The following is a 71838-nucleotide window of genomic DNA, read 5'->3' as shown; positions in this document are numbered from 1 at the left end:
ATGCTCTGAAGAAGAAAACTGTAATTCTAGTGACTCATCAAGTGGAGTTTCTCTCACAAGTTGATAAAATTCTCGTCATGGAGGGTGGAGTAGTTACTCAATCAGGATGTTATGAAGATCTTCTGACAGAAGGGACAGCCCTTGAACAACTTGTAAATGCCCATAGAGAAGCAATATCAGGGGCAGATCAAAACAATGAGATCCCAGGGGAGTTTGAAGATGTGATAAATGTTCTTCAGCCATTGGAGTCTCATGGATTTCATCTCCCTGAAGATCATAAGACTGAGCAGGTTTCAATGAAAGGTCAACACGGATTACAACTTACACAGGAAGAAGAAAAGGAGATTGGTGATGTTGGCTGGAAGCCATTTTGGGATTATATTTATCTCTCCAATGGATCATTGCTTCTGGGTTTGATCATTGTAGCACAGGTGGCTTTTATTGGTTTACAAGCAGCATCAACTTTTTGGCTTGCTCTAGCCACTGAAGTGCCAAAAGTAACTAATGGCATCTTGATTGGGGTTTACGCAATAGTTTCACTTATAAGCGTTAGTTTTGTGTGCATAAGATCTATCATGTGTGCACATCTTGGATTAAAAGCTTCTGCTTCTTTCTTCTCTAGTTTCAATAATGCTATCTTCAAGGCCCCTATGCTCTTTTTTGACTCAACCCCAGTAGGAAGAATTTTGACCCGAGTAAGATGACTTCATCTCCAACTATGTTGGCTAATTAATTTATATAAATTCGCATTATTCATGGAAAAACATTAAATTTAGTTAATCATTCTACAAATGAATGTGAAATCTTTCTCACTTGCAGGCTTCATCAGATTTGAGTATATTGGACTTCGATTTACCTTATGCACTCACCTTTGTAGCAGCTGGGGCAATAGAACTTCTGACAATAATTGGGATAATTGTTTCAGTCACGTGGCAAGTACTTATTGTTGCAGTTCCCGCCTTGATAGCCTCTAAATACATTCAGGTTTATCCATTCCCTCATCTTCTTTTTTTTGATTTCTTATTTTGCCACTGTTATAATGAGGCTGATTATTACATCTCTTTCGGTTCAAAGGGCTATTATCAAGCCTCTTCTAGGGAACTAATGAGAATCAATGGAACAACCAAAGCTCCGGTTATGAATTTCACCGACGAGACATCATTAGGAGTGGTGACTGTGAGAGCTTTCAACATGGCAAACAGATTTTTCCAAAATTACCTCAAGCTTGTGGACACAGATGCAAAACTATTCTTTCATTCTATTGTGGCCGCAGAATGGTTGATTTTAAGGATTGAAGTACTTCAGAATTTGACACTATTCACAGCAGCTTTATTGCTAGTTCTACTTCCAAAGGGGCTTGTACCCCCAGGTAACAGTATTATGAGAAATTAATGTATATTCCATCTTAAAGCTCTTGTTTATAAGGTTGTTAATATGCTAATAATTCTTAATATTTATCGTGTGCAGGCCTTGCAGGACTTTCTCTATCATATGCTTTGTCATTGACAGGATGCCAAATTTTTCTTAGTACTTGGTTCTGCAATTTATCAAATTATGTTGTTTCCGTTGAAAGAATTAAACAGTTTATTCACATACCAGAAGAGCCTCCTGAAATTGTGGAGGACAGAAAACCTCCACTTTCATGGCCCTCCAAGGGTAGGATTGAGCTCCAAAATCTTGAGGTAACTAAACAAATTATACATCATTTTAAAGACTTGTTCCCTTTTTCATATTTAAATGTATGAGTTGGAATCTGATCATTGTTCTTTTCAATATTTTGAATTCAGATAAGGTATCGCCCAAATGCTCCATTAGTCCTTAAGGGAATTACCTGTACGTTTACAGAAGGGAGTAGAGTGGGAATTGTAGGGAGGACTGGAAGTGGGAAAAGTACACTTGTAAGTGCTTTGTTTCGCTTGGTTGATCCTGCAAGAGGTGATATTCGTATAGATGGGATCAGGATATTACCAATGGGTTTGAAGGATTTGAGAATGAAGCTGAGCATTATTCCTCAAGAACCCACTCTTTTTAAGGGTAGCATTAGAACCAACTTGGATCCTCTAGGCCTCTACTCTGACGATGAAATATGGAAGGTAGAATGAATCAGTGAATTACCTCTACAGTGGAAAAACATATAACTAATTAAATCTCATTATGTTCGACATTAGATTTATTCTGAGTTCAGATTTGATGTTTACTATATGATCATTATTACAGGCTTTAGAGAAATGCCAGCTCAAGGCAACAGTCATCAATCTACCCAATCTACTGGACTCTTCTGGTGAGTTTGATCCTGAAACTTGATGCTTGCAATCTGATACATATGGATATAGATATAGAAGCAACTCTTGAGTAGTTACTAAAATGGCTTGTAAGAATAATTGCAAATAACTGATTCAACTTTTAAAATTTTAGTTTGCTAAGTAAAAATGCGAGGTTGATCTTAGAAGCTCACGTAATAGATAACATTGCACCTGGAAAGTTTATACTATTTTTATTTGTGACTTAAACCATATTTAAGCAATTGGAGCTATATTTTCGTGTTACAAAATTTCAAATTAAGTTGTGAGATGCAAATGTAACTGAATAACCATCATTCTGAAAATTTCAACAGTGAGTGATGAAGGAGAAAATTGGAGTTTGGGACAGCGCCAACTTTTTTGTCTTGGAAGAGTACTTCTCAAGCGAAATAGAATTCTTGTTCTTGATGAGGCCACTGCCTCCATTGATTCTGCCACTGATACCATTTTGCAACGAGTTATCAGACAAGAGTTTGCAGGATGCACAGTTATAACTGTGGCTCACAGAGTTCCAACTGTTATAGACAGTGATATGATTATGGTTCTCTCTTATGGTATGTGAGTCAGTTGTTTCTCTTGATTTTCATATACTAAGCTTTTCTAAGAATGTTTTACAGATGCCTGCTACTTTACTTTGTGACATAGTCAATTGGCTCCAGCATGTCTTCAGGTCCCAAGATGTTGGTATCTCTAAGTGTATCTGTCCTGTGTTCACTTTAAGAGGATAGTGAATTAAGTTGATTTGAGCAAATTAAAAAAAACTAAATAAACTACTTAATCTTGACAAATGTGACTTGTTCTCCCTAAGATGCTCTTATATGGCATTAGATTATATATTAGTTTATAAGTTCTATCAATTACTTTGGAAGTAAATTATAAATATGAGAGATAAAATGGATTAAGGTCTTACGTTTAGAACCAAAACTGACTCCCTAATTAAATCCTATATTTAAGACAAGAGGAATAATAAACAATTTTATCTGTTGGGATGATGAGACAAATAGACAACAAATAGCTTGGTCTGTTTTAGAGTTCTCATATGATAAGAAATAGAAGAAGAAAATAAACTGTTATGTCTTGTGTTCGTGTGAATGTAGGGAAAGTGATGGAATATGATGAGCCTTCAAAGCTAATGGAGACAAACTCTTCTTTCTCTAAACTTGTTGCTGAGTATTGGTTCAGCTGCTGCAAGAACTTCTCCCAAATCCCAAATCATTAACAGGCATCATCTGCAAATAATAACACTGAGGATTGGCAAAGAACATTAATTAGCAGCACAAAATAAGTTACGTATATATTACTTCTGTAAAATTGCATGTTTGTACATTTATTTTCCTCCCTTGCCTTCTTTTCTTCATCTTCTGCTTTTTGTATTGCAAAAGAGTAGTTTAGCCTCTTTTGCATTTTTATTGTGGATTAACATCTTTTTTTTTTTGTTGCCAACAGGCTTAACAATAGTCAGTGGTTAGATTATAACATAATAATCAAAGCTTACATTATAATTTTTTAAAGAATGTACATCTCACTATTTTTTAAACCTCAACTTATATTTTAAAATTTTAATAATATTTTGTTTGGTTTAGAGGGCGAGGGGAGGGAAGCTGAAGTTAGTTTATTTTCATTTTCAGTATTGATTTGATTTTAGAAGTAATTATATTATTTTAACAATATCGATACTATTCCTTATACTAACAAATTTTTTTAAAGAATCAATATATTGATATTATAATTTATCAATACATATTTAAAAAATATTGAATTAGCACAGTTTTTTCCCGTAAAAGTTAGCATTGGATTTTATTGGGCAATAAAATTTATCTTAATACGGAAGTGTAAGAGACGAGGCATATTTTTTAATATTAAGGATAGTTCAAAATTTTTAGAATAATATAGGCGCGACTTGTTTGAAAATACTTTCTCTACTTGCCCCCTTTCAGAAATATCTTTAAAATATACAGAGCAATTTACAAACTAAGTAAAACTTTCAGGATCAAAATTTTAATTTTTTTCTAGTTTTGTGAAATATTGTGAAAGATCAGAAAAATTAGGAAAAATTAATATGTAGGTTACTATAGTGTAAACTAATTTTTAATTAAGTTTTTGTAATTTGTTTTCTTTTTAACATGTCCTTATAACTTTTTAGTCAAATCCTTATAGATTATAAATCCATTTTAAAGACCACAGAGACGTGATTAAAAGTTAGGTCAAATGATATGGAAGTGATAAAATAAAATAAAAAACTACAAAAACTTCATTAAAAATCAGATAAAACTATATAAGGACTTGATAACAAGAAAAGGCCTACAATGACCTTATTAAAAATTAGGTGAAATCATAGGGACCTGCAAATTAATTTCATTAAAAATTATAATCAAATTGAAAGACAAAAAGAGATATAATTAACCATTATATCATTATTTTAAAAACATCATCTCCTTTTGTTCTTTTTTTCCCTTACCCCCTCTTTCTTCTTTTCTCCTTTCTAAATGAAAGATGACCCCAAAAAAAAAAAAACCCAATATTGAGACGTGTCCATGAAGATTTTGAAGTGTGAAACTAATAATCGTTCAAACTTTGTATTTTAGGATAAAAATCATGAGAGCATAATAGGCAACTAAAATTTTCTGAATTTTTAACTCAATTTAATCCGGCCTTAAAAAGTTTTTATCTGGGGAAAAAAAAGAAGAAGAAATAAAGTATCCCAATTCATTATGAGATATTGACATATATTGATACCTCATCAAATTTCTAGTCCTATTTTCATCCCCACCTATGGTGGTTGTGGCAAGAGGTCATGTCTATTTTTGAAATGGTACATAAAATGTATATAGCTACTTGATAATGCATATAAAAAGAACTTGTCATTGGATCACTAATAAAGCGAACATCACTAATATAATATAATTAATTTAATAATTAATCAATTCTGGCAATCTTTGGAAGAAAAATCTTTTGACCAGAGATATATATAAATCTGTGTGGATGGACTTTGATGATTGCAATATTTAAAGCAAGTGGATTGTACGTCAGAAAAAGGAAAAGCACATAAGAGAGTACTAAACAACAAAGGGCAACCACAATTTGGTGAAAAATGTGTATAATGATATCTATATATATATTAAAAATAGTTAAAAGTGGGTTTATAGTGCATGACACTCTCACTAGTTACAAAGGCTTTTCCAAATTAAATTTGCTTCTGCTTTTAACAACAATGCCAACTGAATTGGATGTCCTTTTCTGCTGGGAAAGCAAAGGGAAAATGACAGATAATTCAAGAAATTTAAAGGAATGATAATTAGGACCAATGGATGATGAATTTGATTTTAACTTGAGACCAAGACATTGTCAAATTGCAAATGTTCATGACCTTTTTTGGTTCTTTAAGAATCAAATGAATCTGTGGAATTGAGTTAATGATCCTTCCCCTAATGAAGTTACTTAACTTAATTGGCTAAACAAGTTTTTAAGATCTTCAAATATCTCCGCACCAAAACTTATTGGCTTGACAGGTTTTTCAATGTTAAATTTAAAACATAAGTTGCAAATTATTCTCGTGGTTTTAAATAGAGGAACTAGTGAAAGAATTTGTTTTTGTGATAAATATAAAACTCTAATCTATCTTATTTTTCAAATTATCCCTATTAATTGTATTTATTAAGAGGATTGGATTTATATAAAAGGTTAGTTTTCAATGCAAATGATTAAAGTGGTATTTTAAAAAATCAACAAATATTTCCTACATATAATCAACTTAATTATTTAATTCTTATATTTAGAACAGAAAAAGTATGACGTTTTAGTAGTTTTGAAAAGTAATCACAAAATATTTGCATCTAAATTTATTATCTAAACAAGTTTTAAATTTTACATGTTAAAATTTGGAATACAAGTTTGCAATTTTCACATTTTAGGGTTAAATTTCAGAAAGTGATTATAAAATCCTGCAACTAAATTACGCAAGGAACAAAGGACCTAAATTACAATTTTGCTATATCTTTGACTCTAAATGAAAATAAATTCATTTTTTTGGACGAAAATAAATTTATTTATTTGGTTCGCTCGAATTCTTTCCGTACATCATTTCATTGTCAATAAATTTCACGCCATCACAAAAACCAAGGAGTGGTGTTCTAAATATGGGAATACTCTTCATAGAGTTTCACTTTATATATTCTTCAACCTATAAAGGTAAACTTTTCTCTGAGTATGTAACACGTTGGCATATGAAGAAAAGAGAAATTTATTTTATTTATTTCCTGTATTTGATATCCTGATTAAAAGAGATATATTTTTAGAAAATTGATACACATTTTTCACACTATAATAATATAATAATAAGTAACCAACTCAATAAATTTTTTTAAAATCTTCATTAGTTAATTAAGTTTTATATTTAAAATCAGAGAGAGTATTTAATTTCATACCACCACAAAGAAGGAATGGTGTTGTAAATCTGGGAACACCATTCTAAAAATTTATTTTGTCCTTGAACCAAAGGTAAATGGCATATCTCTCCTAATTAGGTACTTTACAGATAGAAGAATTAGAAATTAAATCTTAATCACTTACTTAAATAATGAGAAATCTTGCGAATGTGCAAATTACCCCACACACACACACACACACGCGCAACATTGCAAAAATCTTGATCCTAGAGAGCATAATCTTCTACGCTGTCTCTGTGTCCTTGCTTAATTTTTTAGGGTGGTAAATGGGTACTATAATTAAAGGCAAGAAAAAATCTAGGTTTGAATTTCTTTTTTTTTTAGACACAGATATCTCTTATTGAAAGTAATCCTGTTCGAATCTTACTTCCTTTTACTAGATTTTTCTATTTCTAATTATATATAGCTGAAGGCTTGAAGCTGACACATGCATGAATGTGGAAATAAATACGATATCTGATTGAAATTTTTTGGCCAAAAAATATGATCTGATTGAGATAAGGCCCCCTTTTTCGCGAATCATTGAATTAAAGCCCCCCTCGCTTTTCCCCCCTACGCAGTGCTGTACGTTAGCGTTACCAAAGTCGAGTCATTTTCGCTAAAAAAAAAAAGTATACAAAACATAAATTAGCTAGCCTCAATCATGTTCATATTATTTTGTCACTCTTTTTCTAAAAAAGTTAAAAATTACAATATTCTAATTCAGACATTTAAGAGGTCAAAATTCTAAGAGAGAAAATAATATATAATCTGATATTTTATAAATATAGTTAAATAACAAAAACATCCTTATATGAAAAAGTTTATTAACAAGTTGTGAATTACCAATAACAAGTGTTAAAAAGCAAATAACAAGAAATATGTTAGCAATGGCAAGTTATTTATTAATGAGTTATGAACTGACAAGGAAAAATGTTGAACAAACAATAACAAATAATTTACTGACAATGACAAATTTGATAACTTTTTCTTAAAAAATCTGGTATAAAGACACTTTAGTTATTTGATTATATTTGCAAAATACTAAAGCAGATGCCACTTTCTCCCTTAGGATTATATAATACTCCCCTCCATTCTTTTACTGAGGAGATAGTTAGACAATTTGAACAGATTACATATTAAAGAAGTTAAATAAATTAATTAATTATGTAACACAAGTTTTTCTAAAATATCCTGTTATAATATTATATTATATATTAGCCTATAAGTCAGGTAAATTAATTTGAGAATAAAATGATAAATATGATAAAGTCCACGTGGATTGAGGTTACATATTTAAGATAAAATGTAACCCTTCATTAGTTGATATATTAGGGATTAGGCAAAGTATATGATTATATATATATTTTCTATCATATCATTATAATGAAATGTGTTGCATGTTAATTAAACATGAGATAATTTAGTTAAAGTGTCTTTTATTCGTACAAAACAACGTAAGTTGAAAATTGAAAGGTTATGTGTTCATTACAATGCCCTTAAAGTGTCCTCGAAGGATTATTCCAAATAGCTAAAAACTTTCATTAAGCAACTCTCTATATGGTCCCATTCGCTTAAAACGGAAATAACATATGGTAGAATAATATTTCAGAGGAGGAAAAAAAATGAACTTTCTTGTGCGTTTACTTAAATACTACTCATCCGGTCCTTAATATAAGATTCAATTGTTGAGTTAGTTTTGGTCCTAAATATAATACCTATTTATCATATTTATCAATTTTCTCTAAATTATCCCTATGGATACTCCCTCAACCATAATCAAGTAGAAGATAGAGGGGGTATTAAGAAAGATAATTATGGTGTTTTAGGAAAATTGTGTCATTTTTCTTATAATTAACTAACTTACCTAACTTCTTTAATCTAATCAAATTAGTTAAATGGGTCTTATATTAAAGACCAGAGGAGCATAACGAGAAAATAATTTTGTTTTATTATAAACAATCACACTGGACAGTTATTCTTGACTGTTTCTAATCACACATGCCTAGTTTCCGAACTACAAAACGAACATGTTAAAACCTAGGACCTCGTACAAACATTTCAAGAACCATTCATCACCATTGGACCATGTCCACAGGATTCAAGCTAACGTTACTAACTAACTTTCTCGTCAAGACACCCTAATAGGACATTAAGGTTGCTTGACTTACCCAACTTGCACAGCAAATTGCATGCTTTTATTCATTATTACATTATTTATCCCCCAGATTCATAGAACATATATAGCTTTAATATTCTGCAGAATTTTGCAGAAGCAGAAGGACCGTTAGAAATGGATCGTTGGAAAGCTACTAATTTTTGCTTCAAAATTATATATATATATATATATATATTTGTATATCCCATCTTCTCAGCTGCTAGTTAATGGAGGAACTGGGATGGCTTGAGGCAGGTTCTTAGGAGCATCCATGGGAGTGGGACCCACCATCTTGCAATCAACGGCCATGATTGGAGTCGAGTCCTCAGTACTGCTTTTGTTTGCTTCTTGATGATGAGTGTTGATTATACGGAGCAGGACTTGCCTGAGCTCTTCCCCATCGATCCAACCATGCACCTCTGCTTTTATTCTGTTGCAGTTCTTGGAAACCAGGTCACACAATGCAAAGTTCTTCCTGGGCATTAAGCTATCAGTGTCTTTCAGCTTCAAGCTTGGGCAAAAATCTCCGCTTCCATCTCCAAGATATATGAATTTCTTACTCCCTTCTGCTGCAACACACTTCTGGATCCTTTCTATGATCTTCCCCTAAAGAAGATATATATATATATATATATATATATATATAAAGAACGCATAACTCAATGTCTTCAATGTTTTTCTTTTATTTACAAGAGCAAGCAATAATGTGTTGAGATTACAAGTGAATCAAATCACAACTTTACATTCACATAGAATCTTTCATGCCACAGGACTCCAAGGTCACAGTAATATCTTTAAGGTTTGGAGTTAAGATGTAGTGTCTATCTGAAGGAAATGAAATTACCTTGCACATATTTGGAGGACAAAGGTTGCATCCATGAGAAGATTTATGATAATCATGGTAAGGAAAAATCCTGAGTCTGTCTTCTTCATCAACAAAGCTGGGGTTTGCAATTATCTCTGAGAAACGATCCAACACCCCATGATGCTTCAGAATTGTCTTAATGAAGAAGATATTTGCATCACTAACAATCTTCAGATCACATCTGCAGAACACAGAACACAAGTGTTTGTTTACATGCCGGAAAAAGAATGAAAGAAAATGATGAAACAGAGAAAACAGAGTACGTACCCCAGAGAATAAGCTGCCTCAATTGCAGGAACAATGTGAGGATGAATTGGAGTTCGTTTCAAAATGTGCACAATTTCTTCCATGGGCTTCCCTTGCGAATGGAGCTCCTTCATCGTCTGATCCTGAAAGGTTTCAGAACAAATGAGAACTCAGAATCATTCCAGAAAACAGAGCAACCAGGAAACAATGGAAAAGAAAAGGAACAAAGAGAAGAAGAAGAAGAATAAAACCATAAGGGGATTCCAAGGCGTGTTTTGAAGAAGTTGATAGAACTTTTCAGTTAAACCAAAATGATCAAGCACCCAGTTATCACTATCACACTCAATTATTGTAGAATCAAAGTCAAAAATCACCACAATCCCCGCCATTTTCGACTGCACAGAAATTGATTCTGTGATAAAGAAAATATATTATCAGCTAAATGCTGCTGTGTGAGGGAATGATTGGGATCAGGTCATGGTATTTATAGAGAAAAATCATGAAGGCTTGCACGTAAAAATGATAGAAGTGGGGTCTCCTAGATTCCGGGGAATATTACAATTTACAAGCTTAGTGAGTTATTTATTTATTTATTTTATGGTCAATACTTAGTGAGAATATGAATAAGCTAGTCTTTGTTTTTCTCTCTTTTCTCTTTATTTGTTTCTCTTAACTAATGCTTTGGCCCTTTTCAAAACATATAAATAACTAAATTGTGTAAATTAAAAAAATTGGTCAAAAATTATAAATATGTAAAAGAATGAGCATATCTAACTAATCATGATGAAAAAATTGCTGATGAAAAAACTGAAGCTACATGAGCATGATCAAACCTCAAAACTTCACCGTTTGGTTATTCATTCCAAATGAATTTTCTTTTAGAAACATTTACAGCAAATTTTTTATGAGATCTAAAAAATATATATAATCATTAAAAAAATTTGATAAATGAGTAGTGTAAATGTTATTGTACTTTTTTTATACTAAAACTTGTTATTCATTTATTAGTATGAAACTTTTGACAATTTCATTTTTCTTTAAAATCATGCAATAATTTTCCCAAACATTTGTCATATTTTGTTTGGTATGCTTCATATCCTTTTAGTTTCTACCAAAGAAATAGGCTTCTAAAAAAGGCCTATGCCTTTCTTGATATAACAGAGGAGTGCAGCAATAAATTGTTAAAATTATTCTTTTGAATCTTTTTTACTGTTTACAAGATATTAAGAGCAAAGAATATTATTGTTTACAATATAATCATGATACTGCCATGATATTAAATTTAGGAGTATCTGTCCCAAAGATATTAGTTTCTTTCTAAGTTTTTTTTTTTTTTGGCTTCTTTCTCATATAGGGTAAAAGATATTAGTTACTTTAATAGGTTTAGAGATGCTTTATTTTCCCCCAATTTATTGGAACCTCATAGATTTGTTATTTCTTTTTAATACTATTCCAGTCCTAAATATGAAACTTATTTTATAATATAAATTATACTATAAAATGAGTCTTATATTTAAAATTAGAGAAGTATCATTTTGCCTTTTATTCAAAAAACAATTAGGGATATCTTTTTATCTTTATTCTACTTTTGTGCTTTATTTTTATCTCTCGATTCCGCAAAACCAATTATCATTGAATCATTTTTCCTTTTCATTTCATTCATAATTTCTTTTCCATTTTGTGTCCCTAATTGTTTTGTGAATAAAGTGACAATAAATTTTGATTATCAGAAAGTCTTTAATCCAACCCTTCTTTTATGAAAATAGCTGGGGAGAGATTAAAGTGACAATAAAAAGGGAGGAGATAGCGGAGGCTAATGCAAAGGGGAAGCTGTTTTTCAGAAGAAGAAAAAAACAAGAAGAAGAATAATTAAATACAAGTCCCAATTTTTTAAAAAAAAAAGATTATAGACTCTTGCAATGACAACTAATTTTTTTATTTTGGGCATGTTTGTAATTCTTGAAAAAAAAAAAAAGTTAGTGGCAAAGAAGGTTTTGAGAAATTGCTGATAAAAATGAGAGAATATTTGGGGCAATAATAATTTGGAAATGTCCTAAAAAATGCCTTTTAAATTTCAAAATTTTAAATTAGTTTTATTTACAGAAAAGACTTAAATAATAATTAACTACACTTAAAAAGAAAATCACAACACATTTTTCTAGTAGTTACTAATTTGTTATTCAACAATTTTTAAGGTATTTTATTATCATTTTTTCTAATAATTTGCATAAATTCGGAAATTTCCTCATGTTTCAATAGTTTGGATGCTACCAAAAAAAAAAATGTCTGGTAACTCGTTTAATGAGGCTTGACCTGAATAAGAATATTCTTCCCTGTTCTCATCTGGCCCCTCAAGCCAGGGTTGGGTTAAAAGAATGACCTTTGAAAATGAACTTATAAAGTGAGCACGAGGAGGAATCTGCCCTTCCGAATTTTAGCAAGCTTTCTAATTAAAAATTATACACATAATGAAAATTAAAATTTTTATAAATTTTTATTATTTTTTAAAAAATATTAAAAATATAAATATATATGTATTATATTCGTTATTTTTTTAAAAAAAAAAACTTTCCTTCACATGAGTTATACATTTTCTGATCTGCCATTATTGATTATTTCACCCCAATTGTAAGGACTCAAAAGTTGATTAGCTTTAATAAATATGTTGTTTCATTTTGAATAAAATTATACTCCAAGATAGTAGCATTCCATCTGGTGTACTATTTTTTGCTGAAGACGGTGACCTTTTAACTATTAAAAGGTTAGTCTATATTAAGTTTTCACAAGGATTGAAAATCATTAAAAAAAAATTATTGTTCACATAGGTTATATTAAATTTTTTTTGTTGAGTTTAAAACTATATATTATTGTCTAAAAGTTATTTTGTTGGCATCTATCACAATACTAGTACTATTGGACTGAAGATTCAAGACAATTAATTAATTAATTAGAGTTCACGGATTTTTTTATTTGTTTTTTGTGAAAGAAAATATTTTTCCAAGTGTGATGTTTTTCATTAATCTAAGTCAAAGCTTGGCTTCTAGTTAAACCTTTGATTCTAAGAAAGATGCGCCAAAAGATTAATTTAGCGACAGCTAAGTGTAAACGTCATTATTTATAATTAATTTTCTCTTATTTATAATTTTGTAGAGAATAACTGCAATTATTCTTCCCTAATTGCCATTAAATTAATTTTTTGAAGCCCAATTGTCATTCTTTCGTGACTCAACCACACACTGGAATTTTTCTCCAGAATTTTGAATCAATTTCTTTTTCAAAAAAAATAAAGAATTGAATGTTCTTAGTATGGCAAAAATTAAAAATTAGTGGTTTTAAAATTTAGAAGTTTGATTCGACTAATAATAAATTTTCAAATAAAAATAATATTTTTTTTCAAAAAAGAGAGAGAATAACCACAAATCTGTTTGAATTTCGGTCTAAATTAGTGAACACCATAGGTCTACCTGCTGAATCAAATACTAAGCAGTTGCATTTAACAAGAATTGCTTTAAAAGAATTTTATATAAATGTTCTATTTGCTAAAATGCTGCTCCCTTCTCAGCACAATGTGCATTGTTCATGGCATTATGATTGTTGTTGCTATAAGCTTTTACTTAACAAAAATTGAAAGGATATCAAATCACCTAAAAAATAAAAATAAAAATAAAAATAAAGATTAATTTTTTTTAAAGAAGTTATTATCAAATTTTACCAAACTTTCTATAATTTTTTTAAAAGTACAAGTTCCAAATAAATAGTAACAACTTTTTAGAAATTAGGAATGGTTTTCTAAAAGTGATTAAAATTTGCTAATAACTTTTCTATAAAAATTTATCATGATTTTTATATAATCTTTTATCCTTGAATTTTTAAGATATGAAATTTTAGATATAATTTTCTCTTTAAAAGTATGTGTTGCGACTACTATACCTTGCAAGGAGAGGAATGTCTTCACCAACTTTTCTCTCCATTTTTCCTCCACTTAATATTTTTACCATTAGATCAAATTTCAACGGCTAAGGTTTATTACGTAAAAATGTTATTATAATATCAAATTTTAAATAATAAAAAATAGGTAGATAAATTTATAGTAATAAAATTTGATGTGAATGGTTTGGAAATTGTAAATTTTTATTACATCTAATATTATAATAATATTTTTACTTAGTTTTGAATCTCAATCATTGAAAGTTAATCCAATGATAGAAATATTAAGCGGAAAGGAAGTAAAAAGAAATTCCTTTTTTCGGATGCCAAAAGGGCTTTAAGCCTCAACGGGAGGGTTACACAGAAAGGAGGGCTCGTGAAATGAGATTGGACTTTATGTCCACGGGCCAATAATATCGTAACCCACAAACCCTTTCCTAATGCCATTTGTATTGCCAACTAAAATATCACGTTTGTTCAGATTGAAAAATAGCTTATATTTATTACTCAGAATTGCCTCTAATAAAAAAAAAAACCTGTGCAATTTGTGCTTATCAAGAAAGTAAATAAATATCAATATTTTCCGGTCAAAAAAAAATAAATATCAATATTTGAACTTTTTTTTGCCAACAATATTTAAATTTTGAACACATCTAAAACATTATTCCACTGTCTCCTTTAATTACTTTAATTATTTTTTTACACAGATCAATAAAATTTGACCTAAACTTTCCGTTATCCAAAATTATCGTTAATAGTGAAAGAGGATCAAGAGTGAAGGGCTTGGTGGAACCAAGTGTTGAGAGGAAGAGCTTTGGATCTCAGAAATTATTGTGGGAATCAGGTGAAGCAAAATGGTCTCAAAATCTCTGAGCTTTGAGCAGTGAAGGTCCTTTGCAGTTTTATTTTTTCCAAATTCATATATTTATGGCTTTAGTTTGATTGGACAGTGGGGGAAATTTCTTATGCTGGCTCCTTGTCTTAATTAAACATAAAAGTTTGATTACATATAAAAACTAGTTTTATATTTAATTTGGTTTTATATATAAGATTCCAATCCACTTTGTCTCTCATATTTATCTATTTTTTAAAAATGGTTCTTATAATAGTTGCACATGTTAAAGGTTCCATCAAATAGTTGTTCTAACTAATACACAGAGTATTTTAGAAAAATAATAATATATATTTATTACAAATAACTAATTTAAAAAACTATTTTAATCTACTCAAATTAGTCAACTAACTTTTATATTAACGACTAGAATTAGTGGTTTATAAAAATTAACAAAATTAATTTATTTACATGTTAAAGAAATATGTGTAAAACTCGCTTATATATATAGACAGTAATCCCCACTCTCATCTCCAACGTATCCCATCCTCTTCTTCATTCCCTTTTCTGATATTGATTTTTGGGTCCTCCCTGATTCTACCCTCTAATGTTTTTCACAAATTTGTTGTGATTTTCACAAAATAATCACAATAATTGCTATTAATTAATCATTAATCAATAATTAAGAATAATAAAATGCAAATGCGCATTTCACAAGATGAATTACAACCATCGGATAGAGTACGGTTGGGGTGGAGGATACGAGGGAAAAATGCGCGGGATATTGAGGGGTAAAAGAGGAAAACGGTTGGGATATACCAGAAGATAAAGCCATTTTTCAAATTTTTCTTTAAAAAAACAAAGGTGAGAGGAAGAAATGTTTCTATAATTTTTTACATGAAGAAGGCGTGTGAAGGCTGTAGGTGGTAAAAACTAATGAATTTTATTTTCAGTTTACCATCAAAAGTTTGGAATGGCACAAATATCCTTTATTTAAATACTACAATCGATTCTTCAAAAATTACTAGCAGGAAAGAAAAAATGCATCTTATTTAGGAAATAATTTTTTACTCTTATTATCCCTTTTCGAGAAAAATTGGAAAAAAATATCATTAAAAAATTTATTAATGACAAAAGTCTAAACCCACTTATGTGTACACACGTCAAATTACATTATTAAAATTTTATAAAGCATTTTGTAGAGTAATGGTACTCTCTCTATGTATAAAATTGATTAGATCCTTCTTATTAATAAATTTCTAACTTATCCTAAATAAGTGTACAGGATTCACGTCCAATTACGTCATTAAAATTTCATAATCTAATAATGAGAAGATTGCAAAAATTATTACACAGGGTTTTGCATTTTCTATTTTCATAATTACGAAAATGTCTGACATTAAGAATTTTGGATCGTTGCAGAGAGTAACATTGGGGAAACTCATGGGTCATTTTTACTTGACACTCTTTAGAAAGATCCAAATTAGATAATAATTAATGAGATAAAGAAAGAAAATGATATGTGTAATTGTGCATCACACTGATTATTATTATCCATGAAAAATTAATTATTCAGTCATCATGGATCAACGTTATCCCATCCTTAAAATATTTGAGGTTTGTAAAAATTAATGGCCTATATTTAAATTAGTTACCTTTTCCTCAAATAAAAGACGTCAGCAAAGCTTGAGAAGGAGGCTAAAAAGTAGAAAACCAAACAAAAACAAACTTAAAGCTACTCCAGTAAACTTGAATATTAGTCTAGTTGACAGTTTGCAGGATATAATAAGGAAAGGCATAAGCAAGTGAGATCATATCGTCTAGTCCAAAAATGTAGGAAGAAACATTGATCTAAACCACCAATCAAGTGTGTGTGGCATCAACAGAAATTTTTAAGAAACCAGAGGCAAGTGCTCCTGTCGTCCCCTCATTGAAGCTAATCCTGGGAGCTGCAAAAACATCAAACCAGTGAAACTCCAAAAATGGCCAACTTAGCAAGTCCAACGGGCATACATATCTTGCTTTTGCCAGTTCTTTTTTGCTTTTCTATAACTTCAGAATATGGCAGATACTAAATCACTAATTACTTCTATCTAGAAATGTATTGCATGTGGTGCAAGGAAAACCACCAATTACGTACAAGTACAGGACGGGTAGGAACAGTAGGGCAAATCCTTTTGGTCTACACCATAAAAGCGTAAAAAACTGTGCCAATGATTTACTCAAGCATTTAAGAGTAACCGTGCAATTGGTATCTATCTCAATTAAAGAAAATACCTTCTTACGTTTTAGTTTTGGATTTATTTAGTCCCTACATGTTTATGACTCACAGGTTGAATATATTGAGTTCGTTCTTCAAAGGACCAAGCATCGGTAGATATATCCATTAGAGGCCAAACCGTGTGTTACTCGACAATAAATGTGCGGGTAAACGAGGTAGAAAACTAATAGAAGAAACATATACATACACACACACATGCATGCATATTCTTACGTTTGGAAGAGAAAGATATTCCAAAAGCTAAGAGGAGCTGCAACGGACGAAGATAAGAATCAGATAAGCTTGCCTCTAGATACTAGCTAAAATCATTTCAAGGCAATTCACCAGTTAAACTTCCAATAGTTTAACAAGAATACAGCTTTGGGTGGAGTCTTTGTGGTTCTTTTATGAGATGATCAATTCAAGCATATAATTAGAAGAGCCAGCAAGCATCAAGCAGAAGCCACTACTACAAAAAAAAAAAAAATAGCCAATTACCGATGGAATTAGTGACGGAAATTATTCTGTCGCTAATTTCTGACAAATTACTCACAAAAATTCTGTCACTAAATTTAACCATCGAATTAGCGACGAAATTTTTTCGTCAAAAATTAGCCACAGAATTAACCACAAAATTTTTTGGTCAGAAATTTTCGTCGCTAACTCTGTGGCTAAAATTTTATAATTAAAATTAGTTATGGAATTTTTTCTATCAAAAATTTTTGTCGCTAATTCAGTGACTAAAATTTTATAATTAAAATTAGAAACAAAATTTTTTCCGTTAGAAATTTTCGTCGCTAATTTCGTTGTTGAAATTTTATAATTAAAATTTAGCCACAAAATTTTTTTCCGTCAAAAATTTTCGTCACTAATTTCATGGCTAAAATTTTATAATCAAAATCATTTAATTTTTTATATAGAATAATCTATTAGATTTTATTATGGTAGCTATTTTTTGAATAAAAAGATTTTTTTACTGATTATAAAATAGTTTTTTATCAAATATATAAAATAAATATAGATAATATAATATAACATAATAAATATATAATTAAATTATATATCTTATGAATGTTAAATAAAAATTAAATTTAAAAAAATATTTATGAGAAAATTATTTATGATTTAAAATTCAAAATTAGTGTCATTAGAAATTAATATGATATTAAAAATATTTTTTTAAAAATAAAGCATTATAAAATAAATAGTAAAATAAATATCTAAAACGTATTTTGTTACAAAAATAGTTATGATTAAAATTATGATTAAAATTATGATATAGTTTATTTTTAGTTTCTAATAATATATATGTGTATATATAATTGTTTGTGTAACAAAATATTATATATATTTAATTTTGTATAATAAATTAGTAAGTTCATTGCAGCTCAATTAGTGAAGCCATACGCGGCCACAAACGAGGTCCTTGGTTCAAGCCGTAGAGAAGTTACTTTGAGGAGAAATTATATGATGGCGACATGTGGCGATACAAGGTGGCATGTGAGATGACGACACGTGGCGGCGGAGGTGAGGTGATTAGAGACAAAAAAATTCCGTCACTAATTCCGTCGGTAATTAGCCACAAAATTTCAATTCCGTTGCTAATCCAATTAGTGACAGAAGAATTAGTGATGGAAGTTCCGTCACTATTCCATTGCTAAATAAAAATTCAATTACTAAATTTCGTCACTAATCACATGTTTTTTGGTAGTTCTGCTAGACATGATTGTCAAGATTCTAACCATGCTTCAAATCATTCAATTTATTAATGGCATTAATTTGTTAATAACAACACTAACACTGAAGAAAAGAATAATTATAACATGGATCTACATATATAGGATTTTCCTTTTTCATATAAATATTCTTCTGCCAAAAAGTCTTGTCTAATATTATTCAGATGGGTGGAGGAAAAAGAGAGGATTTAGTGTATGCTCTTTCAAATGAAACTTCTAATAGTTAACATATACAGGAGGTTGCATTATATCATAGTACTCATTTTCCTCCAATAGAATATATTCCATTTAGAATCTCAACAGAAAGAAACTGAACTCTGGAAGCATTTAATTTAATATCAAGGAAACCCCTTGAGTTCCACAACCATGCATTTATCACTTTAGTGAATTTGCATTTAATTTAATATCAAGAAAACACCTTGAGTTCCACAACCATGCATTTATCACTTTAGTGAATTTGCAGTATACTTGACCCATTTAAAGAGGAAGAGGAGAAGATTTTTCATTCACTACTAGTAAGTTATGTGGATACATTTTCATTTTCCAAGGACTAAACTATGTAATTTGAGAATGAGATGTCTCTGATGAGCACATAGCGAAATTGGAATAAAGAACTCTATATCATTCCATCTGTTTGAAACTGATTGGTACAAACAGAAAATGTTCCAGAATAAAAAATATATACAATGCTATTGGGCCTCACAGCCCTAAAGCCCAATCTAGTAAACTAATAACCAGATAAAGTCTCACTAACTAAAACAACACCTAAACTTAAATAAACAAGGATTTATTTTCCTAACACTCCCTCTCAAGTTTGGAAATGAAAAGATCTACAGTTCCTATTGAGAAGTCTTGTCTGAGTATCTTTGTTCACTGCCTTTATCAGTACATCAACTTCTTGATCTTTGGACCTTACAAGCTTCAAGGTTATCAGGCTACTCATAACCTTCTCCCTCACAAAATGGCTGTCAATCTCAATGTATTTGGTCCGTTTATGGAACACAAGTTTGGTAGCTATATGGATTGTGGCCTTACTGTCACAGTGCATATTTACAGGACTTGAATTTTTTATTCCTAGGTCCTTCAGCAAACCAACAACCCATACAATTTCTGAAGCTGTAAACCAACAACCCATACAATTTCTGAAGCTGTAGCTGGTAAGGCTCTATATTCGACCTCAGCAGAAGATCTGGACACTGTATGCTGTTTCTTGGCTCTGATATCATGATGAGCACATCATAGCGAAATTGGAATAAATAACTCTCTATTATTCCATCTATGTGAAACTAAATTGTATAAATAGAAAATGGTCTATAATGAAAAATATATACAACGTTATTGGGTCTCATGGTCCTAAGGTCTAATCTAGTAAACTAATAACTGGATAAAATAAGTCTCACTAACTAAAACAACACTTAAGCTTAAATAAACAGAGATTTATTTTCCCAATAGTCTCTGATATCATGAGGATTGCCCAGGACGGTGTTGGAGGACTGGGACCGGTGGCCACGGTGATGGGAGGCACCTTTCCATCATATCCATAAGCTTCATAGTTATGCAATTTCTGCAAACTGAAAGAAAGTGGTCATCGTCCAAATCATATTTGAATAACGTTGCCTCCATCTTTGGTTGGAGCTCACCCTCACTCATATGAAACACTACTTCCATTCCCCTAACCCTTTTAATACCTTGAAATTCTTCACGGTTTTCTTCAGCAGTCATTTCAATCTGCATCAAAAGGGGTCCTCCATCTCCAACTTTAGGTATACTCATGGTGAGGTAGATGCCTCCCCTATGAACTTGCATCTCTCAATTTTCAAGCTTGTCAGTCAAAGTAACATTCATCCATCCGTCACTTCAACCTACACAATCAATGGTAATCACCCATTGGTAAGGAACCAGCATCAGCATTTCCCTCCCATCATCTTCTAAAGTCCACCTCACACATGAACACCATGGTTAGAAAATTAGCCATAGCACGCAGAGCTCCTCTAATGCCTTAAAACTATGCAGCTTCAAACCCAAGCTCCTTTGCTTTCTCTGGAAACCAGAGAGGTTCTAGAAGGGTGATATAGCAAAATGGGTGAGATACTTTTTTTCAAATCAATTACTTTTTTGTTCTTTAATTTTATTTTCTCTACCAAATCACTTTAATTAATTTCTATTTACTAGTATTTCATAAATATTTTTTTCCTCCACCAAAGATTTATTATAATAACATCTCTAGTGAATATGTAACATAAGTACCAAAGAAATAAGAATAATAAAATATCTCTTATAATTATGTCTTTAAAATATTATAAAGTTAATATTCAGAATTTATAAATAATTATAAAATAATAAGCACAAGAGATAATGAGATGCACTTGGTACAGAAAATAAAATCAGATGAAAGAAGAAATTGAATCAACAAAAAAATGATTTTGTAAATATGAAATTTTTTTATATTTTATAAAATAAAATTTTCAACATGAAGTAAATATTTTTCATTATTCTTAATTTCTCAATAAAAATTGGTAAAGCCTTCAGTCATTAATTCATAATTATCTGAGCTTAAAAGTATCTTGGAAAGGTTGACTTTTCCAAATACATCTTGGCCGCAATTTTAAAAATATTTCTCTCAAGTGCATGTTTGAACAGTGGTGCTTTAAAGTAACGTTATGTTATTTGTGCTTTCAAATGGCTAAGAAAACTGAAAATATGATACTACCTCCGGTCCTAATTATAAGAATCAGTTAACTAATTTGAGGAGATTAAAAAAATAAATTGAGTTAGTTATTTGTTCTAAATAGGTGTTGTTTTTCCTAAATATCCTTACTAATCAAGTGTATTGACTAAAATCTTATTATTAGAAGGGCTACTTTGAAAAAAAATATATAAATCTGAGAGACAAAGTGGATAAAGGTCTTATATTTATGATCAAAATAAAAACCAAACAGAGTCTTATATTAAGGAGCGGAGGTAGTATTATATATTTGCAGACCTGTAAAGACACAAAAAGCCGGTCGGACTACAAAACAAAACAAGATTTCGTGCTTTTTCTTTTTTTTGTTAATTTGATCTCTCATGAACTCAGACGGTCTCTTTGGGACCCAACTTCTCTTCTTTGCTTTTTCAGTCCGCTACACTGTCCGGCGTCCGCTGCTTGAAATGACAGCGTTTTCCGTGTAACATGAATTGTGGGTATTTGCTTCTTGTTTTATAGCCAACAAACACTGCTCTTAACTTGGCAGTCTTATTTCCTCCTTTGAGTTGGGGATGAATCCAGAATTCACGCACATGAATAAATTGTCCCGTTTAAATCATAAATTGTAAATGTGAAAAAAAAATCGGGTTAGGGAAAAAAATTTTAAAAAATTGGTTGAAAATTTTATAAAATCAAACTGAAAGTTTTATTTATTAATGTACAGATTTAATAATTTTTTTCATAATTATTTTAATATCTATGTCCATTGGCCTGTCGTTAGATAAGTTTTTTGTCTCTTATTTTTTAAACCTTTACAGGTGGTAAGGCAGTAAAGAAATATCTAAAGCTTAATAATGTCCAGATTTTCATTTTAAATTTGAAATTACTAATGAGATGACAGATTTATCTAAAAAAGTAGCTACTACATTAATTAAGACCGTAGAGTATAACATTAATGATGAATGTCACTCTGGTTATAAATACCAGTCACTTGTAAGAAGAAGTTTGGATTCTAAATATAAGTCACTTGTATTATATTTAATGTTTATTTTTTAATTTTACTCTTATTTAATTCTCATTGGAAAGAGAAAGACAAGAGAGAGAGAAATTAGAATAATTGGTAAATGGAGGAGGGAGAGAAAAACCTCAATACGGGTTTAGTTGAAAAAATTTGCTACTTTAATGCACTCGTGTTGTCATGAGAGAGAATATGTTATGAGTGACTTGTATTAAGGAGCAAAGTGGTACATATTATTGGTAGTGTTAGCATAATACGCTATGTTTGCTGGTAAAAAGAATCATGTAAAAAAAAAATTAAATATGCACATTAATATTAATTTTAAATAAAAATTTCAGTTTGATTTCATAAAATTTTCAACCAAGTTTTTTATTTTTATTTCTTTAACCAGATTTTTCTGCACATTTACAATTTATGATGTGAACGGGACAATTGATTCATGTGCATGGCTTAATGACGTGAAAAGGACAAGAATCAGCTACTCTGGGGACGTTGTAATGAGCATTCAAATTCGCAGGCACTTTCATAATGAGTCTAGGTGTAGTTTGATGACATCACGAAAGGAGGAAGATGCTCGATCGTCTGTTAGGCAATGCATCGGAAGTTACAGCAACAAGTCTGATAATCCAGTGCTTTGTATTAAGCCTCTCTTTATAGGCATCGAGAGAATCATTTTATGGGCATTCTTTTTTTTTACCAGCACATTTTATGGGCATTCTACCATTCCAAGAATTACAATCTCATGAATGAAAAAATTAATCTGCATTATGGTATAATAAAAGCATCGGAAGTAACAGCAATAAGTCTGATAAAATCATCCATTTGACGGTTATAGGGTGTAATGCTATTAACCATGCATGATACGGAATCCTAAGAGGCTATAGAGCTGTGAACATCCACGCAACATGATATTTATTCTTCACAAAAGAAAAACGGCACGTGATATGTTCCTCAAAAGTTAATAAATGTATGCAGAGTTATTATTAATATATAACCGTGAACGTAAAAACATCGAAAACAGGAAAATAGACTTGAAACATTAACTCTTGTTGTTGCGAATGATGTGGTCATGGTGCCGAGGATCGAGGAGCGAAGGCACTGTTTATATTAAAAGCGCGTCGAATCGGTTCGTTTGTGGAACACAAGCTCGGCAACTATATAGATTGCAGCCTTACTGTCATAGTACATATTTACAGAGCATGAATGTATGATTCCTAGGTCCTTTAGCAAACCAAGAACCCATACAATTTCTGAAGCTGCAGTTGCCAAGGCTCTATATTCGTTCTCAACAGAAGATCTGGACACTGTATGCTGTTTCTTGGCGCTGATACCATGATGAGCACATCATAGCAAAATTAGAATAAAGAACTCTATATTATTCCATCTGTGTGAAACTGAATTGTACAAACAAAAAATGTTCCAGAATGAAAAATATATACAAAGCTATTGGGCCTTATGACCCTAAGATCCGATCTACTAAACTAATAACTAGATAAAATAAGTCTCACTGACTAAAACAACACCTAAACTTAAATAAATAGGGGTTTATTTTTCCAACAGTCTCTGATACCATGAGGATTGCTCGAGACGGTGTTGGAGGACCAGGGTGAGGGGTAGCAGTGATGGGAGACACCTTTCCGTCATATCCATAAGCTTCACAGTTATGCAATTTCCGTAAGCTAAAAGAAAGTGGTCACCACCCAAATCATATTTGAATACTATTGCCTCCATTTCTGGTTGGAGCTCGCCCTCACCCTTATGAAGCACTATTTCCATTCTCCTAACCCTTTTGATACCTTGAAATTCTTCATGGTTTTGTTCAGTGGTCATTTCGATTTGCACCAAAAGGGGTCCTCCATCTCCAGCTTCAAGTATGCTCATGGTGAGGTAGATGCTTCCCCTATGAACTTACATTTCTCAATTTTCAAGCTTGCCAGTCAAGGTAACATTCATCCATCCGTCACTTCAACCTACACAATCAATGGTAATCGGCTATTGGTAAGGAACCAACATCAGCATTTCCCTTTGATGTGTGTTGGCCAGAAAACAAGAAACAAATATCGATGATTCATTTTGCACGAAAAACGCTTCAAGTAGTAAACGACAGCGGACCCAAAAAGCAAAGGAGAGAAGCCAGGACCGTCTCTCTCTCTTAAGAGTTTTTTCTCTCGACTTGAGAACGTGAGTGCCGGCCCCGTTGTGGCGGTGTGAGACTGTGAGTGTCCAGGAACCACCTACTATGGTTTTTCATTAAAGTATCATCTCTAATTGCCTTTCCTAGGGAATCAGAGTAGTGAGTAGCGTGTGAAACTGTCTTCTCTTTCGTTACGGTCTTGTCTACGATCCTGGAATAATGGGGATGGTACGGAGATTGTAGAAATGGCTAAGGATACTCTAGTTTTTACTTTTTCTGATGAAAAGGATAAAAATCGATGACTCTGAGAACACCGTTGGTCGATACAAGGTGCTGTAATGAGTATTCAAAACTAGTCTGAATTCGCAGGCACTTTCATAATGAGGCTATGTGCAGGTTTATGACGTCATGAGAAAAGGAAGATCTTCATCTGGTATCGCCGGTGAGGGGGACTCACCCTCTTATGGTGGGCGATGAGTTGTCTGCTAGGCAAGGGACCACAAGGAGAGGCAGTGTGCGGAGAACGGAGGAGGTGGTGAATCGATTAGGGGTTGCGGAAAGAGAAAAGTGGTCCCGATTTCCCGCATGGCAATAAAGGTCAAGGATAATCAAAGTCAATTATGAGGGATCAGATCTTGATTTTTGTGGCTTTTCAAAAGGCACCTTTTTGCAAAACCAGTTTCGGTGCCCATCACTTTAATGAGCACCATAAGCTCATCAGATTTGAACCGTCTATATCTGATTTGAACGGTCCAGATTTAAAATCTTTAATTAACTATTTTTAAATAGAAAAAATTATTTTTTGAAAAAATGATAGTTAAGAGATCATCACTGTTTTAGATTATATATATACATATTAAAATAATTATTTTGAATAAAAAAAATAAAAAAAATCAAATCTGAACCATCTTAATGAGACATGGATGATTCAGATCTGATGAGCTTATAGTGCTCATCAAAGGGATGAGCACCGAAATTGGTTCCCCTTTCTGCTTCCACTCCCACTCCTTCTAAGCTTTGCTTTGTGGGGATCAAGAATTTAGTCGTCATCACCTTTGAAGGAGAAACTCATTGAGGGAAGATAGGAGCAACATTATAGGGAGAATTCTCATTGAGATGAATATTGTATGCACATCCAGTGCTTTGTATTAAGCCTCTCTTTATAGGCATCGAGATAATCATTTTATGGGCATTCTTTTTTTTTTACCAGCACATTTTATGGGCATTCTACCATTCCAAGAATTACAATCTCATGAATGAAAAAATTAATCTGCATTATGGTATAATAAAAGCATCGGAAGTAACAGCAATAAGTCTGATAAAATCATCCATTTGACGGTTATAGGGTGTAATGCTATTAACCATGCATGATATGGAATCCTAAGAGGCTATAAAACTGTGAACATCCACGCAACATGATATTTATTCTTCACAAAAGAAAAGCGGCACGTGATATGTTCCTCAAAAGTTAATAAATGTATGCAGAGTTATTATTAATATATAACCGTGAACGTAAAAACATCGAAAACAGGAAAAATAGACTTGAAACATTAACTCTTGTTGTTGCGAATGATGTGGTCATGGTGCCGAGGATCGAGGAGCGAAGGCACTGTTTATATTAAAAGCGCATCGAATCTAGTCTGGAGTTTGGCCCTTCATCCTGTGGGCCACAGTCTCACAAGATGATTCTAACATGCCTGCGACTTCCGGATTGTGCGCCGCCAGCAGCATGTTGAACAGCAAGCCAACGTCCACGCCAGCCTCAGGACGATCAAGTCTCCTGCAGTATCTTATGACTTTTGACAACGTTGTGGTGTTCACTTTATTGTATAATCGGACCTCCTCGCCCCCGGAAACACCAACATCGGCGGCAAGCTTCGATGCCTCTTCGGCGCTGATGGCTATGCCAATCTCATCACCACAGCTGCTTATCAACGTAACAATCTTCAGCGACGACGGCACCAGCGACAACCATCTCTTCCTTATTAAAGGAATTTCATCTCGATGAACCACTCTCATAGAGACGGTCAAGTCCATTTTAAATTACACTTTGTGCTGCCTCTCTCGAGTCTGATCCTTTATTCACAATCATAATTTGTAACAGTTTAACAAGGACATAAGGATTTTTTATAAGGTTAGAAACAATTAAAAACAAAGAGCATGATATCTTTTTCGTATCCTAATGCAACAATATATCTTTTTCTTTCCCCCAGAAAGTTATCTTTTCAATTCAAAGGCAGTGAGATTTAAAAATAAAATTATTTAGATATATAACCTGCATCATTTATATGCCATATCATCATTCATCACCACGACGGAGTTTTTTAAAATTAATTAAATTTTGAACGGAAATTGGACCGCCGATTGCTAAAATTACGTAGCGGGACTACACACATGAGGCGTGATTTTTTAGAATATAAAAGTATATGTATGAGAATGCCCTTAGGCTGTGTTTCCGCCAGTATCATTTGCAAATCCGGCGAAAACTCAATTGTAATCTGTAAATATTTTTAAAAAGTTTGTTAAAACCAGTTAAATACATTAAACATGCTTTATCTTCTAAAATATTCTCATTTACGGTAGGAGAGAGAGTGAATAAGAGATAGAAAATAAGTAGCCAGGGATGCTTGAAAGATAATTAATAGGGTGATATGACATATAATTAATGGGGCAAAAATACAAAAAAAATAGCTTAAAATTTCTCATGTCATTTAATTGTATCTGATATACAGGAACATGTTTACCAAAAAACTGTACTAGGACCAAAGTAAATTATGAAAGCTTTATATAATTTCTGAAAAATTACAGTTTATAATTAAACTTGTATACTATAATTATCTAATAACTATTCTAAATAAATAATACTCCCTCCGTTCCTTATTATAAGAGACAAATAACCGAATTACGTACGTTGATCAAAAAAGTAGTTAAAATTAGTTAAGAACAATCAATGTGTAAAAAATATAATTTTTTTCCCAAAAATACCCTCATTAATAAGGAGAGAGAACAATTAAATTATTAAAAGAAAAAGAAGTGGAAAGAAGAGAGAGTGTGAGTTGGAGACAATAAATATGGGTAAAATAGGAAATCAACACAAAAAAGTAGAGACCACTTTTAAGTGTCTCTTATATATAGGAACATGCCATAAACATCAAATGTCTCTTATAATAAGGAACGGAGGGAGTAATATATTAGAATCGATTTCAAATTAAAAAAACTACAAGGTTGGTGTAAAAAAAAAACCAAACGAACATAGGAAATGAAATTTTACACTACAAGTTGTAGTATATATTTAGGAATCATAGAATATGGGTTATTGGAAAAAAAAACACACACACACACACATCTACTTTAGTCACTTTATGCAAAACGTTAGAAAATAAAAAGGAAGGGGGGGGGGAGCATACCGGCCGGGCCGAATAGAGAGCGAGAGACAGTTGGAAAAGTTGATGATTGGAGCGAGCAACAGGGAAAGGAGACCTTCAATTTATAGGGTCAGGATGACTGTTATTAAGGAAGGTGTTCTCTCTCTTATTTATTGTAAAATGATTCTCTGCTTACTATTCAATCAGTAACAATCAAAAAATTAGCACTGATTAATTTTTTATTTGCTTTTCTTTTGGAGGGGGGATTAATGCTGATTTATTCTCTGATTTGATTTTATTACATTTTTACATTTTTCTAATCAAATGGTTCAGCAATGGACTTGAACCCTAAATCCAACACAAAGGGTGCGCTTAAAATCTTAATAGATGAAGCTAGCCTTCAACCTCTAAACCTAAGAATCAACTGGTGTCTTGCTATGAGAAAAAAAAGACTTTAGATAAAATCTCTAAATAATTTAGGCATGAATCCTGCAAGAAAAGGGCACGCTTTGGCCGAACTCAATCCAGGTTCATTTATAAGTTTTAAATTTGGAAGTGAGTCTGATTTATTTTATAAGTTTTAATTTGAATTAGTCTGAATATTTAATGGGTTTCTTATTTGGTTTTTCTTTTTCTACATTTTCTCTAATTACATGTCCTTTTATATTCTTTTCATCTTTTTTTCTCATTTATTATAGGGATATATTTAAAAATAAAAGTATATTTCTTACTCATTTATTGCTTTCAATTGATTTTAAATTAGGAACAAATTTGGAAAAATCACCTAAACTTTCCAAAATATGTCATTAAATCGTAATATCATATTAATAATGATACATCTTTTAATGCCTTCCATAAATTAGGATAAATTTGGAAAAAACATTAATACTCATTAAATTTTATAAACTAACTTCCATTTTAGGCAAGCCAAATTTTTGATAAAGTGGGTTACTTTTGGCCATCACGCCATTTCATGACAGTTTTATCGCAAGGTTGACGGATTAATTTTTTTTGCCCACGGATTAACTGTTTTTAAATCCATAATTTTAATATAGTTTATTAGGTTTTACTAGATATTAAGATAGAATTCATTCAATTATTTGAAGATTAAAAGAATAAGTTATTTTTAATATTTAGCTGCTTAAATCAGTATGAGATTGTGTTATCCTAATCTTTTTGTTTCATTTATCTAATTAAGAACGCTATCAGATATTCAGGTATGTGTATATAAATACAATTTTATAAATTGTTCCATTAAGAATTTTAGATGAGTTTAAATGTAGAATATAAATAAAAAAAATCTAAAAACCGATGTCGTTCATCAAATCAACATTATATTAGAAGATAAACTAATCTAATAGTACTATGTATTAATATTATCATAAATTAAGTCAGGAATTCAGTTGTAATGTGATTTCGTTTTAATCTATATAATTTTTTATAACTTGTAATTCTTTTAAGCATGGAGTAGATTTTACCGCAGCAATAATGCAAGATAAAAGCAAAATTATTTTAACACAAAATAAAAACTTTAAAAGGTTAGTAGGAATTGTATTTTTTTTTCCTATGCAGATTGTATATATAATGGTATTTTTTTTATTTTCACAAAATGATCGGGATAATTGCTATATATTAATCATTAATTAAGAATAACAAAATGCCAAAACGCATTTCGCAAGATATTGTAGTAAACTAGAATGAATTACAACCATTGGATCGAGTACGGTTGTGATCGGAGGGCGGAGAGCATATGTGGTTGAGGCTTCGCGCGAAGAAAGCCCGGGACTATGATTGAGGAGCCTAAAAGGGAAACGGACGTATATTTGGTGACATGCGAGAAGATGGAACCATCTTTTAAAAAGAAAAAAGAAAGAAGAAAGTTAAAAAAAGAGAGAAGGAAACGGAGGTATATTTGGTAATGTACGAGAAAATAAAGCCATCTTTCAAAAAAATTAAAATTACTAAATATCAAATTAGTTTTAGTTCTTACACTTTAATAGGTGTTGATAATATTGACTTGTAGATAAAAATACATTTTTTATAAGAATTTTTATTTGGGGTTTAACAATTTCAAAATTCTTTTTGTATGACTCTCATAAAAAGGAGTGAGAAGAAAAAATGCTTCTACATAAAAGTCATTTTCACAATGAAAAAAATGCGTGAAACATTTTTTTTCCCAATTTTTTCATAAAAAGTTTGGAATGACAGAAATACCCTTTATTTAAATGCTCAAATTGACTCTTCTTTTTTCTTTTTTTATAATAATAATTGCTTTTCAAAATTAAAAAGCTTAAATTATAGGCTTAAAATGACATTAAGATTATTTATAGGATTAAGTTGCGTCCAGTATCCCAAAGTATTTAGTCGGATGCCCCTCAAAATGCTAAAGTATTTTGTAATGCAGTTCAACACTTGATGTAATTTTACTTTTAAAATATTAATTTCTTCAAAAATAGTTGTGTTTTTAAAGTATTATTTCATGAGTAGTTTTAATTTCATTATTAATTCCTTAAAAGGTTTGCTAAATCAATATATATCAAGTACCATAAAGTATTTTTTTCAGTATTTTTTGTGGAGCTGGATACATCTGAAAAAATATTTTATGGTGTTTGATGCACAACAAAATACTTTAAATTATTAGACGTACCTGAAAAAATAAATCCTTAATGCACCACAAAATACTTTAGGGTATTTGACAAAATACTCGAGGCGTTGGATGCATCTTAGTTGATATTTATATTTTGTCAATCATCATTAGTATTTTTATGTTGTCATTCATATTTTTTTTTCATTTAGAGACTTAAAACGTTCGTTATTACATTTAAAAATCAAACCTACCGTTTTTTCCCCAAAAAAATAAAGAGTGATAAGTACATAAGAGGTTTTTCTTTTAAGATCAAGGGACAAGTTCTTTAAAATGTTTCACAATTCAGAACAAAACTAAAAGTTTCTCCATATGCAATGCACAGATTAATATATTTAATTAGATTTGAAATTGGATAATACTTGCGTTTTATTCAACATAATTAAATCCTAATTAAGATAGTATTTAAATTCAAAATTAATTATTAATTTTTTTATTTCAGCTTCTAATTGAAATCTCATTTAATTATAACACTCCTTATTTGATTCAATATATTTGAATACTAATTCAGATATTATTCAAGTCTCATTAATTGAATATATTCGGATATCATATTGCCATACCTAACTCATTTTTAAATGAATCGAGTATTATAAAATTTTAAGAATACAGTTAATTGATAACAAATTTTTTATTCATCAGCAGAAGGCTCCTTTTGTTGGCTAAATAAAGGCTATATATATATACATATATATATATATATGGTTTTTTTATAAAAAAAAAAATAGATGAGTTGGGTTCTGAAAGGGTTTACCAGATAACCCACCAAAGTTTTCATTTGTACCAAAATAACTGAGTTGAGCTAAAGGAAAGCTTGAAGGCCTTTTGATAACCAACAAGCCATATTATTTAAGAAAAATGGGCAAAATTTTCTTTTTAAAAATTTTTATTGGCGACATAGATCAATATTGATGCCCACCTATAAAATTTACAGTATTTTTTGTGTATAAAAATTATTTGTCAGGTCCCAATGCATTTTTAATGAGAGATTTTCCACTAACTTTTTCCTAGATAAGTGTATATATAGGATTCACGTCCAATTATATTAATAAAATTTAAAAGGCATGCGTTGGTTTGTTTGTGTTGGTGGCCATGGGAGATCAACAACATCCTAAAGGTGTTTTGGATTCACTCATAAATTATCATTCATATGTCAATTAACGATATTACATGTGAAGTGTAGAACTTCATCACAAGTCATGAGATGATGATCAGATTGTGTGTTGAAGTGGGAGAGAAGGAGGAGGAGGAGGCAGAGGGTCGTGAACATTATTCTTGCAATCATCAGATGGCGGAATAACAGAGGAGAAGGAGCTTTGGTCCTGAGATGTAATTTGGTGAATCAGGCGAAATAAAATGGTCTCAAGGTCTTGGCCATTGCTCCATCCGTGGACCTGAGCTTTGAGGAGAGATGGCTCTCTGCTTATTAAGTCCCACACTGGGAAGTCCCTCCTTGGCATCACAAAGTCTGACTCCCTCAGCTTCATGCTTGGGCAGTAATCCCCACTCCCATCTCCCACATATATCATCCTCTTCTTCTTTCCCTCTTCCCTTATCCTTTCTTGAATCTTCTCTATGATTTTGCCCTGTCATGCCAAAATCAAAATTGTAATTTACTTGTAAATGCCTCTTACTACTAAAAAAAATAAATTGATTTGATTTGATCATACAGCAAACCTTGCACATGTTGGGAGGGCAGAGAGGACAGCCGTGAGGAGATTTTGTGAAGTCGTGATAAGGCAAAACTCTCAACCTTCCTTCACCGTCAACGAAACCTGGGTTTGTGTTAATCTCTGTGAAACACTGCTTTATTCCCAGGTGCTCCAATATTGTCTCTATGAAGAACGCGTTTGCATCGCTCACAATCCTCAAATCGCACCTGCCAGGCCACAAACTCAAATTCAATATCGCATTCAACTCGAAATTCTACCAAGAAATCATAATTTTCTGAAGAAAATTCTCATTTACGTAACCCTAAAGCGTGCGCTGCCTTAATGGCGGGGACTATTCTCGGATGCATTGGAACCTTCTTCAGAACTTGAGCGACGTCTTCAATGGTTTTCCCTTGCGAATGAATCTCCATCATCATCCTATCCTGTAAAAAGCCAAATTCAGATGTTCAAATTAACGCAATGCAGATTACAGAGTGAACACAGAGAGAAACCGATCGAGAGAAAAATTTGGAAAACGTACCATGAGAGAGTTCCAAGGCATGGTGGGACGAAGATGATTGAACAAATCAGTTGCAGATAGCTCATCGATGACCCAGTTGTCGCTATCACAGTCGAGAATGGTCAAGTCGAAGTCGAAAACGACTACGATCCCAGCCATGACAGATTCGCTGTTCATCTCTTCAGAATCAAATCTCAAGTGCACATTTGGAGAGGGGGGAGAAGAAGGGTATTTATAGCGCCTAGTATGAACGCGATGATTTTATTTTTATTTTTAAGAAAGGGAACTTGAGGGATTTTTTAAAAAGAAAAAAGAGAGAAGAATCCAAAGGATACTCCCCGTGTGATGGAAGGAATAAAAAAGACTTGATTAGCATTCGAGATTTTTTGGCCAGAATACTTGAGATTGTTTTAAGGGTTTCAGATTTTAAATTTACAATTTTAATAGAATATAAATTATTTATTAAAAATAAATACATGAATAAAATTAAACAAAATACATTTATATTAAAAATTATCATATTGTATTCATATAAGAGGGAAAAAAATAGAAGAAGAAGAAAGTATCGCTCTTTATAAAAAAGCGCCATGCTGTTGGAGAAAGATACTTTCTTTTTTTTAAAAAAATAGAATATAGAATGATAATTTTTTTGATACAAATGCATTTTATTTAAATTTATTCATGTATTACTTTTAATAAATAAATAAGTCATTTTTTGCCAATAAAAACAAAACAATTAGCATATAAAATTATGAATTCAGATTCTCCCTTTTATCTTTCTGCTCTTTTTCTTCTCAAATCTGATCCGTATTTTTAGATAAAAAGATGGGTGATTAAGATTTAATATGTTATAAACTATTGATATAATATTTTAAAAAATATTTTTAAAATATTTTCTATAATGTAATTATGAAACATCCGCATCCAAATTTAACAGATTAAATTTATTTATTTATTTTCATAAAAAAGAAATTTCCAAATATTAAAGCACGTTTTTTGTGAAGACACAAAAAGTGCCAACTTTTGGCAACATAAGTTTAGAAATGGGATATCACCTCTTAAAAGACCCCCCACGGTCTTTGAAGGATTTCACCTGAAAACGCTATGGGCTTTGGAAACACAAAAGAGTGTGTTATTAATTACTCGTCCTTTTAAAACCAAAAAAAAAAGAAGATCTACATTCATAAAATTATTCAGTTTTTTTTAATTAATGATGATTTGAAGATAAAACTATTAGGTTATTTATTATATTTAGTAGTTTTTAAACAAAACTGAGATTGTGTCTATCATATCTTTATGTTTCACATCATCTGGAATCATCAATAATTCAACATGCAGTGTTGCGCTATTTTCACATAATCATCACCTGATGGCTGCTAATTATTAATCAATTAATAATGATGATAATTATAATACAAATTCGCCCTTCCCAGGATACGCTACGCTAGCCAATCAGGATGAATTATAGCCGGTGGATATGGAGGGTGGCCGTGATGCGACGGCGACGGGGAACTAAGAACCGAGTCTCTCTTTTTTTCTTTTTCTTTTTTTTTATTTAAAAAGAAAACTCCGTGGCCACAAACCTAAGAATTGAGTTGGAGCCACCTGGGAAACGTACTCCAATTCCTTCCGAGAGGGAGTTCGCGTTCAGTGCTCATCGGGTGCTCATCACCTGATGAGCAATCTGGGCCGTCCAAATCTAATTTAGACAGTCCAAATTTAATATTTTTAAATAATTATTTAAAAATAAAAAAATATACTTTTAGAAAATAATAGTTAAGATATTATCTTTATTTTTTATCATATACCTATTAAAATAATTATTTTAAAAAAATAAAATTAAAATTAAATCTGGACCGTCCATATCTGTCCAGATCAGATCTGGACGGTCCAGATTTGATGAGCATTGGGTGCTTATCAAAACTGAGGAGCACCCAATACAAATCCTCTGAGAGGACACTCTAGAATATTCTATAGGCATTAAGCTCAAGCTTATGGCCAAGTATTATCACCAGAACCTCCCGTATATGTAATTAGGGTTTTCTTTCTTTAATTAGTACATGACTAGGACTGACAAATGCATAAATGTGATGGAGTGAGCGTCCTTTTCCTTAATGAATTATTTAATATATTTATCGTCACACGAGTTCGATAAAAGTCCACTATTATATCTTTATTTTTGGTGGCCACCAGCAAAGACGTCATTTTTTTTTTTAACTGTCAGTGGTTTTGGATTTTGATTTGCCAGCCGATTTGATAGTGCTCTTTGTGTGTGGTTAGATCTTAATCGCAGCTGTACTCCAGTTAATATTTTCTTTTGATATTATAGTTTATTAATGGCAGAGACTAACGGAAGCCTCTACCACTTATATTTTTTATTTTAAAATTGAGATTAAAGGCCATGACAAAGATGGCAAAAAAAGAAACTTTTTGATTGTGCATTTCAGACTCGCCGAGGCATTATCAGTCTCCTAATGTTATTGGTTAAGGATGTGTTTGGATTAGCGGTGAAAAAGTAACTTTTTTTGCAATCTGACTTTTACAGAAGTTAAATTGGATAAAAGTCAGATAGTATAATGTGATTTATGTTTAGATTGACTTTTATAAATAAGTCAGTTTGAGCAGCTAAAACTTGTTTGGATGAGTAATAAAAATGTAAGTTTAGATATAAAATGATTGAAAATAACATAAATTTTATTAAATGACATATATATTATGTATATAATGTGAAAATTTTAAGAGAAATATTAAAATTAACAAATTATAAAAATAAAAATAGTTCTAGAGTACTTAATTAGATATGTTTAATGGATAAAAAATGTATATAAATTTTAAATAATAAAAATAAAAATAACAAAAAGATTCAAATATATTTGAATAGTCCCTTGAGATTAGAGATATTTGGGCTAACTTATCTGAATATAAGATTTTAGATAATAAAATAACAAATAAAAAGATATCTTAACATAAAATAAAAAAGGTTCCAGATTTTTTTTTTTAACTCCAAAATCTCTAATCTGTTTACTTCTCACTTCATCTTAGTGCCGCCACCTCAATTAGTCCCTGATGGCAGCAACAACAAAAATTTAAGGAGCTATAATACTGCCGCACTATGATGCATCAGAAAAGCCACTTTTAGGGTGTGTTTGGAATCACATCTGGAGCTTCAAACTGACTTCTCTACTGGTAAAAGGAGCTTTTTTTATTTGGGATGTGTTTGGAATCACATTTTTGCAATCTGACTTCTGTGACTGAAACGGACTTATACAATAAGCTCAAAGAAGCTGCTTTTATCCAATCTGACTTCTATAAAAGTCAGATTGAAAAAAAAGTTACTTCTCCACCGCTAATCCAAACACACCCTTAGTGGCTTCTGCTCCACCGCGCAATAGAGGGGAAAAGAGCTTATTAGATTGTCGCAGATCTAAACATGAAAAATGATTAGAAGCTATTTTTCACGGTGTAGAAGTTACTTTTGGGATCACTAACGTGATCCCAAACACACCCTAAGTTTTCAAGCAGAGGACCAGCAATGTGCAGTCTTTGACTTTTGGGCATAAAATTAAATTTTAAAAAAATTAATCTTTTTATCCTGTAACTTTGTTTCCCACATTATACTCGGTATAGCTTAATACTATTTTCGATCCTAATTATAAGAGCCATATGACTAATTTGAGGAGATTAAGGAAAGAAATTAATTTAATCATTTGTAACAAATAGGTGTTGTCTTTTCTAAAATATCATTACTAATCAACTGTATGGGTTAGAACTATCATTGTTAGAAAGATTACTTTGAGAAAAAATTACATAAATATGAGAGACCAAGTGGATTAGGATTTTATATTTAGAACCAAAATAAAAGTCAAACAAGGTTTTATATTAAGAACTGGAGGTAGTAATCAATAGTTTTAACCATTTAAAATATTAATCTCTATATGTCAAAAAATAAACTTGTACTATTTTAAACTTGTACTAATTATAAGACTTCGTTTGTAAACTATAAACAATATCTTATAATTAAAATCAGAGGCAGTATATTTTATGATTCAGGGAATGAGTTGCAATGAACCAGAACTTAAAGACTAAGTTATGATTAAGTTAAAAATTATAAAAAAAAATGAGTTGTTTTAAATTAAAGTATTAACACTAAGTTATAAATAATTCAAGACTATAACAACTTAAATTAATCAATGCCCAACGATTGTCTCTGCGCTTGCATCGCATCCGTAAAGAAGAGGCAGGGTAAACGCCGACTTAAAATTGCATTACCAATGCCCGAAAAGGCAAACTTGGGAGGCTTGCAGCCCAATGATTAATTAATACATTAAATTTCATCATCACCAGATGATTTTTAAAATTTTAAATATAATATCTCAATTCATTATTTCTACTATTTACTTATTTTTTCTAAATAATTCTGATAATAATTATATATATTAAAGAATTTTTATAATATACATAATTAGTAAGAATATTTTAATTCCAATAGTCGCAATAGAACAAGAGTACTTTGAAAAATGACACTTTTACAAATAATTGATTTAATTAATTTTTTAATTTTTATAAATAAGTTATTAAGCTCTTATATTAAGTATCAGAAATAATACATTGAGTCATCAAAACTTATTAAAGGCATAACATGCCACTAAACTCAGCATAACATACTACTAAACTTTACAGATATGTTTAGAGACTGCTGATCAGCAAAATTTTTAGATTGGCACAACAGAATTTAAACTCCTGTCCTTATTATATCTTGGATGCTCACCAACTAAAACAAACTTTCCATAAATGGGCTTCCTGTGCTTCCCATATTACGGATTGGGGCTCCTGATTTTAAGCCCAACAACATCATAATTTCCGGTTTATGATATTTGCGTGGCGTCTCAACCCGCACCGGTGCTAGCAATCCTATCCTATTCCTATGAATTACCTCTAATCCTAATTATAACATCTTATTATCTACAAATAAAGTATTATAATTAGAACCGAAAGTAGTATATTGCAACTTAACATTGCCTTTTTATATCACAACTTTTTCTAGTTAAATTAATTATTTATAAAAGAATAATATGCTGGTTTTTTCTAAAATATTCTTTTGAATAATGTGCGTTGAAGCTATCTCTTGATGCAAACTTTTTACATTTACAATCAATAGAGATATAATTTTAAAAAAAAAGATACGCAAATTAGGATCTTATATTTAGAATTAGACTCAACTTCTAATTAGTTATTATATTATAGACTATATAGTGCTATATATAAATAAAATAAAATGCACTATGCTAAGCTGTTAACCACTAACTTCAAATAATTTACTTGATTAGATTGATCACTAAAAAACAATACTACCTCTGGTCTTTAATATAAGACCTCATTTGACTTTTATTTTGGTTCTAAATATAAAACCCTAATCCACTTTGTCTTTACTATTTATGTATTTTTTTTCTAAGATAGTCTTTCTAGTAATGATAGTTCTAGCCAATACACTTGATTAGCAAGGATATTTTAGAAAAGATAACATCTATTTATTACAACTAACTAACTTAATTTGTTTTTTGATATCTTCAAATTAGTTAACTAATTCTTATAATTAGGACTGGAGGTAATATAACGGAGAGAGCAGCCCATTTATAATAATGCCTTGAGAAAAAGGATCATGAGACATGGAGCCTGACTGTGTCCAATTGGGATCCCCAAATGAGTCATTAATTCACGTACAGATAATAATAAAATTTGAAGGAAAAATATGCAGACGCAATAATGCCACAACATTAATAATGAAAGTGACGCTTTAATTTAATTTGGTAATTTGCTTACATTGTGGACACCCCAACATTACGCAACTCCTGCACGACTCCGTTCTTCTTTGTTGCCTCCCCTTTCCTCTATTTTTTCTGTTCCTATATATAAGAGACACTTAAAAATTATCTCTATTTTTGTGTATTAATTTTCTATTTTATCCATATTTATTGTCTCTAACTCACACTCTCTCTTCCTCCCACTTCTCTTTCTTTTAATAATTTAATTGTTTTCTCTCATGCTCTCTCTCCTTATTAATAAGGGCATTTTTAAGAGAAAAAAAAATTATACTTTTTACACGTTAATTGTTTTTAACTAATTTTAACTATTTTTATAATAAGAAACGGAAGGAGCATTGTTTATGTCACAATCACGCAAAGATATTACTATTAAGATTATATTCTTTACTTTTAGGGACTGCGCTTGAATATCTAATCACAAAAGTATTTCTTAAAAATTTTTTTTTTATAAAACTAAAATATTATATTATAATTTTTCTAAAAAAGGACCCGTAATATCCACAGGCGACGAATCACTGCTCATCCATATCGGGGGACATGTATTATGAGGAAATTAAAAAAACCACTCAAAATTGCGGACTTGTGGTTACTGGCTAGCTTGCCCAAAAATAAAGTGAGATTAATAATAAAAATACCAATATATGAGCTCGGAATCTCAATATATTAAAGAGAAAATGACAATAAAATACTACTTGAATTCCAAAAAGATAAATAAGGGACCTGAATAAGCAAAATGACAAAGAAGGCATCAGGTACCAATATGGGATTTTGATTTTGAATTTTACAAAACATATAGTGGGATTTACAACTTTCATAGTGAGAGTTACTACTTCGTCAATGGGTTTTACAACCTGTTTTGAAGGGCCGAGCAAGTTTTGCCTAATTTTACAAACACATAGTGGGATTTACAACTTTCATAATGAGAATTACTACTTTGTCAATGGCTTTTGCAACCTGTTTTGAGGGGTTAGGCAACTTTTCTGTAAAAAACAATACAATTCCACGCTGAATTTTACAAAACACATAGTGGGATTTATAACTTTCATAGTGAGAGTTACTACTTTGTCAATGGGTTTTGCAACATGTTTTGACATCAAAAATCAAAATTCCATATTGGTACCCAATGCCCTATTTGTCATTTTGCTTATTCAGGTCCCTTATTTGTCTTTTTAGAATTCAAGTGGTATTTTATTGTCATTTTCCCTATATTAAATGTATTTTATGTTCCCGTTTTGCTAAAAAAAAAAATGTATTTTATGTTCCCATGCTCTTGGATTTCTAGCGCGCTCACTTTTTTCTCGTTCGGATTCCTTTTGATAATATATATATATATATATATATATATTCTCAACTCAACCTAATAATACAGAATTTTTTTTTTCTCTTCGTATATTTTCCAAGGCTCTAATATGCTTTTATTGACATGGCTTATTGCTTCTTTGCTTATTCATTAAAATAAGATTAATACAAAAGAACATTTATACATGAAATTTGCATCTCATCTTTACACCACTTATCTATTTTATTAAATGTAATTACATTTGATTATATGTTTATGTGATCTAAGAAAACCACAACACAAGTTGGCGTAAGTGATAAGTGATAAGGAATTTTGTTACTTAAGCCGGTGATTGAGAATTTGAATTATAACTCTATATAATAAGATAAAGGTGCAACTTTATCCCTTATCTTATTTTTTAGGGATAAAATTGCACCACCCTTCAAAAGAGTTGCAAACGGATCCGTAGGTTTCCCAATCATTGATAGTTCTAAAACTGCAAAGCCTGCGTTATAAGCAATAGCACCTAGAATTACTACTAAAAATATATATATAAAAAATTATTGGGCCATGCGGGTTTTCCATAATAATTATGATCAATTCCTCTAGTAAATTTAGCTCTTAATACAGGATCATTAAAAAATAAGAGTAAAATTACACTCAAGAAACAAGATGATGAATAAAATTGCATATTTACCCTATTACATGAGCCTATTTTGAGGGAGAAAACCTCTCGTCTTGGTGTGGTCTATTTTTGCAGTCAAAAAAATGGAAAAGAAAATAGAAAAATTCGAATCCCCATCTTCACACGCTACCACGCACGCACGGAAAGACAAGAGGGTATGAGACTGTGAGTCTGTGATGGATCTCCTCAGGCTCACCGAGCTGGTGTTTCCGTGCAAAGGACATGGTGGGATTGTGATGGACCTTGGGCTTCAATCTAGCCATGGCCCATGGAGGATACATATGGGCCTATTTTCTACCCCAACGAAGTGCTATTTCCAAACTATAACAGATTAGGCCCATTTCCATAATATGCCCGTTGTTAAGTACAAAGCCCCATATATTTTTTAACATAACCCCAAAATACTTATATTCAGCAAGGCAATCATTTTACCAACAATGAATAAGGATTCAGCTCATAATCTATAATTTTGTGGGTTTAAATTTCGCTGCTGATATAAAGATTTTGTTTGTGGGTAATTTGTAAGTACTTCTGTAAACGCTCTTTAATCACTAGTCCTAATGAGTTACAAGAACTCAACTCATATGAACTTTTTGATAAAAAAAAAAAAAGAGCAAGATAATTTTTTTTCCCGGTGAAATCCGTCTCAAATGTTGGATGTGTTCGTCTCCTCTTTGAATCCCAGTTATTTGTACAAAAAATACTTATATTCATTGAATTAAAAACATATTCATTTCAAAGAAAAATTCATATGTTCATTATTTTTTAATTTTTAATACACTCAGGGGGGAAAAAAAAATAAAACTTACAAATACAGAAGATTAATAGAAACGTTCTTGACGATCATCGGCTCACGGCTACAAGATTCAGTGGAAAGAGCCAAAAATCTGGTTATTTTTAACTTTTGAAGGACAATCCTCGGCCGTTTGGTCATGTCATATCATAGTTTCTTTCTGCTTCAGGTCCGAATTTTAATTTTTCAAATTTTATTTTTATTTATTTGCCTCACACGTAATATGATTTAATTATTTTTTTATATGTCGCAGACACAAAATATGAAAAGGCAAGGACATGCCTGTCATTTCAGACAATCTCATCTCTTCACCTTTTTCTTCCCACAATTTTCTGGGCCTTTCACAATTTCTTATTTCTTAATTCAATCAAATCTTAATATTCTAAACTTATTCTTCTTATCTCACTTAGCCTGTCCACACGGCCATCACCGTCCCCCTTTGTACGAGTTTTTTTTCCTGACCACCACCATCATCGTCCAATCAAATCTCGTACTTCACGTAGCTGTGTGACAGCCTGGTGAGGTTATCCTACAATAGGGAATTAATAAATTTTACGTACGAAAAATCCTATTTTTGAGACTAAAGAACTAGAACAAGTGTTTTGGTGTGTGTTTGTCCTGTGTGCGTGTTTTGCTTCCCCAACGCTAAATAGAACGGTTTGCTTAGACATTTTAATCCCAAAAATTCCCATTTTTCTTCTTTTAGAGAGAGAGAGAGAGAGAAATCAGAAAAATCTCAGATAGAGAAGGTTGTAGGACAGGAAAATTTTTGGTCTTTTTTCCGTGTGCTTCAATTGTTCAACTGGAAATCCAATGAAGGTTATAAAAACATATGGGTCTTTGAAGTTATGATCTTGTAGGAACAGCAGGCGATCTTCGATGCGCTGATTAGATTGGCCGATTCAGTTGTGTTTTTCTGGGGCCGTTGATTCCATTTCCCGACAAATGAACGGTGGCGATGAGGTCGTGGCAGCTCCGGCGGGTCCACCGCAGCCGCTGGAGTGGAAATTCTCGCAGGTTTTTGGTGAACGTACGGCCGGGGAGGAAGTTCAGGAAGGTAATTGTAATACGCTGTATTAAGGATTCGTGTCTTTGACTTGTTGGATCCAATCGATGGATTTTGTGTATATTGGGATTAGGGTTTAGTTTTGTGCTTTCGATCTATTTTGGATCGAGGTTCATTAGTTACCTCCTGTTTCGGCTCGTCGGTCATTGTGTAATTTGGGGTCTCTTTTGATTCGGGGCAATGTTGGGTTTCATGCGTGGGATGGATTCCTTGACCGGTAGCTCTTTATTTATTACCTGGGTGGCTTTTCTAAGTTTTTCCTGCATCATGATTTTACTAGTTTGAATGATTCAGTGTGAAGCTGAGCTGTTAGACTTTATGGTTATATTTGGCTGTGCTTGTAGCTGGTGCTTGTATTGCAAGCAGTTCTTTGTTTAAAGTGATGAATGACGTTGAAAAATAACTGTAGGGGCCAGATCGTTATTTTAACATTTGACTATACAGACCTTCAAATTTTGGTCAACGATGCCAGTTTGGAATACCAATAGTCATGACGGTGATGTTGCTGATTCTGGAGCGGAAGTCTTTTGACTGATATTCTAATTACTGGGTGATGTAGGATTGTGTCGGTTATTTAGAAAGTATTATCAAGTGGAATATGGATTGGATGCTTTTACATGAGAGACTGTGGGAGCCGGCTGTTTTTAGGTTGAATGATATAAGGCCTAAGGAGTACTGGGCGTGCTGATAGCTGCGCCACATTATCTTATTATGCAGATATGATATTGTGATTTCTATTATTTTAGATCCATGCCTATTTAATTTTTGATTAAGTGGTGGCTTAAGGGACTAGAAAGAATTGCTGTCCTGACGTGGGGTTTGTTTAGATTAAACTAGAGGATCATAGGGCATTTACTCTAGGTATCTAGACACCATTAACGGAATGGTGCAGTTCTCCTGTACATAGTGGGGGATGCTATGATATTTTGAACATTTGTTGCATATTGTCGCTGGATATTCTGAACATTTGTTAATAATCTGCCCAACTTTTCTTTCTCAGTGGACATAATTTCTGCCATTGAATTTGACAAGTCTGGTGATCATCTCGCTACTGGTGATCGTGGTGGTCGAGTAGTTCTATTTGAGAGGACAGATGCAAAAGATGTAAGTTTGGCTGTCCCTTTTGCAGATTAGTAGGACAAACTTTCTTTTGATGGATTCCACTTTATGGACTTACATTATTACAATATAAATATAAATGGATGGATGGATTGATGCTGTAACATGCAGCATGGAGGATCAAGAAGGGATTTGGAAAGAATGGATTATACGATAAGTAGGCATCCTGAGTTCCGATATAAAACTGAGTTTCAGAGTCATGAACCTGAGGTAATAATAATTTTCGTGTTATTGATGCACCTACTTGTTATGGCTCATAAATATTCAAGTTTAATATTTTATCTCATGAAAAATATTAATGTTTTGTGATACCATCATTATTTTTGCCAGTTCGATTATCTGAAGAGCTTGGAAATTGAAGAGAAAATAAACAAAATCAGATGGTGCCAAACAGCTAATGGCGCCTTGTTTCTTCTATCTACAAATGATAAAACCATCAAATATTGGAAGGTAAGAAATAATGCCTGCCCGTAGCATGCTGAGTACTTTCTTGTATTAATCCTTGAATAGATTATGCTCAAGGGTTGCACATTTGTGAAAGTTCGTTTGACGTCTTTTTTCACTTTTCTGAGTATGGATCCTAGAGTTCTTTATTGGAGACTTTGTTGAGAGAAGATAGAAAAAGAGGCGATGGGAAAAGGAGGAAGCGGGCCCCTATGCGCGCTTCCATCCTTTGTGTCATTCTATCTTTGAACTCTACAAGAACCTTGCAATAAATAACCCTGAAGGATCCTCACATTTGTTTCGCGCCAGTGTATCTGTCTATGAAGATTGTTTTAGCTTCTGAGTTGCATATTTTTGAATTATACTTTAAATTTATCACTCAGATTCAACATTTAGAAACTGTGATTTGGTTTTTCAGCCAACTAATAAATTTTGCCTTTAGAGGATAACTTCGGGAATGTGCATATGTTAGTTGAAGATCTTTTTCCATTTGATCTAAAATTTTATTATGAAGGTATGGTCCTTTGATGGTTTTGACTACTACTATACCAAAGGCTTTGAGCCATTGAGATGATAAAATGTTTTGAAGAAATTAAGTAGTTTCAAAGAAGCTCATGCAGCGAAATAAATCTTAATTGAAATTCGTTTCATCAATACAATCGAAGATGGTCCTGTGCATTTGCACAATTAGAGGTGGCTGCAATTTGATAATCTCCTCTATCACTTGCACTTTTTACGAAAGGCTTGGAGTCATTGCATTGATCACGCGTTTAGAAGAAATGAAGTAGATTTAAGGATGCTGTGAAATGCATTGTAATTGAAAGGTTTTGAGTCATTAGTGCCGAATCTCTTCTTGTGCCTTTGTACAGGCTTGAAGTGAATGTGTTTTATTGGTTGGTTTTAATATGGATTGAATGATTGATGATATCTCGTAGACCACTTATTCTCTTTCCCTTCATCTGAGAGTTGAAGTGTTGAACAGGTTCAAGAAAAGAAGGTCAAGAAAATATCTGAGATGAATGTTGACTCATCAAAAGCAATGGCAAATGGCTGTATCGGCAGTATTGCTAGTTCAAGTAATTCTAGTAGCCCTAGGCCATATCTTGCAAATGGAGGATCTCCAGATAAATCATACAGTTATTTGACCAATGACGTCTCATTTCCACCTGGGGGCATCGCGTCATTAAGATTACCTGTGGTAGTTGTATTTAAAGCTTCCTTTTGCAATTTCTTTTCTTTTCAATTACGTGTCTCAGATGATAAGATCCTATCTTGTGACTTTTCTTAGGGCTATATTGAGCTTATAAATAAAAGACAATATGAAATAGACAAAACTCAGCAACACCACAGAAGTCCCTGCCTTCTGTGCGAAGACCTAGCCATCTTATCTGTTGGTTAGGAGGCGTTTCTTAGAAGTGTAGTTTTGCATTTCTGGTTGAATTCATTATGCCACTCTGTCTTTTGCCTTTCCTTTGGTCAATGAGTTCATCATGCTACTCAAGGTTGTTCAATTATGAATATAACTATTTCCCCATCTTGTCTTTTCCTACTTTGGTCTAACTGGTAACTGTTAATTAAACATGGTAAGTAGCAAAAACATTACAGAGATAGCTGGTGTCATCCTCAAGGAGCTGAAGGAAAAGAATAAAACCCTCACTAACTACATATAACTATGGTATAAAGTTGCTCTGAATCATGAAGGATAACGCTATCCCATTTTTCCTTCTCTTTTAATTTGCTGAGGAGGGTTGGTGAATCAGTAATGAATTTCAAGGTTGTACTAAAGGAGGGAATATTAATGTAAATATTGTCTCTTTCATAAATTTACTTGTGAATGTTCCACATTAACTCATAACTGTGCTGATATGCATTCAAGTACCTCAAAAGTTGGCGAAGGGAGGAAGTATATAGAAGGCTCTATTGGAACACAACATATGTAGGCTCTGAGCTTGTAAATAGAAAAATGCAGATGGTGTCAGTACGAATTTTTGCCTAACGGGAATGATTTGATATAGAGAAAACCCACTATGATATATGTAGTCAAACATTTATGATCCTCTTTTAACTTGTACATGCTTTTATCTACAACCCCCCCCCCCAAAAAAAAAATTAGGGGAAAAGCTTGAGACAGAAGTCTTTTATTATAATTATTATTCCTACCGTAGTTTTTTTTTTTTTTTTGGGGAGTTCTTTTCTCCCTTTGCAATGGTTCTTGGCACCTCAAAAAAGACGGAGACAAGAGAGATTTCTGTGGCAGTTTCTTTTTCAGACTTTAACCTTGACAGTGTATTGTTGATAAGTTTACGTTAATAACATGTCCGTTATGCAATGTGTAGGTAACCAGCCATGAGACCAGCCTTGTAGCTCGATGTCGCAGAGTGTATGCCCATGCTCATGATTATCATATCAATTCTATATCAAGTAACAGGTGATTATAGTTTTTTATTTTTTCAGTACATTTTATGTTTGGCTATCTAGTTGGGTAGAGTTGGTAAATCCCCAATACTCATGTTTTGTTTATCAGCGGCCCAGTGTCAAATTTTGATTTCATTTTTTTCTCACCGTTTCTTTCTAAACTCAGTGACTAATGTTGGCTCTAAACTGTAGCTTCTATTTAATTTTTACTTCAGATACATGGTTTTTGATATTTTGCATACACTACTCAGAATTCCTTCTTCCTCATTGTTCTGCGTCTTGCATGGTTTTCTGAAACTTAAATGTATTAATCAGCCATTATGATGTGTTGCTCATATTTGCAGTGATGGCGAAACTTTCATATCTGCTGATGATTTGCGGATAAATCTGTGGAATCTAGAAATTAGCAACCAAAGTTTTAATATTGTAGATGTAAAGCCTGCAAACATGGAGGATCTAACTGGTAAGGTTCCACCACTATGAATATACTTATTTCCCGGTTGGTAGCTGTGTGAACTATTGAGCAAAGGTGGTTATCACTTGTAGTTGATTGACAAGTGTAAATCTTCGCCTTGAATGTGTAATTTTTGTGATTGTAATCATGAAATTTAATTTGTTGCAAAAATATGTTGGTGACAAAATCACCAGGATTTTAGAAGGAGGAGAAAAAGAAAAAGAGAGACTTCATAGACATTTTAGAGAGAGAACGAGAAGATTAAAGAATATTTGTAGTCTAATTAAGTAAAAATGGTCTTTTTCCCTGTAATGGTGCATCTTATAATGGTTTCCTGCTTTGAAATTATGTTGCTTTGACGGACTCTTTTTTTTTTTTTGGGGGGGGGGGTTAAATTATTAACATATCTTTTGCTGGCTTTGTAATGCATTTGACCTAGTTTATTGCGAGGCAAAGCAGCCCTTGCGGAGGGCAATTCTCCAACATTCAAGGCAAAAAAATGCATAACTGTGACTTTTATTTGCTCTGTTGTGAGGTCCTTGTGGGCTTCATGAATGATTAATTGTTCTTCCCTCATATTGGTATGTTCATGAGAGGGCTTGATACCCAGGTTTTCCTGGTTCTCTTTGTTTTGGCTGGATGAATTTAAGACTTCTGTCAACTATTCCTTTTGTTTGCATTCTATAGTTTTAAATTTCCTTCACTTATATGTCAGCTTGGTTTCTACTCGATGTTTGGGTAAATCCTGACCTTGGATGTTTAATTACAGAGGTTATAACTTCAGCCGAGTTTCATCCTACCCATTGTAATACGTTGGCCTATAGCAGTTCGAAGGGTTCAATCCGTCTAGTCGATCTGCGCCAATCAGCATTGTGTGATACTCATGCCAAATTGTAAGTTCATCATTTACTTTAGTTTTTTCAGTTGTTCCTAAGAAATAAGTCTGACCTTCCTCCCTGCCCTTATCAAGCATCTGCCCAATAGAGTAGTTACAGGAAAGATTATTTGTTTCCCTTTCCTGGGACTTATCGAGGAAAGCTTTTTTTTTAAGCCTACTGCACTATAAATTTACATTAGTTTCTTGTGTTTGAGGCTCTAACAAGCAAATATCCTTTGGTATAGATTTGAGGAACAGGAGGCCCCAGGGTCCAGATCGTTTTTCACAGAGATTATTGCTTCGATTTCAGATATTAAATTTGGGAAGGATGGAAGATATATACTTAGTCGTGATTACATGACTCTAAAGGTTTGAAATATCAGATTCCTTTTTTCTGTTAAAACTTGACAATTTTACTGGAATACTGTCAGATAAAGTGAGACATGCTGGTTTATAATGAGTCAGTTCTCTTCTCTTATGCCCCTTGCATTTACAGTTGTTAGTTTGGCAGAACATGCCGATATGTTCCTTTTGTGACTTTGTTTCTACGCACTATGCTATTCTTTCTGTTCTAAATCAGACGAGTTTAGCTTTGTCGAAGATGAAGTAATTTAGCGATCCATTGTTCAGGATTGCATAGAATTTCATAATCTGGAGGTTTCTCATTCCTTATTGTCATTTGGCTGCAGCTATGGGACATTAATATGGATTCTGGCCCAGTTGCAACTTTCCAGGTTCATGAATATCTAAGACCTAAGGTTGGATTCCTGTCTAGTGAGAAATATTGATCCTTGAATTTTGCTGCTTTATTGAGTTGTAATATGTATGCTTTCATTTCAATGTGCCAGCTATGTGATTTGTATGAAAATGATTCAATTTTTGATAAGTTCGAGTGCTGTTTGAGTGGCGATGGGCTGCGTGTAGCAACTGGTTCTTACAGGTCTGTGTTACCGGCTTACTCCCTCTTTGGTTTTATGATTATTGAAATTGTTTGACTTTCATCTTACAAGTTTTATATACCTTGTGGTATCAGCAACCTATTCCGTGTGTTTGGCTGCACCCCAGGAAGTGCTGAAGCTACAACCTTGGAAGCTAGTAAAAATCCAATGAGGTAATGTTACTGAATGCTCTGTCACCAAGCATACTTTTTGAAGCATCTTATCTTTTAAATTACCTTTTTGGTTTCATCAGGCGACAAGTTCAGACCCCTGCAAGGCCAGCTAGATCACTGGGAAGTAGTTTAACTCGAGTTGTAAGGCGAGGTAATTTTTATAATTATTTCTGTTGGTGTCTCTTGGAGTGAATATCTTGCGTTTATATGTATATACATTGGCCATGTTCTTTGTGTACGCATATAGTGATTTCTAATATTTCATAATCTTATCAGGAGCTGATAGTCCGGGTGTTGATGCAAATGGGAACTCTTTTGATTTCACTACAAAGTTGCTGCACTTGGCGTGGCATCCAACCGAAAATTCAATTGCCTGTGCTGCTGCAAATAGTTTGTACATGTATTATGCATAAAGGTGATGATTGAAAGAGGACATGCATTTGCTTGGTTAACCAGTTTTTGGGTTGCTGTGGAGAAGAAGGCTTTTTTTTCTTCCTAACACCCATTGAGTTGGAGGCTACATTAACTCACACAACAAGCGCCGTAGCAGACAGCTTTTAGGAAAGATCCGATCCAGAATTGGCCGTTACCAAAGTCCCGGGTAGGCAGACCTGATTTTGTTTCTGGATGGGCAGCATCTGTCTTTTTCTTTTTCTTTTCTTTTCTTTTCTTTAATTCCTCTCCTTCCAACCCTAATATTCTTTTCTCAGTCTGCTGTATCTTCTCCTAAAAAGGGAAGGTACAGTGAATGTTTCAGAATTGTGTTTGGCTTGCTTGCAAGTGAAGGGAAAAAAAATGTGATTGTAGCTCTCCTACAACAGATACTAAAGGATGTTCAATATCTGCCACTAGGATTAAGATAAAATGTAGTTTTTCCTTTTGCCCAATTATCTTTGGTGGGATCTAGCAGTTTAAACTAGCAGTGCATCATTTTTTCATTGATTCTTTTTCTTGGATTCTAAATTGATACTGTCTGAAAAATCTTTTCTTCTTTTTTGTACCTGTTAATTGTGTGTAATAAGACAGAGGAAGCAATAATTTTAGGTTGCCAGATAAACTAGATTGTCTCTGGAAACTGACTCCAAGGTTGAGCCTCGTTTTGTTGTTGGTTTCATCCTATCTCATTATAGCAGAACTTTCCTTTTTGTTTTTCGGTATTATAGTCAGGGTATCTCCTCGTACGTAGTTTACGCTGTTGTCTGAGTGGGATATGAAGGATGTACTGCCTTACATACGCCTAGAATTGGCATTTGAATAAAAGAATAATGCTTCTTAAAGGAATCACATTGACATTGACTTCCGCTGGTTTAATTACTACTACGTTAGTACGTTTGGATGCTTGTTTCGACGCTTTATCATTTCTATTCTTAAACGCTTCTCACGGTTCGATATTAGTTGTGCCATAACCTCGACTTGCTCTAAAGCCGCCTTCCGGTTGATGGGGTTCTTTTTTCTCTCGGCTGTGAGGCCGTAATTACCTGATCCTTTGTTAGAAGCACTGTAGATAGATATGGAGGAAGTACATTAATTGATCGAAGGTAACATGCTCATAAAACAATTAATCATACCTTGCTTTGAGGGTGATGAACAAACATCGTAACCAACGAGGACTCTAGGGAGGACACACAGTTAACTTTCCTTGTTTGGTGGGGGGTCTACCGTCCATCGCACATCACTGACCGTGAACCATGACCATTTTCATATGGAACTCTGGGTCATCAATTAACCAATTAGATGTTATTACTTTCGTTTCTTAATATTAGAATTAATTTGAAGAAACTAATAGAATTAGTTAAATTGGTTATTTTATCATAAATATGTATTGATTTGTGTTAGTAATTAACTAATCTTGTGTTAATATCTCCGACATATCCTTAAATGAAAATGAGACCCTGCAAATGTCCTTCAGCAATGAATGGATAAATCATAAATGAAAGGGAGTGGGGGCTTGAGCTGTAATTCAATGCAACCCGCGATTACGTAAGCAACTCTACTCAATTGCTTTCTCCTATCAATGTGTAATAAATGTTATTCATACCAAGTAGCACTATTTGGATGTATTTAGATGGAATTAAAACCATAATTTTAAAAATATTTTTATAATATACAAAATAAATATATAAAAGAATTTATCTCGATTTATGAAAAAATACTGTTCAGAAACACTTCTCATACTTCCAAACACCTTTTTAAGTTTCCATCCATTTGAAGTAGGATCTCTCAATTTTATGCTTTTAATAATTAAAAAAATGGCAATTCGGATTTCGAAAGGGCACCCTCAGACAGTCAAATGTTTGATAGGGCTCTAGGCCTAGGGTTGAGGATTCAGTATCTTTTGCTTCAAAGACTGCAACTTCAAGCTGTGACACTTATACATCAAGTATGGCTCACCCCCAAGCTACTGAACAATGGTGGAGCCAGAATTTAGTTATGAGAGTGACGTAATTCAAATGTATATAAATATTATGCGTAAAATATATATATACGCTATCTCCTCTTCTTAATATAAGAATTAAATAAGTGAATAACTATGTTAAACAAAATAGATTAGAGTTTTATATTTAAGGTCAAATTAAATTTTTTACTAACTCTTATATAATGTCATATAATATTAAGAAAAAAGTTAAAAATAATGGGATACCAACGGTCACCTATAAGGAGAGATAACAGTCTTCATTACAACAAATTATGCCAACACGAAGAGGGGAGCTCAAAACCCTTAAAAAAAAAAAAGCAAATTAAAGATCCAATTTTTTTTGAGATAATTAATCTACAGCTCTTTATAGTTTCAACTAATTTGAATCAGGTCCTTATAGTTTTTTTTCTTTTATTAGGTTCTTATACTTTCATCTGTTTTTAATTAGGTCATTGTATTTATTTTTCTTTTTATCAAGTCCTTATAAGTTCACCTTATTTTTAATTAAGTCCCTGAATTTTTTATTCTTTATTTTATAAATTCTAATAGTACTATTATATAAACATAAAATAGTATATATTATTTAATATTAGTTTATAAACAATAATATTCTAAAGATATTGAATTATTATAATGATTTTAATTTTTTCAGCAAAAAAAATTAATTGTTCTAAAGAATTTTCCTGAATTAATTAATTCTATTACTTTTTTATTACAGAATTATTAATTTAATTTAATTATTAATATTTTATATTTTAGTATTAATCTATTTAATTAAGCTTATATTTAATTAATAAATAAAAATTAAAACTACATGGACCTGATTAAAAATTTAGTGAAATTATAAGGATTTAATTAAAAGAAAAATAAATACAAGGATCTAATTAAAAAAAGGTAAAAGTATAAGGACCTGATAAAAAAAAACTATAGGGATCTAATTTAAAATTTGTTAAAATTATAAGGACTTGCAGATTAATTAACTTTTTTTTTGTTGATAAAATTAAAGATCCAATTTGTAAAGGCATTTAGTGTGAGCTTAGAGATGATGCATTATGTGGAATAATGGACACAGTAAACATCGTCAGAGACGGAGGCTGGTGGAAGGCTGTCTTCAATTCTAATGCGCAGGTGGGCCCATTTCTCATTTGTGTTCCCGCTTTCTTTCCTCATCACCCTTCCTTCAATACTTCATCCACATCACAGGCCGTCCGATTAATTGGTGGGACCCACCTTTCCCACCACGTCACCATCCTCAGTCAACTCTCAAGTCAGCATGTCGCCAATTAATTCAAGCACACCTGTCCTTCGGCTCTTTGGCCAGTTGAGATCCACCACGGGACCTTTTTTTAAAAAATATATATATATTTCATCAAAACAAATTCATTGATTGTTTTTTTTTTATTGAATTATCAATGCACTCTATCTAAGTGTTTTTTAGTTATAATTTGAGTGTTCCTTTAAAATTGTATATTAGCTCAGAGTTAGTTAATTTGAGTAGATTAAAGAGATTAATTAAATCTGTCTTTCCTAAAATATTCTTACTAATCAAATATATTGACTAGAATTAGAGTTACTATAAAGACTACCTTGGAAAGAAATAGATAAATATGAAAAAAAATTAGATTGAGATCTTATATTTAGAATCAAAATAAAAGTTAAATACTCCTCCGGTCATAATTATAAGACCCAATTGACTTATTTGAGGAGATTAAGGAAGTAAGTTAAGTTGGTTATTTATAATAAATAAGTGTTGTCATTCCTAAAATATCCTTACTAATTAAGTATATTGGCTAAAACTATCATTATTAGAAGGATTATCTTGGAAAAAAATGCATAAATATAAGAGACAAAATGGATTGGGTCTTATAATTAGGACCAAATAAAAAGTCAAATTGGGTCTTATAATAAGGACCGGAGGAGTAGGTTCTTATATTGAGAATTTGAGATAGTATTTTATAAGAAAAATTATTAAAAAAAACCCATTGAAATATTTATCGTAAAAAAAAAACCCTGAACTTTGTTTAGGTACTCGTATTTTTGACGGGGTGCAATATATTTTCAATTATATGTAGATATCTTTTTATTTGAAATAAGATGGGTGCAACTTATTGTGCAATTCTTCTTCATTTGTATACAACACATTTTTAACTATAGACAAAATTTTTTAAAAGAAAAAAAGTTTGTATATAATTAAAGATATATAATTGAAGAAGTTATACCTATTCTAAGACCCAGGTCATTAAACGAATTTCTAGTATTTTTAAGTAATAAATATTTTAATGAGAGATTTTTTTTGCATTTTGTCTATTTAATAACTATAGTGATAACTTATATAATTGGCTATATTTTTGTTTTCGCATCTCGCATTGGTGGGACTACCAGCCACCACAACTAAATTGAGTCTAATTTGGTGATCAGATAGATCTATTTTAAAAAGAAATGCTCTCTTCAAAATTTAGGGGAGTTTGGTAATTTTAAAAAAAATAATTTTATAATATATAAAATAAATGTATGATACGATTTTTGTTTCGACTTTTCTAAAAGCTATCTTTCAACGTTTTAAGCAAAATACAAAAATAAATTGAGGATGTAAAATGGCGAGAAAAAAAATGGCAGGCATATAATGTTGAGAGAGACATGAGACATGACCGACAAACATGAAGCTTCACTTGAGCCGAGCCGAGCCGAGTGGCCCATGATAGCTCCTCAACAAACTTCTAGAGTTCTACCATTAGAAGTCAGGGAAGTAATTATTAATTTGTTATAATTCCAAAATGTGAACATGACTACATGGAGAGTTTTCAAGGCTGAAAAACATGGGTGTTTGACAGGAAGGCTGAGGCGCCCAGCTCAAGTCAACTGCCGAAGCGGATTGCAAACCCCGCTTCTCTCTCTCTCTTCCTCACCTCATTATGATCTGTGAAGCGAGGGTTGGTCGTCACTTTCAGGCTTAAAACTGATAGCTAGTTCATCTCCCTCTACCTCACCATTTTCAGAATAAAACACTTCTCAAACTCTTATCATCTTCACTACTCTGACCGTCTTTCCTCCTTTCCCACTATACGTCCCTCTCAACTCAGGTCTCTCTTTGCATTTTCTGTCACTATCCAAGCAAGTTACAGAAGGCTCCTCTTTCAACCAGTCATTCTGCGTGTAACATTCTACATTTTTAGCTTTTTTATCATAAGATTTTCATGCTTTTAATGTATGTGGCACTAATATGTTCTATCAAAATCTCATTTAATAAGTGTCTGAAAATTATCCCACCTTTTTGTCCTTTTTCATAGCTTCATCGAAAGCTGACATCCTGCTGTTCTGGAGCTCAATTCTGATCTAACATGCCAACTTTTGATTTGAACCTTTGGATTATCCTTGAAAGGTCTGAAATCTAGGCTTTGTCTTCCAGACTAATCAAATTCCTTTGCTCTGTTCCTCCGGCTCTGTCCATTGACACAGAAAAGCGCTTGCAATTGACGTCCTTCTGGGGTATAATATGCCAGCCAATCTTCTTGGAAGCTTTTGAATTTACCCTATTCCTTTATTACTTTGACGCTTTTATGTGATGCTGATACTCTGTTCTGCTTCAATCGGATGTTCATTTAAAGGTCTGAAAATTATCCTCCCTTTCTGTCCTCTTCCTTCTTTCAGCTCACTCTCCGTGGCTTCTGCGGCGCAATTCAGATCGTATTGTGTCAGCCAGGCCATTTATGAAGCTTCTAAATTTCCTGTCTTGTTCTTTAGACCAGTCAAACACTTCTTCCTTTTTCCTACAGTCTTCTTCACAGCCACACAAAGTGTCAATCATTGAAGTCCTTTTCAATCACAATATACCAACCAATCTGTTTTGAAGCTTGTAAATTTGCTCTGGAAGTTTGGAACTCTGAGCGTTGTTCTTTACACCAATTAAAACCCTCATCCTTTTTCATTCAGTCATTCTCGCAAACAAAAAAGGTGCAATGCAACACCCGACGTTATTTCAATTCACGAAAAGCCATGGATTTCCGGAACAAGAACAGCTCAAGTGTCCACGTTGTGATTCCACGAACACCAAGTTCTGCTACTACAACAATTACAACCTCTCGCAACCACGCCATTTCTGCAAGAGTTGCAGAAGGTACTGGACCAAAGGAGGCACTCTCCGCAACATCCCCGTTGGAGGTGGAAGCCGGAAGAACACAAAGCGATCATCCACCGGCGCCAAACGATTATCCGCAACGCCATCTTCATCATCATCTTCTCCGTCAGTTTTGTCGGCCATAGGAGGCGCAGACCCGACCCGTGTTTATACCGACTCGATGGGTGGGAATTTCAGTTCACTTCTGACATCATCATTTTCTGGGCATCAAGGAAGTGTTCTGGAGGGTCTGAATCCAAATGGATCGGGTCTGAAAATGGCGGAAGCGGGTGAATTTGGGGTGAAAGTGAGTTCAGTTGAGCGGGTTGTAGATCCGGGTTCGGAGATGCAGAGAAATGGCGATGCAGAGAGGTTTCTGGGTTCGCAAAATGCAGATTCGAGCTATTGGAATAACGGCAACGAGCGGTCTTATCTTGCAATGTATACATCAGGCTCAGGCTTCCAGTAGAATCAGACAAGAACAAATTTTTCTTCTGCTCAACCCAGCAGCTTCCTCATTAGTCGGATTCTGATCTTGATACTTCAACTCTGGTGAAGTTAGTAATCATAATTCAGACGTTTCTTTCTGATAATATCAGCATGTGTATACTTCGATGGAGAAGAAATAGATGGTGCTGGGGTGAATAGTGAATGCAAAGTGAGGGAGGATCTGATTATGAAAATTGCTATTGTTTTGCATGTAATTTGTAGTACATTTAACTAGACGTGGATTTTGTGTATTTAATTTTAAATTTAATATAAATTATATTATTATAACTTTTGAGTAATGCATTACGCATTTTGTAAAATTTATTTTCATGTATTAGATTTCATATTTTATAGTAATATATTAATTGCGAACCTTGAGTTTTTTTTAACAATTATGTGCGACATATTTGGGAAAATTTGATACAAAGGGGTAAAAATACAAATGAAATTTATTTTCTTTTATCTTTCTTTAACTAAATATATAAAATTAACTCATAACTATAGAAAATCTCAATCTTTCAAGTCTGTTTCTTTTTATTGTATTTTACTATTTTTTTCCAAAGCATGAGATTAGAATAATTTTTTTAAAAAAAAATTTACCCCTAATTTAGGAGGAAATCTACACACCAATATATACCCACCGCATACATGTACTTGGAGTCTTATCCACAACCTCTCTTTATTTAGTAATGTGTAATTATCATTTGAGTCAAATGCTTTAGAGTAATATTTTGATTTAAGTTGTCGTTGTTTTAGGCCAATTTTTTTTTTCATATTTCAACTTTTATTAATCGTAGATGTTGGTGAGAAGAAAAAAGTGTGACCAGGGGCCTGGACCCTAATTTGATCTGTGTATAATGTTGGGTCATTAGCTATAGTCCCATAGAATTTGTATGGTAAAATTTGGGGTCATAAGGTTAGCTTCCTTCTTTAGAGTTCATTGACGTTACCAATAAGAGTTAGTCCAATTAGTTAAAAGTTGACTCATAATCTATAAAGTCATGAGTTTGAATCCCACTATCAATATGAGGACCTTATTGGTGGGCAATTTGAAAGTACTTCTGTAAGCGCTCTGTGAGCCTAGAGACATACCCTGATCTTAGTGAGCTCTCAGGATCCAACTCGAAATTTTTATTATAAAAAAAAAAAAAGAATTCATTGGCGTTGGTGGTAGAGAAGTGCATCTTTATTGCATGAATTGATTGAAGTGCACTTGAGCTTATCAGTTCAATCATTCAGTGCGGTCATCTCATTAATTATCGCTTGGCCTTTCAAATTAAATGGGTGTCGTCTTCTTTCTAGATATGGAAATCTTGTGACATAAATAAATGTATATCAAATTTTGTCAACAAGTGAGATGACATGAGTGATAAAAGAATCCGTAATTTTTTAGGTCATTGGATATAAGCTTTGTGAATTATAAAAACCATGTTAGGATAATTTTTTTTATTTATAATAAATAGATATTGTTCTTCTTAAAATATTACTCCCTCCGTTCCTTATTATAAGAGACAAATAACCGAAGTACGTTGATCAAAAAAACAGTTAAAATTAGTTAAAAACAATTAATGTGTAAAAAGTATAATTTTTTTCCAAAAATGCCCTCATTAATAAGGAGAGAGAGCATGAGAGAGAACAATTAAATTATTAAAAGAAAGAGAAGTGAGAGGGAGAGAGAGTGTAAGTTGGAGATAATAAATATGGGTAAAATAGTAAATCAACGCAAAAAAGTAGAGACAACTTGTAAGTGTCTCTTATATATAGGAACATGTCATAAGCATCAAATGTCTCTTATAATAAGGAACGGAGGGAGTATTAATTATGTATATTAAACTACCACTTAATAAAAACTCATTAAAATATACATTCATCATATGGACTTCTTGAAGACAAAATAAATAAATATTGAAAACAAAACAATTGAGATTTTATATTTAAAACTAAATTGAATCTCTAATTAGCTTTTAAGAAGGACTAGAGTATATCTAGATGCTAATTTCCCATTTGAATTTTCCTCTTCCAAGTTGAATTCCTGAGTCTACTCTATATAAGCTGGCCAAGCAAATAGAATAGCAAGAAACGCGTCAACACAATCAACCGAAGCATCAAGCACAAGACACAAATGAAAAAGGAGTTAACTTCATAATAAATCTAAGCCTAAATAGTTTAACGATCCATAGGTTCCAAACAACCAACAAACATCAAAATGAACATAGAGAAGAGAGAAGAGACTGAACGAAACAATAGGTGAAATTCAAATTCCTTTCATTTTGCCTTCCCTGTAGTCAGCAAGAACCACCTCACTTTCATTCTGTCCTCGCTCCACCCAAAAAAAAAAACAAAAAGTTAAGACCGCTTCCAACGGCAGCCGGTGGACAAATATATGAAGGTTCTACACTAAAAGGCTCGAAATGTCGCGTTTAGCATTAAAAACGTCGAAAACGTCTGTCCATGTTCGGCACCGTTCGCGCCTGGCAGCTTTACATCCACCCACGGCTGAGGAGAAGAGACGCCTTTTCCATGAATTTCAAACTAAGCCACTGCCGATCGAGACTTCATCCACTGCTAGTTGTACCTCAGAATCCTTTTTCTCCTACTCGAAACTTCTTTGCTTGACAGAGTATGCGCAGTTACTTCTCTATTTCATTGGTGGCAAGGTCACAAATAATTTTTGAGCATTGGAACCAAGTAACACTCTACATTACCAATCATCAAATTCTTGTGATGCAATTTCTGCTCAGTGGCAGAGATATTAACAAAAATAGAAAGAGCTCGACAAGGTCAATGGCAGAGATCTTTCGTCAAGAAGTGAACATATATTTATCAAACTTCGAATTGGATTAGTTGTGCAAAATCCACATGCGAGAAATTGACAAATTTCTGATGATCGTGAAAGAAGGGACATTCCATGAAGAGAAAAGGGCCCGGAGGGGTTTGGGATAGCAATTCAACTCAAATCTTTATACAATTGTTTCTAACTTAAAAAAGAATACCAAATTAATTGAATAAGATTAATTCTAAGTGACAAGCTTCTGACAAGCATCCAACGCAACTATAAAAAGTACAACACGAACAATGATCTTGTATACCACTCCTCTGACAATCAGCTTCCTCAAGGACAATCACAAGGCCCCCTCATAACCATTACACAGGTACAACACGAGCCTTGTACAGGATTATATACGCCATATGCCAATCACCTGAACATAGATGGGAGAGTGATTCTCAATCACATTAATCCTCATGAATCACAAACTAGATAGAGGAAAGGATTCCTGAACCTATATTGCATTGTGATAGAAATGAAGTTAAGTTGTTGATTTTTAGTTTCATTCAATTTTCAATTTAGTGATGTGGCCAATCATCTGTTATATTAACACTATAGTTTGCACATCACTTATGTCATCTCATTCCAAACACTAGGCCAACAAGGCATCACACGCCAGCCGGAGAGTGAATTTTACCCCACCATCCGGCACTATCCCTTTCATTGTCAATAAGCTTTTGGCCGTGCAAACAAAATTCCACAAGATACAGCAAGGTTTAAGATTGCTAATCAAATTAATTTTGTTCAATCTAGAGGGGCTCAATTTCAAACTTCAAAAAAAAAAAAAAGGGTAAACAAACTCAGGAAACCAACTCAACAAATGAACTGATCAGTCCGTTTGAGAACAAGAACATGTATGGAATATTTAACTCAGCTTTCATAGTTTTCCAGAAGGTTTATGGTAGTGAAGCTATTATAGGTTCCGCTAAAAATGTTTGTATATCCATATTTTAAAACTGATTTGGCATATCCTTACCTCCTCCAGATAGTTTAGTGATGTCTTCTTCCACTCGTGGTTTGGGATTATCATCATCATACTCAATCCATTTTCCTGCCAACAAAAAAATATTGATTTCACAACTTCGAAAAGACCAACTTGAATATCAAAGAAATGTAGATATGCTTCAAAGAACGAACCACTTTCTTGCTTGACCCACGCACCATAATGTCCTGAATCAGCACTCCGACCCTTGTGGGTCAATACGGCAACCAAGTCATAAATTCCAGTCATCTGTGTTTCTTTTTCACCTATTGACAGCAGCATAGGTAAACAGAAGGAAAAATGTTGGCAATGGAAAACAAATTCAGTGGAAGGATTTCATGAGTTTTTCACCTTCCTCCATTGGAGCTACAGACGGTTCCCCCCCTGCATTTGATGATCCCTGAAACAATACAAAAGAAACTCTAAGCAATTATACTCATGCCATGTATCTATACACACTTTATAGAGTTGGCTTGTCTCATCACCTCAGTATCAGACACTTTTACATCGTTTTCTTTTTGAGCTGAGGTTTTCTCATTGACTTTTAGACCAAGCCTTTTGCCTTCTTCATTTCTTAGAATCTGTTTTACAATGCCAAAACGAAAATAGTCACCTTAAATCATTAAACAAATTGCCCTTTTATCAAAGAGACTGCCATGAGATTTAAATGCAAAAAAAATGTGGATACCTGTCGAGGAGCTTCCAACTTCTTACGTAGATCTTCCGAACAAAGATCATAAACATCCAACTCAAGAGGATAATCCACTTTCTGTGATGAGGAAACCCAATTATGAATTGTGAACAAACATATATAAAGTCTGAGAAAGCAAACAAAAACCTCTCAGGAAGCCCATTTCTTCCTCCACTTCCCCCAACAACCCCCCCCCAAAAAAAAAAACTCCTACAAGAAGGAAGCCGTACCCGCAAAATCTTAGCCTTCTGGTTAGATTCCCTCTTCCAGAAAAAACGTACAAACTGAATGGTCAAGTACCTTGAAAATGCAATGTTACAACGACACTGAGAATGAAATAAGCAAAGATATACAAATATATAAAGTGAAAGAGAAAAAACTAATGCAAAGCATCATAAAAGCACCAGTTAAGAAACCAGCGAAAACACATGTGAACTACTGCTAGACCATGTCATGGGTCATCATATAGACTGTAGACCATAATGATTCAAATCGAAGTTCAAAACTGGTAGACATTGAAATTTGTATTCATAACTAAGCATTTTTCCTTAAGCATAGTAAATCATGGAAATGAAAAACAGTACTTAAATCTTCTTTCATTTAACAAATAAATCTTGGCAAACTCAATTTAGCATGAACAACAAAACACTCAAAATAAACAAGACCAAAATTTGGATATTTACATTCATGGCTTGTCCCCTTTTCATTTCTTAAATGATTTCCTCTTTTCGTGGGAAAGAAGAAGGAGGGGAGGTGTTGGTTGTCTCTATGGTCACCACCACAGCCCCTCTTGGAACCTTACCACCAGTAGCAACATCTTATCTTCATTCATCTTTTCAGCTAGTTGCTTGGCGTTTTCTAACCAGCTTTCTTATTTACAATTCCTCTCAAAACTAAGTTTCACTCTCTTCTCCTGATCTTATTAAGGTCTACCTACTTCTAAAATTGAAATACAGCTGACCTTTAAAATCAACAAATTATAGCATAGGCTTTCAAATAATTCACTAGGTTACGATGATTGACTACATAGCAACAACTTAGTAGATGCCATATTTAAAGTTAGCTAGAAAATCATACAAATTTCATATTTTCATATTCAAAAATACACTAGGCACGACATCAGACGGTGTCAGTAAAGATTTGAAGAGCAACAATCCAAAAATGAAAAGCCCAAAAGGAAAAAAAGAAATATCTACTTCGGCAAGGCATTGATCCGAGATTCCTTCAAGTAGATTGCACTGCGCCCCAAAGCAGCAGAAGCCTTCTCCAACTCAGATTTTAGGCCCTGCATGATTGAAATTAATTAAACTCTCTAGGATTTATTCAGTACTTGAGAACAAGAGCAAATTCTTAAAGCAATAATAAAACATCAATATTTTTTTACGAACCCTTAAGCGTCAATATGCTAGACATCAATTATGTTGTGCCATGTTAAATTTATTTAAAGCAATAATAAAACGGCAAAAGATTTCATCAAATAAATGATCACTGGTATCAAAGCTTGAGATCAATTTAAAGTTTCAAATATTTCATAATCACAAGAGCCAATGACATCCGGCAGCATGAAACAATCAACCACGTGAAAAATAAGCATAGAAAGTAAGCAATAATGGACAGATGATTTTCAGGAATAGAAGATCCACTAGTCTATGGCCCTCACAGTACTACAGTAGCTAGTCACTCAGCTTCGCCTCAGTTAAACTTCTATATTTTGCCCATCTCCCTTGAATTCAACTATTGATGAAAGCTAGTGGTGGAAAGAGGGCAATGTAGCAGGACGTGGTGACCCCCCCGGGGGGGCTACAAGGCATTCAGGATGGTGGAGCTAGTCAATCACAACAAAGCGTAAAAACAAGGATAGAGTAGCAAGAAAAATAATCTCATCGGCGAATAATTATCACATTATTGCATAATGAGTCTGTCAAGTCTTCAGAACTGTATTATATCAATAGCACTTACATGCTTCAGTCCTTCATGCAAATGGTTCACCTCCTGTGATATGTGGCATTTAAGTGAGTAAACAGATTCTGCCTCTGAGCTTTCTTCATTACTCTCTTGGCAATGTATCCTAGCAATTCATCACTAAAAAACATGAGTACAATAAATAGGTAAACTTGCAGGAGACTAATGAAGCATTTTAATATACTCACTCATTCGTAAAAAGCAGATTGTGTCCTTTAAAATGTGATTAATTGAACCAGCTAGCATCGACTACAATGCCACACAAGGGCACACATGTTCAGAGAGAGACGAATACATATGATTGTGAAGACCCCCATCAATAGAGACCCTAAACAAACACATGTTTTTGTCCTAAACTGCTAGAATATGATAGCTTGCCTGTCTCATGGCCTACCTAGTTTAAGTTGGCTACCAAAAATGAACGGGAAAACAAAAATCATTGTTGTGTATGAAGTCATCATTTTGAACAATAAATTGAGTACTTAGTATGTTAAGATAAAATAATCTATCCCCTCTTGGTATTAACCGTTCTACCAATCAAACTCAAATATTTTCTAGATGAAAACTGCTCTATGATGGTGAATGTAAATCATTAAAAACAAAAACAAAAAAAGAAGCCCAAATCTATGAGATAAAGACTGACAACGGGGCTACTTGAGAAACAGAGGGTGAGGTAAAATTAACAGATGCATCAAAGCGATGAGATCAAGAAAAATACAATGCAAATCAAACTTAAAATCTATTTTATTCTTAAACCATTCAAGGAAAATCAGCTACCATTCAAGGAAAATCAGCTTAGTAGTTGAGCAGCAGAAACTCACAAAGAATGCAATAAATTGATGATTGATAAATAAACACAATGCAGAATACTTCTAAGAACAAGCATCTTATTGCGTATTATTATTAGGAGTAGCAACAATTAAGATAAAATCCCAGATAGTTCACCTGCTAACAAGGTCTATGCCAAAAAGAGCCTTCACATCATCAGGATTTTCACTGGAAGGAAAATTTATATTAAATTACTCAATAAGTAAATACTCATGAAAAAAGAGGTTATTGAAAAATAAATAAGAAACGTTAATCCTTGAGAACTTGTAAAACCAAGTAAAGCACAATGAAATTGCATTTTAAGATAACTATGAATCAGACAATAAATGTGGAAGAGAGAAGCATGAACAATGAAGTTTCACTATTCTTGCATGCCAGCTTTTCCATGAAAAATATTGTTTTTCAAGATAGTCAAGCAATCGCTTTTAAATGCTAAGCAATAGCAAGAAAATCACCTGGATCCAGGGGATCTGAGAGACTGAGAAAGTGTGTACAAAAGTTGCGTCCAACATTCTTCAGCATCCTGATAGATATGAAAAAAATTAAATACTTATGCCAGCTCATTTAAGCAGTCCAATTAATTCCACAAAGAGACGTCCAATTAATGAACCTGTTGCATGAACACCCCATTATGCAGCTGGCCAAATTGAGGATACTTTTTCCGCAGTACCTGGTAAAAGAGATAACAAGTCAGGCCAATATCATTCCACCATCCCCATTTTATGAGCTGAGGCAGAGTATGGTGAAAAAAGGAAAAAAAAAATTTAGAAAGAAAATTCCATCAACAACAAAGAAAGCATACAATGACCGAACGAGATAGCCCCTATAGAGGAATAGAAACCAAAAAAAAAAAAAAAAGAAATATTTTGTAAACTTCTCTCTTTCAAGATGCCAAACACTTTCATGTCATTTCAAACTCAAAATAAATCAATCTAAGAAGAAACACATTATTAAGCCTACAAAAATACAGAACTCTTGGCTCCTATACCTGATCAGAATAGTGGACTACTAAAATAATCAGACTTATTATTAAAATAGAACACACTAGCTGGATTATTGATGTATTGAATTGGACCAAAACTGCAATAATGATCTTCATAGTATAGAACATGTTGCAAAATTTTAACTTATGAAGCTTCGAAGACAAGATCTTCTCAAAACATTTCAAAAAATAAATCAATCAGCAATTCACATAACAGAAAGTCTGAGCCAAGAAAAAACGAACCATCCAAAATTGCATTGGCGCCACAGGCTTCACACTTTTATCAAGCTCATTAAATAACTCACGGGTTGCAATAGTCAACATATGAGAAGACTGATCCACATCATTGCTCCGGCCAGAATGAGAGTACCTAATTCCAAGAAAACATACTGTTCATCATATGTGTCAGAGACAAATGAGAAATGAAAAGGGTCCTCAGGAAGGTTATAGGACAACTCCGCCTATCACCACTCATGGTTGAAAAAAGAATAGAGCTAAGATGTAAGATAATGAATTGATGGGGTGAATATGTCTAGAACTGAGAATGAGGGAGTTGATTCTGTGTAGTCATCATTTTAAAGTATCATTAGATCAGTTACTTCCATTTGTTGTCGAAGTGTCATATGTCTGGATATTAGATGTGTAGGTGTCTTATGTTTAGGTATTTGACACTCGTTGTTGGCTTTCTGTCATGATTGGTTATTCCCAAACAATGCGGATTGCATACGAACATGTATAATGCATTTGAAGGGAATGAAGTGAACATTCAGTTTATGTTGGAGATTCTCATTCCTTCAACTGATAAACAATTCTCTTTTCACTTGTCTATCCTAGAACATAAAAGAGCTCACTTGATCAAGGCTGACTTCAACTCTGGCACAGAATGGAGACATTGCAATGTTGAATTCATATAACAAGTGTTTCCCAAATTGAACAGGCCAGCAGTGTGACCCTGGAAGGAACACACCAAAAAAGGAAAAGCAGACGTTAGAGATGAAAGGTAATTACTCTCAGTACACCGGAAGTTAAATATAAAGATAGACTCAAAGTGCTTTGGACAAAGAAATCCACCTCCATATGGTACATTAGAATTATTAGCATACGGAGATTTCATGTTATAAGAGAAAAAACAAAAAGAACTGATTTAGACTGAAACTGCGTATGGCAAGCAAACATAGATTAGTTTTGCAAGAGTACAAGTCCTAAGGCCATTGTCATTTTAAAAAAAAAAAATGTGGGCATAAATGCAAAAATCAAAATTTGCCCAGGAGCCAGTTAACCATGGGGACAGAATTAGAGTTGAAAAATGTGTTTATGCATAATAATGTCATTACACAGAGGAAAAGAGTTGAAATTCAAAACGTACCAAAGAAACTACTTGTTCTTCTTCAGGAAGGTCTTCAACGAAAACAGGTCCCTTCTCTGGAACCTTCACAATTTCATCAGCAGTCCCCATCATCATCAGCTTTTGACCCTGCAAAATTAGATTATGTGGATCATTCAGTAAAAGAATGTAAGGTAGGCGGTTCTTTTTTCTTCTTCTTTTTTTTTTTTTTAAAAAAGGTAAAATTAGATACTGCATCTTAGCAACACTCACATCTTTCACACCTAATGTTGACCAATCAGCATCATCCTGCATACCCGAAAATAAATGATTGAAGAAGATTAAGCAGCACTTATAATAAGCTATACTTAATTCATTAAGACATGCTGAAAATTGATATCTGATCACTTATCGGTATCACAAATACAATAACCTACTTACCTTCAATAGACCACCCTTGACCATAATTTTTTGCCTTTCAGGAGGGACCCCAGTTAGATCATATAATTGGCACTTAAAGACATAAGGGGGTTGGGAAGTATCAAGTTCTACATCTTTAAACAGCTCCTTTTGCCATTTTACACTCACTGCATAAGGAATCACAGTGCAGTAATGAGTAATAGACCGTAAAATTATTAATATTACAGCCTGTAAAAGACAAATAAGAAAATTGACAGGGAAATCATCCAATTAATATGAGAGGAAATTCATATTTTAAGAAAAATTAGAGCCTCCAAGGCCATGAAGCACCTTTGCGTCACTCACGTAGGCATGCAGCCCATAAAAGAATATACCAGAAATGTAAGGAATTCAAAATGGTAATATGGATAAAACAAAAGGCAATTAACAATTGGGGAAGGGGAGTGAAACTATGAACAGGAAATCATATTGAAACCCCAAAAAATTGCTGACTCAACATGTACGTATTACTTTTCAAAAAAAAAAAAAACATTATGACCTTTCCTACTCAACAAATATATTATACGAAGGTATAAATTCCTCTTAATTAAATACATTTCAAGTGAAACTTTTACTAGAGATTTCATGATACAAGGTATACATTACATTGTAGTTGTAGCATAGGTATAGCTCATTTGCTTTTCCTACAACTAGTTCATTATAAAATACCGCGAAAACCAATTTGACACTTACAGTCCCAGCTTATCCAATAACATAATTTACAAGATTCACAGAAATCGAGCTCAAGCACGATCCTCCAAAAAATTTTAATTCGGAGATGGATAATTTATCAACCTAGTAAACAGACAGGGGAATGCCCAACCTGCAAATTTCGAACGACCTATCTCTTGAATACGAATACGCAGTGCAAATCAGAGTCCGATTAAACGAAAAATCGAACACCAACATGAACAGCGAACCTTAAAACGTTCAATGAAAGGAAGAAGGAAAAAAAAGAATCGGTATGAAAACCGCATCGCAGGCACTCATTCTCCCCTTCGTATGATGCATATCAAATTGAAACAGAGGATTGAAAATCAAGCTCGAGAAGGTCACTGACCTGAAATCATGGTTAAAAGAACTCTGGGGCGAGAAGGATCAGAGAGAGGAAGAGCTTGTGTAGAAGGCTAGAAGCTTGGCTTGAAGAAAGGGAAAAGCAGAATTGTACACGAGGCGCTTCCCCTGTGAATTTATAGGGGGCAAGTCCAAGCCCAATACCTCTCTTCAGGATCGGGTGACTGTTGCGCCAACGCAATGAACAACGTGACTAAACTTGGACCCGCCGGTTCGATATTTTACGGAAAATTAAAATTGAGGAGATAAAAAACTTGTTGGCCAAAAAAAAAAAACAAATTGTAAGTAGAGTTCTGCCATTTACTTACTGTTTTGGTGATAAGTTCTGCCACTTATTTAATTTATTTTAAAACTTTAAAAAGTTAACAAAACATTTCCTCAAACTTTTTCATAAAAAAAAAATTTGATAGTAGTTTTTTTTAGTAAAATACTCTAACCTTCTTTATATTTGCTCTAACTATACTAATCTTCCTTTTATTTTAAAAATATACACTTAAATTTAAACCGTTAACTCTGTTAAAAATATTTTTAAAAAATACTTTTTCAATTAAAATTTCTATTAAAATACTTTTTATTTATTAATTTACCCTTTGTAATATTAAATTCTCAAATTTTGACTAAAAAATTTTAACGAATTTAAAATTTGTTTTCTTTTTCTTAGTTTTATTTTTCAATTTTTAAAAGTAGTTATTTGTTTGTTGTTTTTATCATATTGGGATGGAAAATTAATTAAATTATTTAATGTAGACATAAAAACCGTGAAGAAAAATTTGATTAAATCTTTAAATAAATTAAAATTATAAATTTTTATAAAAGAATCAAAATTAATAAATTTTATTGCATATTAAAAATTTGAAAATAAGTGTATTAAAATTATTTTTGAAGTATCAAAAATTATTTTTTGACAAATATAAATGTTTAAATAACTATTATGCTAAACGAGGGTATTTTGGTCAACATAGGAGTTTAAAAATCAAACTTAACAATCACCTAACAATTGAATGGATAAAAATAAAATCTCAAATATATAAAAGAGGTGTGTATAATATACATTTTAATTTTAAAAAATATTTGTCATTTAAATAAAATAGAAGGAAAGTTAAAGTATTTTAGTTTTGTTTTATTTTTGAGAGTTTCATATGATATTTGTATCTCACCACATTGTTATTATTGCCTGAATCGCCGAGGTTTGGTTACTGTAATTTTATTTTTCACCATTACAACTTAAATTTAAAAGTGAATGACAAATAGTATTAGTAACACTGTCTATCATGTTTAGGCTCAAATAACACCTATGTGGATATTTACAGATTGTTTATTAAATAAAGTCCTCACATTCACGACCTTTTAAATAATGAATTAACTCTTTACCAATTAAGCTAATTCTTATTGGTAGGTATTATTATTATTTGGATCTACACATTGTAGTAATCACGTACAAAAAAATAATTGGAGGCAATGATGAGAGAGATAGATTAGAGGGTGTTTGGATGAAATCAAACCATAGTTTAGATAATAGCTTCTGGAAAATAGATTTTTTGAAGTATAGATTTTGTAAAAAAGTGATTCTGATAAGATGAGAATGTTTGAATAATTGTTATCAGAAACAATTTTTATATGTACAAATTACTAAAAAGGATATAAATTAACATGATAATTACATAAAAGAAAGATTTTATAATATATTTTTATTTGAAGTAATAATTTTTTAATAATATATTTTTGTTAACACAATAAATAATATATAAAAAAACGTAATTAATAAATAATTAGTATGTATATATGTATTTATAAAATATAAGATTAAATATTTTTTTAAAAAAATAATTTTTTTGCCAATAGAAAAATATTATTTTACCTTAAAGATTTTAAATATGAAATCTCAAAATATTTTTTCGCAACTAGTTTTTTTTAACAATATACTAACTCTAGTCTTTAGTATAAGAGCTATTTTGATATTCAATTTGATCTTAAATATAAAACTCCAATCTATTTTATTTATTATATTTATATATATTTTAAAATAGTCCTTATAGTAATTATACATGTTAAATATTTCATCAAATAGTATTTCTAGCAAATACACATGATTAGAAAGGATATCTCAAGGAAGACAATACACATTTATTACAAATAGTTAACTTAACTAATTTTTTTTAATCTACTCAAATTAGTTACCTAACTCTTATATTAAGAATTGAAAATAGTATTACAATGTGAAAAAAAAAAAAGACCACATTTTCAAAAAGCAATTTTTCTTTTTTTTGCTTTTCATGAAACCATAGTTTTAGAGGTCAAAACCTTGATTTTAGACCAAACCAAGATTTTCTGAAAAATCAGCCTGTTTGAGTAATCTTTGGCCAAAATCATGGTTTAGGGGGGAAAAAGCACTTTTTTTTGAAATTGCCAAACACCGGATAATAGGAAAAATTTCAGCTAATCGCACAATCTGGACTTAATAAACAAAAATTCCGAAACTTCAAATCCCATAATGAAGTTAAATTGTAAAGTCTTTTTACAGAAATACCCTTACCCAACTGCTTGTAAATTAAGTTGTACAATTCTGCGTAACATTGTTATTTACTTATTTTATTGCTGTTTGTTGCAAATTTTCATATTTTGAGTTATTATTTTCTCGGTAAAAAAATGATGTTACTTAGTGTTTTTATGTTGAGAATTGTTATTGTTCTATGATATTTGCTAATAAAATTTGCATCCCTACCTATAATTTGTCTAAACACTTGTAAATTGAGTTGTAAATTTTTATATGTTGAGTTGTTTTTTTTTTTAGGTTAAAATTCCACTTGTAAGCGTAACATAAGAGGTGTTTGGATGAAACCAAATCATAGTTTAAATAATAGTTTTGGAAAATAGATTCTGGGGAGAATAGATTTTGTGAAAAAGTGATTTTGAGAAATGAGAGTCTTTGGATAATTGTTATCAGAAGCACTTTTTATATATACAAATTACTAAAAAAAAACATAAGTTAATATGATAATTACATAAAAGATAGATTTTATGATATATTTTAATTTGAAGGAATAAAATTGTTAATAATATATTTTTTACTAACATAATTAATAATACATAAGATAATGTAATTAACAAATAATTCATATGTGTATATATATTTATAAGATATAGGATTAGATATGTTTATAAAAAAATAATTGAGGGATGTTAAAGTCATATTATTATTGATATCTACTCTGATAGACACAATCATACTCTCCAATTTAAACTAGAAGCAGAATAGATTCACTTCTCCTAAAACCATGGTTTTGGGCTCCAAAACCATGGTCTTAGCTCAAACCATGGTTTTGGATTATTAGCCCAAAATTAATGCTGTTTGGGTGACATTCCACCCAAACCATGGTTTTGCCTCCCAAACAGGCCCTAGTCTTTTTTGCTTTCTAATTTAATTTCATTTTAGGCTAGAAGACTCCAATAATATTTCAAAATGTTTTGGTCCCTATTTTTAATAATTTATCCAGAAATGTTGTTATAAATATAACATGTAACGACATACTACCTCCGATCTTTAATATAAGATTTTGTTTGAATTTTATTTTGATCCTAATATATAAATTCTAATCAATTTTGTCTCTCATATTTATGTATTTTTTCCAAAGTAGTCCTTCTAATAATAGTAGTTTTAACCAATGCACTTGATTAGTAAGGATATTTTAGAAAAGATAATATCTATTTACTACAAATAACTAACCTAATTTTCTTTTCTTATTCTTCTTAAATTAATCAACTAGCTCTTCTAATTAAGAGCGGATATAATATAATTTATGTCACTGAGCCCGCCTAATCTGTTGTTGGATTTGCACATTATCAACACTATCAAGCAAAAGTCACTTGTCCTGAAATGAGGGGAAAATGTCCAAACTTAACAATATTACTTGTCACATCAACCTTGGGGACCCCCTTCCATGTGCCCTAAGAAAAGTAATCAGACTGTCAATTGATACTTATTTTAAGATATCTTGGGTCCGTTTGGATTAGCAATTGGAAAAGTAGCTTATTGAAAAAGTAGCTTATGGAAAAGTGAAGTTGGGTAAAAGCTAAATTGGATAAGTTGAATTGTGTTTGGATTGGAGTTCAGAAAAGCTAGATTATAAAAGTGATATTGGTAAAAAGTTGTTTGGATTATGGTTGAGTAAAAGTAAGTTTAGTTGTAAAATGACCAAAATGGGTATGAGTTTTAATAAATAATGAAACATGATTAAAAAAAATGATTTCACATAATACAATAAAATTAAAATAATTTAATATGAAAAAGTCAAATTTATAGAGTGAATTAAATTTTAACACCTTAGAGAAATCATAAAAAAATATCTTAAATATAAAGTGAAGTATGAAAAAAAAACTAAATTGAGATAATATAATAAAGAAGTGAAAATCTCTTTTAAATCATGTGACCTAAGTAGGAGTTTGATAAATTTAATAATTAAAATCAAAATTTGAGTTATTTAAATGTCCTTTTAAGATATTTTTCTAAAAAAAAAGTTGATTGAAAAATTTGGAATGAATGAATGATACCCGTAAATATAGAACATTAACTTTGGTTTTCATTTTATATATGATATTGATAAATTTATACTAATATCAATTGATGATTTATATTGATGATGATTGTTAATTTATACTAATATACAATAAATTTAAATTAATTTAATATCAAGAAGTGAAACTTAATAAATAAATTAAATTTTAAAACCTTAAATTCTTTTGACTATCCTCATCAGTGTTTTGCTCACTCTAGGAATGAATTTAAATTGATCAGCAACATGTCATCATGAAAAATAGGGCAAAAGTGAGAGAGAGCTCCTGGTCAAAAAAAAAACGAAGA

At 32.3% G+C, this 71838-nt stretch overlaps 7 protein-coding genes across 8 annotated transcripts in view; 3 read left to right on the top strand and 4 right to left on the bottom strand.

The window, feature by feature from the left end:
- The window catches only part of LOC114746519 (ABC transporter C family member 8-like), a 6567-nt gene extending 3048 nt beyond the window's left edge, over positions 1 to 3519 (top strand). Inside the window, exons 6-13 of the mRNA XM_028934737.1 lie at positions 1 to 695; positions 820 to 984; positions 1075 to 1369; positions 1468 to 1682; positions 1788 to 2093; positions 2218 to 2281; positions 2615 to 2854; positions 3398 to 3519. The exon at positions 1 to 695 is cut by the window's left edge and continues 13 nt beyond it. Coding sequence (XP_028790570.1) covers positions 1 to 695; positions 820 to 984; positions 1075 to 1369; positions 1468 to 1682; positions 1788 to 2093; positions 2218 to 2281; positions 2615 to 2854; positions 3398 to 3519 — 2102 coding nt within the window. The remainder of the gene's footprint in view (positions 696 to 819; positions 985 to 1074; positions 1370 to 1467; positions 1683 to 1787; positions 2094 to 2217; positions 2282 to 2614; positions 2855 to 3397) is intronic.
- A 5133-nt stretch (positions 3520 to 8652) lies between these two features.
- LOC114746521 (inorganic pyrophosphatase 2-like) lies at positions 8653 to 10430 on the bottom strand. The gene is made up of 4 exons (XM_028934739.1): positions 10245 to 10430; positions 10015 to 10136; positions 9727 to 9928; positions 8653 to 9488 (listed from the first exon to the last, which is right to left on the bottom strand). Exons 1-4 carry the CDS (start codon positions 10380 to 10382, stop codon positions 9096 to 9098), a joined length of 855 nt encoding a protein of 284 aa, XP_028790572.1. The 5' UTR covers positions 10383 to 10430; the 3' UTR covers positions 8653 to 9095.
- A 15791-nt stretch (positions 10431 to 26221) lies between these two features.
- LOC114746518 (E3 ubiquitin ligase complex SCF subunit sconC-like) lies at positions 26222 to 26623 on the bottom strand. The gene has a single exon (XM_028934736.1). It carries the CDS (start codon positions 26621 to 26623, stop codon positions 26222 to 26224), a length of 402 nt encoding a protein of 133 aa, XP_028790569.1.
- Positions 26624 to 31715: 5092 nt separating this feature from the next.
- LOC114746523 (inorganic pyrophosphatase 2-like) lies at positions 31716 to 32960 on the bottom strand. The gene is made up of 4 exons (XM_028934740.1): positions 32789 to 32960; positions 32569 to 32690; positions 32273 to 32474; positions 31716 to 32181 (listed from the first exon to the last, which is right to left on the bottom strand). The coding sequence occupies exons 1-4, from the start codon at positions 32942 to 32944 to the stop codon at positions 31807 to 31809; spliced, it is 855 nt and encodes a 284-aa protein (XP_028790573.1). The 5' UTR covers positions 32945 to 32960; the 3' UTR covers positions 31716 to 31806.
- A 9001-nt stretch (positions 32961 to 41961) lies between these two features.
- Positions 41962 to 49944, top strand: LOC114746517 (serine/threonine protein phosphatase 2A 55 kDa regulatory subunit B beta isoform). Of its 2 annotated transcripts, none has more exons than XM_028934735.1 (14): positions 41962 to 42403; positions 43413 to 43516; positions 43643 to 43741; positions 43862 to 43981; positions 44958 to 45173; positions 46312 to 46403; positions 46735 to 46853; positions 47614 to 47737; positions 47967 to 48090; positions 48411 to 48479; positions 48570 to 48661; positions 48755 to 48832; positions 48913 to 48983; positions 49109 to 49944. In XM_028934735.1, exons 1-14 carry the CDS (start codon positions 42292 to 42294, stop codon positions 49243 to 49245), a joined length of 1557 nt encoding a protein of 518 aa, XP_028790568.1. In that variant the 5' UTR covers positions 41962 to 42291; the 3' UTR covers positions 49246 to 49944. The 2 variants fall into 2 exon arrangements, with proteins under 2 accessions (XP_028790568.1, XP_028790567.1); XM_028934734.1 differs by having other exon boundaries at positions 44958 to 45176.
- Positions 49945 to 54218: 4274 nt separating this feature from the next.
- Positions 54219 to 56153, top strand: LOC114746524 (dof zinc finger protein DOF3.1-like). The gene has a single exon (XM_028934741.1). The coding sequence runs from the start codon at positions 55205 to 55207 to the stop codon at positions 55829 to 55831; it is 627 nt and encodes a 208-aa protein (XP_028790574.1). The 5' UTR covers positions 54219 to 55204; the 3' UTR covers positions 55832 to 56153.
- Positions 56154 to 58691: 2538 nt separating this feature from the next.
- Positions 58692 to 67061, bottom strand: LOC114746525 (ubiquitin carboxyl-terminal hydrolase 7). The gene is made up of 18 exons (XM_028934742.1): positions 66967 to 67061; positions 65889 to 66034; positions 65721 to 65756; positions 65490 to 65597; positions 64975 to 65075; positions 64367 to 64493; positions 63752 to 63811; positions 63597 to 63664; positions 63259 to 63309; positions 62311 to 62419; positions 61548 to 61636; positions 60582 to 60651; positions 60349 to 60429; positions 60146 to 60241; positions 60012 to 60060; positions 59816 to 59926; positions 59655 to 59729; positions 58692 to 59051 (listed from the first exon to the last, which is right to left on the bottom strand). Exons 1-18 carry the CDS (start codon positions 66974 to 66976, stop codon positions 58996 to 58998), a joined length of 1443 nt encoding a protein of 480 aa, XP_028790575.1. The 5' UTR covers positions 66977 to 67061; the 3' UTR covers positions 58692 to 58995.
- Between the last annotated feature and the right edge of the window lie 4777 nt (positions 67062 to 71838).

Source organism: Neltuma alba, unplaced genomic scaffold (assembly GCF_004799145.2).
Source record: "Neltuma alba isolate B1F8T4 unplaced genomic scaffold, ASM479914v2 tig00005040_pilon, whole genome shotgun sequence".
NCBI classification, from domain to species: domain Eukaryota; kingdom Viridiplantae; phylum Streptophyta; class Magnoliopsida; order Fabales; family Fabaceae; genus Neltuma; species Neltuma alba.
Note: the sequence above shows the minus strand (reverse complement) of the source record. Positions and strands in the feature narration are given on the sequence as shown.

Bases quoted from the DNA above. Each gene is read 5' to 3' on its own strand.
- LOC114746521 (XM_028934739.1), bottom strand. From the start codon at position 10,382: ATGGCGGGGATTGTGGTGATTTTTGACTTTGATTCTACAATAATTGAG. The intron at 9,929-10,014 runs GTACGTACTCTG...TGTGTTCTGCAG, and splicing joins GAGGCAGCTTATTCTCTGGG to ATGTGATCTGAAGATTGTTA. The intron at 9,489-9,726 runs GTAATTTCATTT...TATCTTCTTTAG, and splicing joins GTCCTCCAAATATGTGCAAG to GGGAAGATCATAGAAAGGAT.
- LOC114746518 (XM_028934736.1), bottom strand. From the start codon at position 26,623: ATGGACTTGACCGTCTCTATGAGAGTGGTTCATCGAGATGAAATTCCT.
- LOC114746523 (XM_028934740.1), bottom strand. From the start codon at position 32,944: ATGAACAGCGAATCTGTCATGGCTGGGATCGTAGTCGTTTTCGACTTC. The intron at 32,475-32,568 runs GTTACGTAAATG...GTGGCCTGGCAG, and splicing joins AAGGCAGCGCACGCTTTAGG to GTGCGATTTGAGGATTGTGA. The intron at 32,182-32,272 runs GTTTGCTGTATG...TTGGCATGACAG, and splicing joins GCCCTCCCAACATGTGCAAG to GGCAAAATCATAGAGAAGAT.
- LOC114746517 (XM_028934734.1), top strand. From the start codon at position 42,292: ATGAACGGTGGCGATGAGGTCGTGGCAGCTCCGGCGGGTCCACCGCAG. The intron at 46,404-46,734 runs GTGATTATAGTT...TCATATTTGCAG, and splicing joins AATTCTATATCAAGTAACAG to TGATGGCGAAACTTTCATAT. The intron at 48,662-48,754 runs GTCTGTGTTACC...TTGTGGTATCAG, and splicing joins GTAGCAACTGGTTCTTACAG to CAACCTATTCCGTGTGTTTG.
- LOC114746524 (XM_028934741.1), top strand. From the start codon at position 55,205: ATGCAACACCCGACGTTATTTCAATTCACGAAAAGCCATGGATTTCCG.
- LOC114746525 (XM_028934742.1), bottom strand. The intron at 60,430-60,581 runs GTACGGCTTCCT...TCCTCATCACAG, and splicing joins AGAAGGCTAAGATTTTGCGG to AAAGTGGATTATCCTCTTGA. The intron at 60,242-60,348 runs GTATCCACATTT...ATTGTAAAACAG, and splicing joins AGTTGGAAGCTCCTCGACAG to ATTCTAAGAAATGAAGAAGG.